The sequence below is a fragment of the Paramacrobiotus metropolitanus genome, unplaced genomic scaffold, assembly GCF_019649055.1.
Source record: "Paramacrobiotus metropolitanus isolate TYO unplaced genomic scaffold, Prichtersi_v1.0 Parri_scaffold0000116, whole genome shotgun sequence".
Taxonomy (NCBI): Eukaryota; Metazoa; Tardigrada; class Eutardigrada; order Parachela; family Macrobiotidae; genus Paramacrobiotus; species Paramacrobiotus metropolitanus.
In genome coordinates this window covers 328,313-400,401 of record NW_026570336.1, presented here as the reverse complement: position 1 = coordinate 400,401, position 72,089 = coordinate 328,313, and the positions used below count along the sequence as shown (strand labels likewise).

Here is a 72,089-nt window from a genome sequence, read left to right as displayed (position 1 = left end):
ACAATTTTTTTCAGCAATCGCTTATATTAGCGCAATCCGGTTTTTGGCTATCTCCTTGTGACCAACTCGAAAGTTTGTTGCAATATTGTGTTGCTTTCGGTGGCTGCGAATAGGTCACACTATCGGCGACGTCGCAGCACAAACTGATAGCGGCGCAAGACAAATTTTTTTGTGCAGCCACATGTATGGATGCAATTAAAAATTTCGGCTATCTCCTCATGGCTGAAACGAATGTCTCGTACATTTTTGTGTTGCTCTAGGCGGATGCAATCAGGACATAATGTTGTCGATCTCACGATACACACCGCTAACGGCATAGAACAATTTCTTAAGCAATCACTTATATTATTGCAATCCAGTTTTCGGCTATGACCTTGTGACCAACACGAAAGTTTGTTGCAATTTTGTGTTTCTCTAGGTGGCTTCGAATAGGTCACACTATCGCCGACGTCGCAACACAAGCCGATAGCGGTCCAAGACAAACTTTTTAGTGCATCCACATGTATGGATTCAATTAAAAATTTTGGCTATCTCCTCATGCCTGAAACGAATGTCTCGTACATTTTTGTGTTGCTCTAGGCGGATGCAATCAGGACATAATGTTGTCGATCTCACGATACACACCGCTAACGGCATAGAACAATTTTTTTAGCAATCACTTATATTAGCGCAATCCGGTTTTTGGCTATCTCCTTGTGACCAACACGAGAGTTTGTTGCAATTTTGTGTTGCTTTCGGTGGCTGCGAATAGGTCACACTATCGGCGACGTCGCACCAAACCGATAGCAGCACAAGAGAAATTTTTTGTGGAACCACATGTATGGATGCCGTTAAAATTTCGGCCATCTCCTCATGTTCGATGCGAATGTCTGGTGCATTTTTGTGTTGCTCTAGGTGGATGCAATCAGGACATAATATTGGCGATCTCAAGGTATACACCGCTAACGGCATAGAACAATTTCTTAAGCAATCACTTATATTATCGCAATCCAGTTTTCGGCTATCTCCTTGTGACCAACACGAAAGTTTGTTGCAATTTTGTGTTTCGCTAGGTGGCTTCGAATAGGTCACACTATCGCCGACGTCGCAACACAAACCGATAGCGGCCCAAGACAAATTTTATTGCATCCACATGTATGGATTCAATTAAAATTTCGGCTATCTCCTCATGGCTGAAACGAATGTCTCGTACATTTTTGTGTTGCTCTAGGCGGATGCAATCAGGACATAATGTTGTCGATCTCACGATACACACCGCTAACGGCATAGAACAATTTCTTAAGCAATCACTTATATTATTGCAATCCAGTTTTCGGCTATGACCTTGTGACCAACACGAAAGTTTGTTGCAATTTTGTGTTTCTCTAGGTGGCTTCGAATAGGTCACACTATCGCCGACGTCGCAACACAAGCCGATAGCGGTCCAAGACAAACTTTTTAGTGCATCCACATGTATGGATTCAATTAAAAATTTTGGCTATCTCCTCATGCCTGAAACGAATGTCTCGGTGCGTTTTTGTGTTGCTCTAGGCGGATGCAATCAGGACATAATGTTGTCGATCTCACGATACACACCGCTAACGGCATAGAACAATTTTTTTAGCAATCACTTATATTAGCGCAATCCGGTTTTTGGCTATCTCCTTGTGACCAACACGAAAGTTTGTTCCAATTTAGTGTTGCTTTCGGTGGCTGCGAATAGGTCACACTATCGGCGACGTCGCACCAAAAACCGATAGCAGCACAAGAGAAATTTTTTTGTGGAACCACATGTATGGATGCCGTTAAAAATTTCGGCCATCTCCTCATGTTCGATGCGAATGTCTGGTGCATTTTTGTGTTGCTCTAGGTGGATGCAATCAGGACATAGTATTTTCCCGATCTCAAGGTATACACCGCTAACGGCATAGAACAATTTCTTAAGCAATCACTTATATTATCGCAATCCAGTTTTCGGCTATGACCTTGTGACCAACACGAAAGTTTGTTGCAATTTTGTGTTTCGCTAGGTGGCTTCGAATAGGTCACACTATCGCCGACGTCGCAACACAAGCCGATAGCTGTCCAAGACAAATTTTTTATTGCATCCACATGTATGGATTCAATTAAAAATTTCGGCTATCTCCTCGTGGCTGAAACGAATGTCTCGTACATTTTTGTGTTGCTCTAGGCGGATGCAATCAGGACATAATGTTGTCGATCTCACGATACACACCGCTAACGGCATAGAACAATTTCTTAAGCAATCACTTATATTATTGCAATCCAGTTTTCGGCTATGACCTTGTGACCAACACGAAAGTTTGTTGCAATTTTGTGTTTCTCTACGTGGCTTCGAATAGGTCACACTATCGCCGACGTCGCAACACAAGCCGATAGCGGTCCAAGACAAATTTTTTTGTGCATCCACATGTATGGATGCAATTAAAAATTTCGACTATCTCCTCATGTTCGATACGAATGTCTAATGCATTTTTGTGTTGCTCTAGGTGGATGCAATCAGGACATAATATTGGCGATCTCAAGGTATACACCGCTAACGGCATAGAACAATTTCTTAAGCAATCACTTATATTATCGCAATCCAGTTTTTGGCTATCTCCTTGTGACCAACACGAAAGTTTGTTGCAATTTTGTGTTTCTCTAGGTGGCTTCGAATAGGTCACACTATCGGCGATGTTGCAACACAAGCCGATAGCGGCCCAAGACAAATTTTTTTGTGCATCCACATGTATGGATGCAATTAAAAATTTAGGCTATCTCCTCATATTCGATACGAATGTCTAATGCATTTTTGTGTTGCTCTAGGTGGATGCAATCAGGACATAATATTGGCGATCTCAAGGTATACACCGCTAACGGCATAGAACAATTTCTTAAGCAATCACTTATATTATCGCAATCCAGTTTTTGGCTATCTCCTTGTGACCAACACGAAAGTTTGTTGCAATTTTGTGTTTCTCTAGGTGGCTTCGAATAGGTCACACTATCGGCGATGTTGCAACACAAGCCGTTAGCGGCACAACACAATTTTTTTGTGCAGCCACATGTACAGATGCAATTAAAAATTTAGGCTATCTCCTCATATTCGATACGAATGTCTAATGCATTTTTGTGTTGCTCTAGGTGGACGCAATCAGGACATAATATTGGCAATCTCAAGGTATACACCGCTAACGGCATAGAACAATTTCTTAAGCAATCACTTATATTATCGCAATCCAGTTTTTGGCTATCTCCTTGTGACCAACACGAAAGTTTGTTGCAATTCTGCGTTGCTCTAGGTGGGTTCGAATAGGTCACACTATCGGCGATGTCGCAACACAAGCCGATAGCGGCCCAAGACAATTTTTTTTGTGCATCCACATGTATGGATGCAATTAAAAATTTAGGCTATCTCCTCATATTCGATACGAATGTCTAATGCATTTTGTGTTGCTCTAGGTGGACGCAATCAGGACATAATATTGGCAATCTCAAGGTATACACCGCTAACGGCATAGAACAATTTCTTAAGCAATCACTTATATTATCGCAATCCAGTTTTTGGCTATCTCCTTGTGACCAACACGAAAGTTTGTTGCAATTTTGTGTTTCTCTAGGTGGGTTCGAATAGGTCACACTATCGGCGATGTTGCAACACAAGCCGATAGCGGCCCAAGACAATTTTTTGTGCATCCACATGTATGGATGCAATTAAAAATTTAGGCTATCTCCTCATATTCGATACGAATGTCTAATGCATTTTTGTGTTGCTCTAGGTGGATGCAATCAGGACATAATATTGGCGATCTCAAGGTATACACCGCTAACGGCATAGAACAATTTCTTAAGCAATCACTTATATTATCGCAATCCAGTTTTTGGCTATCTCCTTGTGACTAACACGAAAGTTTGTTGCAATTTTGTGTTTCTCTAGGTGGCTTCGAATAGGTCACACTATCGGCGATGTTGCAGCACAAGCCGATAGCGGCCCAAGACAAATTTTTTTGTGCATCCACATGTATGGATGCAATTAAAAATTTAGGCTATCTCCTCATATTCGATACGAATGTCTAATGCATTTTTGTGTTGCTCTAGGTGGATGCAATCAGGACATAATATTGGCGATCTCAAGGTATACACCGCTAACGGCATAGAACAATTTCTTAAGCAATCACTTATATTATCGCAATCCAGTTTTTGGCTATCTCCTTGTGACCAACACGAAAGTTTGTTGCAATTTTGTGTTTCTCTAGGTGGTTTCGAATAGGTCACACTATCGGCGATGTTGCAACATAAACCGTTAGCGGCACAACACAATTTTTTTGTGCAGCCACATGTATGGATGCAATTAAAAATTTAGGCTATCTCCTCATATTCGATACGAATGTCTAATGCATTTTGTGTTGCTCTAGGTGGACGCAATCAGGACATAATATTGGCGATCTCAAGGTATACACCGCTAACGGCATAGAACAATTTCTTAAGCAATCACTTATATTATCGCAATCCAGTTTTTGGCTATCTCCTTGTGACCAACACGAAAGTTTGTTGCAATTTTGTGTTTCTCTAGGTGGCTTCGAATAGGTCACACTATCGGCGATGTTGCAACACAAGCCGATAGCGGCCCAAGACAAATTTTTTTGTGCATCCACATGTATGGATGCAATTAAAAATTTAGGCTATCTCCTCATATTCGATACGAATGTCTAATGCATTTTTGTGTTGCTCTAGGTGGATGCAATCAGGACATAATATTGGCGATCTCAAGGTATACACCGCTAACGGCATAGAACAATTTCTTAAGCAATCACTTATATTATCGCAATCCAGTTTTTGGCTATCTCCTTGTGACCAACACGAAAGTTTGTTGCAATTTTGTGTTTCTCTAGGTGGCTTCGAATAGGTCACACTATCGGCGATGTTGCAGCACAAGCCGATAGCGGCCCAAGACAATTTTTTTGTGCATCCACATGTATGGATGCAATTAAAAATTTAGGCTATCTCCTCATATTCGATACGAATGTCTAATGCATTTTTGTGTTGCTCTAGGTGGACGCAATCAGGACATAATATTGGCAATCTCAAGGTATACACCGCTAACGGCATAGAACAATTTCTTAAGCAATCACTTATATTATCGCAATCCAGTTTTTGGCTATCTCCTTGTGACCAACACGAAAGTTTGTTGCAATTTTGTGTTTCTCTAGGTGGGTTCGAATAGGTCACACTATCGGCGATGTCGCAACGTAAACCGTTAGCGGCACAACACAATTTTTTTGTGCAGCCACATGTATGGATGCAATTAAAAATTTAGGCTATCTCCTCATATTCGATACGAATGTCTAATGCATTTTTGTGTTGCTCTAGGTGGACGCAATCAGGACATAATATTGGCAATCTCAAGGTATACACCGCTAACGGCATAGAACAATTTCTTAAGCAATCACTTATATTATCGCAATCCAGTTTTTGGCTATCTCCTTGTGACCAACACGAAGGTTTGGTGCAATTCTGCGTTGCTCTAGGTGGGTTCGAATAGGTCACACTATCGGCGATGTCGCAACGTAAACCGTTAGCGGCACAACACAATTTTTTTGTGCAGCCACATGTACAGATGCAATCAAAATTTAGGCTATCTCCTCATATTCGATACGAATGTCTAATGCATTTTTGTGTTGCTCTAGGTGGACGCAATCAGGACATAATATTGGCGATCTCAAGGTATACACCGCTAACGGCATAGAACAATTTCTTAAGCAATCACTTATATTATCGCAATCCAGTTTTTGGCTATCTCCTTGTGACTAACACGAAAGTTTGTTGCAATTTTGTGTTTCTCTAGGTGGCTTCGAATAGGTCACACTATCGGCGATGTTGCAGCACAAGCCGATAGCGGCCCAAGACAAATTTTTTTGTGCATCCACATGTATGGATGCAATTAAAAATTTAGGCTATCTCCTCATATTCGATACGAATGTCTAATGCATTTTTGTGTTGCTCTAGGTGGATGCAATCAGGACATAATATTGGCGATCTCAAGGTATACACCGCTAACGGCATAGAACAATTTCTTAAGCAATCACTTATATTATCGCAATCCAGTTTTTGGCTATCTCCTTGTGACCAACACGAAAGTTTGTTGCAATTTTGTGTTTCTCTAGGTGGGTTCGAATAGGTCACACTATCGGCGATGTTGCAACACAAGCCGATAGCGGCACAACACAATTTTTTTGTGCAGCCACATGTATGGATGCAATTAAAAATTTAGGCTATCTCCTCATATTCGATACGAATGTCTAATGCATTTTTGTGTTGCTCTAGGTGGACGCAATCAGGACATAATATTGGCAATCTCAAGGTATACACCGCTAACGGCATAGAACAATTTCTTAAGCAATCACTTATATTATCGCAATCCAGTTTTTGGCTATCTCCTTGTGACCAACACGAAAGTTTGTTGCAATTTTGTGTTTCTCTAGGTGGCTTCGAATAGGTCACACTATCGGCGATGTTGCAACACAAGCCGATAGCGGCCCAAGACAATTTTTTTGTGCATCCACATGTATGGATGCAATTAAAAATTTAGGCTATCTCCTCATATTCGATACGAATGTCTAATGCATTTTTGTGTTGCTCTAGGTGGACGCAATCAGGACATAATATTGGCGATCTCAAGGTATACACCGCTAACGGCATAGAACAATTTCTTAAGCAATCACTTATATTATCGCAATCCAGTTTTTGGCTATCTCCTTGTGACCAACACGAAAGTTTGTTGCAATTTTGTGTTTCTCTAGGTGGTTTCGAATAGGTCACACTATCGGCGATGTTGCAGCACAAGCCGATAGCGGCCCAAGACAATTTTTTTGTGCATCCACATGTATGGATGCAATTAAAAATTTAGGCTATCTCCTCATATTCGATACGAATGTCTAATGCATTTTTGTGTTGCTCTAGGTGGATGCAATCAGGACATAATATTGGCGATCTCAAGGTATACACCGCTAACGGCATAGAACAATTTCTTAAGCAATCACTTATATTATCGCAATCCAGTTTTTGGCTATCTCCTTGTGACCAACACGAAGGTTTGGTGCAATTCTGCGTTGCTCTAGGTGGGTTCGAATAGGTCACACTATCGGCGATGTCGCAACGTAAACCGTTAGCGGCACAACACAATTTTTTTGTGCAGCCACATGTACAGATGCAATCAAAATTTAGGCTATCTCCTCATATTCGATACGAATGTCTAATGCATTTTTGTGTTGCTTTAGGTGGACGCAATCAGGACATAATATTGGCAATCTCAAGGTATACACCGCTAACGGCATAGAACAATTTCTTAAGCAATCACTTATATTATCGCAATCCAGTTTTGGCTATCTCCTTGTGACCAACACGAAGGTTTGGTGCAATTCTGCGTTGCTCTAGGTGGGTTCGAATAGGTCACACTATCGGCGATGTCGCAACACAAGCCGATAGCGGCCCAAGACAATTTTTTTGTGCAGCCACATGTATGGATGCAATTAAAAATTTAGGCTATCTCCTCATATTCGATACGAATGTCTAATGCATTTTGTGTTGCTCTAGGTGGACGCAATCAGGACATAATATTGGCAATCTCAAGGTATACACCGCTAACGGCATAGAACAATTTCTTAAGCAATCACTTATATTATCGCAATCCAGTTTTTGGCTATCTCCTTGTGACCAACACGAAAGTTTGTTGCAATTTTGTGTTTCTCTAGGTGGTTTCGAATAGGTCACACTATCGGCGATGTTGCAACACAAACCGTTAGCGGCACAACACAATTTTTTTGTGCATCCACATGTATGGATGCAATTAAAAATTTAGGCTATCTCCTCATATTCGATACGAATGTCTAATGCATTTTTGTGTTGCTCTAGGTGGACGCAATCAGGACATAATATTGGCGATCTCAAGGTATACACCGCTAACGGCATAGAACAATTTCTTAAGCAATCACTTATATTATCGCAATCCAGTTTTTGGCTATCTCCTTGTGACCAACACGAAAGTTTGTTGCAATTTTGTGTTTCTCTAGGTGGCTTCGAATAGGTCACACTATCGGCGATGTTGCAACACAAGCCGTTAGCGGCCCAAGACAATTTTTTTGTGCATCCACATGTATGGATGCAATTAAAAATTTAGGCTATCTCCTCATATTCGATACGAATGTCTAATGCATTTTTGTGTTGCTCTAGGTGGATGCAATCAGGACATAATATTGGCGATCTCAAGGTATACACCGCTAACGGCATAGAACAATTTCTTAAGCAATCACTTATATTATCGCAATCCAGTTTTTGGCTATCTCCTTGTGACCAACACGAAAGTTTGTTGCAATTTTGTGTTTCTCTAGGTGGCTTCGAATAGGTCACACTATCGGCGATGTTGCAACACAAGCCGATAGCGGCCCAAGACAAATTTTTTTGTGCATCCACATGTATGGATGCAATTAAAAATTTAGGCTATCTCCTCATATTCGATACGAATGTCTAATGCATTTTTGTGTTGCTCTAGGTGGATGCAATCAGGACATAATATTGGCGATCTCAAGGTATACACCGCTAACGGCATAGAACAATTTCTTAAGCAATCACTTATATTATCGCAATCCAGTTTTTGGCTATCTCCTTGTGACCAACACGAAAGTTTGTTGCAATTTTGTGTTTCTCTAGGTGGCTTCGAATAGGTCACACTATCGGCGATGTTGCAACACAAGCCGATAGCGGCCCAAGACAATTTTTTTGTGCATCCACATGTATGGATGCAATTAAAAATTTAGGCTATCTCCTCATATTCGATACGAATGTCTAATGCATTTTTGTGTTGCTCTAGGTGGATGCAATCAGGACATAATATTGGCGATCTCAAGGTATACACCGCTAACGGCATAGAACAATTTCTTAAGCAATCACTTATATTATCGCAATCCAGTTTTTGGCTATCTCCTTGTGACCAACACGAAAGTTTGTTGCAATTTTGTGTTTCTCTAGGTGGCTTCGAATAGGTCACACTATCGGCGATGTTGCAACACAAACCGTTAGCGGCACAACACAATTTTTTTGTGCAGCCACATGTATGGATGCAATTAAAAATTTAGGCTATCTCCTCATATTCGATACGAATGTCTAATGCATTTTTGTGTTGCTCTAGGTGGATGCAATCAGGACATAATATTGGCGATCTCAAGGTATACACCGCTAACGGCATAGAACAATTTCTTAAGCAATCACTTATATTATCGCAATCCAGTTTTTGGCTATCTCCTTGTGACCAACACGAAAGTTTGTTGCAATTTTGTGTTTCTCTAGGTGGCTTCGAATAGGTCACACTATCGGCGATGTTGCAACACAAGCCGATAGCGGCCCAAGACAAATTTTTTTGTGCATCCACATGTATGGATGCAATTAAAAATTTAGGCTATCTCCTCATATTCGATACGAATGTCTAATGCATTTTTGTGTTGCTCTAGGTGGATGCAATCAGGACATAATATTGGCGATCTCAAGGTATACACCGCTAACGGCATAGAACAATTTCTTAAGCAATCACTTATATTATCGCAATCCAGTTTTTGGCTATCTCCTTGTGACCAACACGAAAGTTTGTTGCAATTTTGTGTTTCTCTAGGTGGCTTCGAATAGGTCACACTATCGGCGATGTTGCAACACAAGCCGATAGCGGCCCAAGACAATTTTTTTGTGCAGCCACATGTATGGATGCAATTAAAAATTTAGGCTATCTCCTCATATTCGATACGAATGTCTAATGCATTTTTGTGTTGCTCTAGGTGGATGCAATCAGGACATAATATTGGCGATCTCAAGGTATACACCGCTAACGGCATAGAACAATTTCTTAAGCAATCACTTATATTATCGCAATCCAGTTTTTGGCTATCTCCTTGTGACCAACACGAAAGTTTGTTGCAATTTTGTGTTTCTCTAGGTGGCTTCGAATAGGTCACACTATCGGCGATGTTGCAACACAAGCCGATAGCGGCCCAAGACAAATTTTTTTGTGCATCCACATGTATGGATGCAATTAAAAATTTAGGCTATCTCCTCATATTCGATACGAATGTCTAATGCATTTTTGTGTTGCTCTAGGTGGATGCAATCAGGACATAATATTGGCGATCTCAAGGTATACACCGCTAACGGCATAGAACAATTTCTTAAGCAATCACTTATATTATCGCAATCCAGTTTTGGCTATCTCCTTGTGACCAACACGAAGGTTTGGTGCAATTCTGCGTTGCTCTAGGTGGGTTCGAATAGGTCACACTATCGGCGATGTCGCAACACAAGCCGATAGCGGCACAACACAATTTTTTTGTGCAGCCACATGTATGGATGCAATTAAAAATTTAGGCTATCTCCTCATATTCGATACGAATGTCTAATGCATTTTTGTGTTGCTCTAGGTGGATGCAATCAGGACATAATATTGGCGATCTCAAGGTATACACCGCTAACGGCATAGAACAATTTCTTAAGCAATCACTTATATTATCGCAATCCAGTTTTTGGCTATCTCCTTGTGACCAACACGAAAGTTTGTTGCAATTTTGTGTTTCTCTAGGTGGCTTCGAATAGGTCACACTATCGGCGATGTTGCAACACAAGCCGATAGCGGCCCAAGACAATTTTTTGTGCATCCACATGTATGGATGCAATTAAAAATTTAGGCTATCTCCTCATATTCGATACGAATGTCTAATGCATTTTGTGTTGCTCTAGGTGGACGCAATCAGGACATAATATTGGCAATCTCAAGGTATACACCGCTAACGGCATAGAACAATTTCTTAAGCAATCACTTATATTATCGCAATCCAGTTTTTGGCTATCTCCTTGTGACCAACACGAAGGTTTGGTGCAATTCTGTGTTGCTCTAGGTGGGTTCGAATAGGTCACACTATCGGCGATGTCGCAACGTAAACCGTTAGCGGCACAACACAATTTTTTTGTGCATCCACATGTATGGATGCAATTAAAAATTTAGGCTATCTCCTCATATTCGATACGAATGTCTAATGCATTTTTGTGTTGCTCTAGGTGGATGCAATCAGGACATAATATTGGCGATCTCAAGGTATACACCGCTAACGGCATAGAACAATTTCTTGAGCAATCACTTATATTATCGCAATCCAGTTTTTGGCTATCTCCTTGTGACCAACACGAAAGTTTGTTGCAATTTTGTGTTTCTCTAGGTGGCTTCGAATAGGTCACACTATCGGCGATGTTGCAACACAAGCCGATAGCGGCCCAAGACAAATTTTTTTGTGCATCCACATGTATGGATGCAATTAAAAATTTAGGCTATCTCCTCATATTCGATACGAATGTCTAATGCATTTTTGTGTTGCTCTAGGTGGATGCAATCAGGACATAATATTGGCGATCTCAAGGTATACACCGTTAACGGCATAGAACAATTTCTTAAGCAATCACTTATATTATCGCAATCCAGTTTTTGGCTATCTCCTTGTGACCAACACGAAAGTTTGTTGCAATTTTGTGTTTCTCTAGGTGGCTTCGAATAGGTCACACTATCGGCGATGTTGCAACACAAGCCGATAGCGGCCCAAGACAAACTTTTTTGTGCATCCACATGTATGGATGCAATTAAAAATTTAGGCTATCTCCTCATGTTCGATACGAATGTCTAATGCATTTTTGTGTTGCTCTAGGTGGATGCAATCAGGACATAATGTTGTCGATCTCACGATATACACCGCTAACGGCATAGAACAATTTCTTAAGCAATCACTTATATTATCGCAATCCAGTTTTTGGCTATCTCTTTGTGACCAAAACGAAATTTTGTTGCAATTTTGTGTTTCTCTAGGTGGCTTCGAATAGGTCACACTTTCGGCGACGTCGCAACACAAGCCGATAGCGGTCCAAGACAAATTTTTTTGTGCATCCACATGTATGGATGCAATTAAAAATTTCGACTATCTCCTCATGTTCGATACGAATGTCTAATGCATTTTTGTGTTGCTCTAGGTGGATGCAATCAGGACATAATATTGGCGATCTCAAGGTATACACCGTTAACGGCATAGAACAATTTCTTAAGCAATCACTTATATTATCCCAAATCCAGTTTTCGGCTATGACCTTGTGACCAACACGAAAGTTTGTTGCAATTTTGTGTTTCTCTAGGTGGCTTCGAATAGGTCACACTTTCGGCGACGTCGCAACACAAGCCGATAGCGGTCCAAGACAATTTTTTTGTGCATCCACATGTATGGATGCAATTAAAAATTTCGACTATCCCCTCATGTTCGATACGAATGTCTAATGCATTTTTGTGTTGCTCTAGGCGGATGCAATCAGGACATAATGTTGTCGATCTCACGATACACACCGCTAACGGCATAGAACAATTTCTTAAGCAATCACTTATATTATCGCAATCCAGTTTTTGGCTATCTCCTTGTGACCAACACGAAAGTTTGTTGCAAATTTGTGTTTCTCTAGGTGGCTTCGAATAGGTCACACTATCGGCGATGTTGCAACACAAGCCGATAGCGGCCCAAGACAAACTTTTTTGTGCATCCACATGTATGGATGCAATTAAAAATTTCGACTATCTCCTCATGTTCGATACGAATGTCTAATGCATTTTTGTGTTGCTCTAGGTGGATGCAATCAGGACATATTATTGGCGATCTCAAGGTATACACCGCTAACGGCATAGAACAATTTCTTAAGCAATCACTTATATTATCGCAATCCAGTTTTCGGCTATGACCTTGTGACCAACACGAAAGTTTGTTGCAATTTTGTGTTTCTCTAGGTGGCTTCGAATAGGTCACACTATCGCCGACGTCGCAACACAAGCCGATAGCGGTCCAAGACAAATTTTTTAGTGCATCCACATGTATGGATTCAATTAAAAATTTCGGCTATCTCCTCATGGCCGAAACGAATGTCTCGTACATTTTTGTGTTGCTCTAGGCGGATGCAATCAGGACATAATGTTGTCGATCTCACGATACACACCGCTAACGGCATAGAACAATTTCTTAAGCAATCACTTATATTATCGCAATCCAGTTTTTGGCTATCTCCTTGTGACCAACACGAAAGTTTGTTGCAAATTTGTGTTTCTCTAGGTGGCTTCGAATAGGTCACACTATCGGCGATGTTGCAACACAAGCCGATAGCGGCCCAAGACAAATTTTTTTGTGCATCCACATGTATGGATGCAATTAAAAATTTAGGCTATCTCCTCATGTTCGATACGAATGTCTAATGCATTTTTGTGTTGCTCTAGGTGGATGCAATCAGGACATAATATTGGCGATCCCAAGGTATACACCGTTAACGGCATAGAACAATTTCTTAAGCAATCACTTATATTATCGCAATCCAGTTTTCGGCTATGACCTTGTGACCAACACGAAAGTTTGTTGCAATTTTGTGTTTCTCTAGGTGGCTTCGAATAGGTCACACTTTCGGCGACGTCGCAACACAAGCCGATAGCGGTCCAAGACAAATTTTTTTGTGCATCCACATGTATGGATGCAATTAAAAATTTCGACTATCTCCTCATGTTCGATACGAATGTCTAATGCATTTTTGTGTTGCTCTAGGTGGATGCAATCAGGACATAATGTTGTCGATCTCACGATACACACCGCTAACGGCATAGAACAATTTCTTAAGCAATCACTTATATTATCGCAATCCAGTTTTTGGCTATCTCCTTGTGACCAACACGAAAGTTTGTTGCAAATTTGTGTTTCTCTAGGTGGCTTCGAATAGGTCACACTATCGGCGATGTTGCAACACAAGCCGATAGCGGCCCAAGACAATTTTTTTGTGCATCCACATGTATGGATGCAATTAAAAATTTAGGCTATCTCCTCATGTTCGATACGAATGTCTAATGCATTTTTGTGTTGCTCTAGGTGGACGCAATCAGGACATAATATTGGCGATCCCAAGGTATACACCGCTAACGGCATAGAACAATTTCTTAAGCAATCACTTATATTATCGCAATCCAGTTTTCGGCTATGACCTTGTGACCAACACGAAAGTTTGTTGCAATTTTGTGTTTCTCTAGGTGGCTTCGAATAGGTCACACTTTCGGCGACGTCGCAACACAAGCCGATAGCGGTCCAAGACAAATTTTTTGTGCATCCACATGTATGGATGCAATTAAAAATTTCGACTATCTCCTCATGTTCGATACGAATGTCTAATGCATTTTTGTGTTGCTCTAGGTGGATGCAATCAGGACATAATATTGGCGATCCCAAGGTATACACCGTTAACGGCATAGAACAATTTCTTAAGCAATCACTTATATTATCGCAATCCAGTTTTCGGCTATGACCTTGTGACCAACACGAAAGTTTGTTGCAATTTTGTGTTTCTCTAGGTGGCTTCGAATAGGTCACACTATCGCCGACGTCGCAACACAAGCCGATAGCGGTCCAAGACAAATTTTTTAGTGCATCCACATGTATGGATTCAATTAAAAATTTCGGCTATCTCCTCATGGCTGAAACGAATGTCTCGTACATTTTTGTGTTGCTCTAGGCGGATGCAATCAGGACATAATGTAGTAGATCTCACGATACACACCGCTAACGGCATAGAACAATTTTATTAGCAATCACTTATATTATCGCAATCCAGTTTTTGGCTATCTCTTTGTGACCAAAACGAAATTTTGTTGCAATTTTGTGTTTCTCTAGGTGGCTTCGAATAGGTCACACTTTCGGCGACGTCGCAACACAAGCCGATAGCGGTCCAAGACAAATTTTTTTGTGCATCCACATGTATGGATGCAATTAAAAATTTCGACTATCTCCTCATGTTCGATACGAATGTCTAATGCATTTTTGTGTTGCTCTAGGTGGATGCAATCAGGACATAATATTGGCGATCTCAAGGTATACACCGCTAACGGCATAGAACAATTTCTTAAGCAATCACTTATATTATCGCAATCCAGTTTTCGGCTATGACCTTGTGACCAACACGAAAGTTTGTTGCAATTTTGTGTTTCTCTAGGTGGCTTCGAATAGGTCACACTATCGCCGACGTCGCAACACAAGCCGATAGCGGTCCAAGACAAATTTTTTGTGCATCCACATGTATGGATGCAATTAAAAATTTCGGCTATCTCCTCATGGCTGAAACGAATGTCTAATGCATTTTGTGTTGCTCTAGGCGGATGCAATCAGGACATAATATTGGCGATCTCACGATACACACCGCTAACGGCATAGAACAATTTTATTAGCAATCACTTATATTATCGCAATCCAGTTTTTGGCTATCTCCTTGTGACCAAAACGAAAGTTTGTTGCAATTTTGTGTTTCTCTAGGTGGCTTCGAATAGGTCACACTTTCGGCGACGTCGCAACACAAGCCGATAGCGGTCCAAGACAAATTTTTTGTGCATCCACATGTATGGATGCAATTAAAAATTTCGACTATCTCCTCATGTTCGATACGAATGTCTAATGCATTTTGTGTTGCTCTAGGTGGACGCAATCAGGACATAATATTGGCGATCTCAAGGTATACACCGTTAACGGCATAGAACAATTTCTTAAGCAATCACTTATATTATCCCAAATGCAGTTTTCGGCTATGACCTTGTGACCAACACGAAAGTTTGTTGCAATTTTGTGTTTCTCTAGGTGGCTTCGAATAGGTCACACTTTCGGCGACGTCGCAACACAAGCCGATAGCGGTCCAAGACAAATTTTTTTGTGCATCCACATGTATGGATGCAATTAAAAATTTCGACTATCCCCTCATGTTCGATACGAATGTCTAATGCATTTTTGTGTTGCTCTAGGTGGATGCAATCAGGACATAATATTGGCGATCTCAAGGTATACACCGCTAACGGCATAGAACAATTTCTTAAGCAATCACTTATATTATCGCAATCCAGTTTTCGGCTATGACCTTGTGATCAACACGAAAGTTTGTTGCAATTTTGTGTTTCTCTAGGTGGCTTCGAATAGGTCACACTTTCGGCGACGTCGCAACACAAGCCGATAGCGGTCCAAGACAATTTTTTGTGCATCCACATGTATGGATGCAATTAAAAATTTTGACTATCTCCTCATGTTCGATACGAATGTCTAATGCATTTTTGTGTTGCTCTAGGTGGATGCAATCAGGACATAATATTGGCGATCTCAAGGTATACACCGCTAACGGCATAGAACAATTTCTTAAGCAATCACTTATATTATCGCAATCCAGTTTTCGGCTATGACCTTGTGACCAACACGAAAGTTTGTTGCAATTTTGTGTTTCTCTAGGTGGCTTCGAATAGGTCACACTATCGCCGACGTCGCAACACAAGCCGATAGCGGTCCAAGACAAATTTTTTAGTGCATCCACATGTATGGATTCAATTAAAAATTTCGGCTATCTCCTCATGGCTGAAACGAATGTCTCGTACATTTTTGTGTTGCTCTAGGCGGATGCAATCAGGACATAATGTTGTCGATCTCACGATACACACCGCTAACGGCATAGAACAATTTTATTAGCAATCACTTATATTATCGCAATCCAGTTTTTGGCTATCTCTTTGTGACCAAAACGAAATTTTGTTGCAATTTTGTGTTTCTCTAGGTGGCTTCGAATAGGTCACACTTTCGGCGACGTCGCAACACAAGCCGATAGCGGTCCAAGACAAATTTTTTTGTGCATCCACATGTATGGATGCAATTAAAAATTTCGACTATCTCCTCATGTTCGATACGAATGTCTAATGCATTTTTGTGTTGCTCTAGGTGGATGCAATCAGGACATAATATTGGCGATCTCAAGGTATACACCGTTAACGGCATAGAACAATTTCTTAAGCAATCACTTATATTATCCCGCAAATGCAGTTTTCGGCTATGACCTTGTGACCAACACGAAAGTTTGTTGCAATTTTGTGTTTCTCTAGGTGGCTTCGAATAGGTCACACTTTCGGCGACGTCGCAACACAAGCCGATAGCGGTCCAAGACAAATTTTTTTGTGCATCCACATGTATGGATGCAATTAAAAATTTCGACTATCCCCTCATGTTCGATACGAATGTCTAATGCATTTTTGTGTTGCTCTAGGCGGATGCAATCAGGACATAATGTTGGCGATCTCAAGGTATACACCGCTAACGGCATAGAACAATTTCTTAAGCAATCACTTATATTATCGCAATCCAGTTTTCGGCTATGACCTTGTGACCAACACGAAAGTTTGTTGCAATTTTGTGTTTCTCTAGGTGGCTTCGAATAGGTCACACTTTCGGCGACGTCGCAACACAAGCCGATAGCGGTCCAAGACAAATTTTTTGTGCATCCACATGTATGGATGCAATTAAAAATTTTGACTATCTCCTCATGTTCGATACGAATGTCTAATGCATTTTTGTGTTGCTCTAGGTGGATGCAATCAGGACATAATATTGGCGATCTCAAGGTATACACCGCTAACGGCATAGAACAATTTCTTAAGCAATCACTTATATTATCGCAATCCAGTTTTCGGCTATGACCTTGTGACCAACACGAAAGTTTGTTGCAATTTTGTGTTTCTCTAGGTGGCTTCGAATAGGTCACACTATCGCCGACGTCGCAACACAAGCCGATAGCGGTCCAAGACAAATTTTTTAGTGCATCCACATGTATGGATTCAATTAAAAATTTCGGCTATCTCCTCATGGCTGAAACGAATGTCTCGTACATTTTTGTGTTGCTCTAGGCGGATGCAATCAGGACATAATATTGGCGATCTCAAGGTATACACCGTTAACGGCATAGAACAATTTCTTAAGCAATCACTCATATTATCCCAAATGCAGTTTTCGGCTATGACCTTGTGACCAACACGAAAGTTTGTTGCAATTTTGTGTTTCTCTAGGTGGCTTCGAATAGGTCACACTTTCGGCGACGTCGCAACACAAGCCGATAGCGGTCCAAGACAAATTTTTTTGTGCATCCACATGTATGGATGCAATTAAAAATTTCGACTATCCCTCATGTTCGATACGAATGTCTAATGCATTTTGTGTTGCTCTAGGCGGATGCAATCAGGACATAATGTTGGCGATCTCAAGGTATACACCGCTAACGGCATAGAACAATTTCTTAAGCAATCACTTATATTATCGCAATCCAGTTTTCGGCTATGACCTTGTGACCAACACGAAAGTTTGTTGCAATTTTGTGTTTCTCTAGGTGGCTTCGAATAGGTCACACTTTCGGCGACGTCGCAACACAAGCCGATAGCGGTCCAAGACAAATTTTTTGTGCATCCACATGTATGGATGCAATTAAAAATTTGACTATCTCCTCATGTTCGATACGAATGTCTAATGCATTTTTGTGTTGCTCTAGGTGGATGCAATCAGGACATAATATTGGCGATCTCAAGGTATACACCGCTAACGGCATAGAACAATTTCTTAAGCAATCACTTATATTATCGCAATCCAGTTTTCGGCTATGACCTTGTGACCAACACGAAAGTTTGTTGCAATTTTGTGTTTCTCTAGGTGGCTTCGAATAGGTCACACTATCGCCGACGTCGCAACACAAGCCGATAGCGGTCCAAGACAAATTTTTTAGTGCATCCACATGTATGGATTCAATTAAAAATTTCGGCTATCTCCTCATGGCTGAAACGAATGTCTCGTACATTTTTGTGTTGCTCTAGGCGGATGCAATCAGGACATAATATTGGCGATCTCAAGGTATACACCGTTAACGGCATAGAACAATTTCTTAAGCAATCACTCATATTATCCCAAATGCAGTTTTCGGCTATGACCTTGTGACCAACACGAAAGTTTGTTGCAATTTTGTGTTTCTCTAGGTGGCTTCGAATAGGTCACACTTTCGGCGACGTCGCAACACAAGCCGATAGCGGTCCAAGACAAATTTTTTTGTGCATCCACATGTATGGATGCAATTAAAAATTTCGACTATCCCCTCATGTTCGATACGAATGTCTAATGCATTTTTGTGTTGCTCTAGGCGGATGCAATCAGGACATAATGTTGGCGATCTCAAGGTATACACCGCTAACGGCATAGAACAATTTCTTAAGCAATCACTTATATTATCGCAATCCAGTTTTCGGCTATGACCTTGTGACCAACACGAAAGTTTGTTGCAATTTTGTGTTTCTCTAGGTGGCTTCGAATAGGTCACACTTTCGGCGACGTCGCAACACAAGCCGATAGCGGTCCAAGACAAATTTTTTTGTGCATCCACATGTATGGATGCAATTAAAAATTTTGACTATCTCCTCATGTTCGATACGAATGTCTAATGCATTTTTGTGTTGCTCTAGGTGGATGCAATCAGGACATAATATTGGCGATCTCAAGGTATACACCGCTAACGGCATAGAACAATTTCTTAAGCAATCACTTATATTATCGCAATCCAGTTTTCGGCTATGACCTTGTGACCAACACGAAAGTTTGTTGCAATTTTGTGTTTCTCTAGGTGGCTTCGAATAGGTCACACTATCGCCGACGTCGCAACACAAGCCGATAGCGGTCCAAGACAAATTTTTTAGTGCATCCACATGTATGGATTCAATTAAAAATTTCGGCTATCTCCTCATGGCTGAAACGAATGTCTCGTACATTTTTGTGTTGCTCTAGGCGGATGCAATCAGGACATAATGTTGTCGATCTCACGATACACACCGCTAACGGCATAGAACAATTTTATTAGCAATCACTTATATTATCGCAATCCAGTTTTTGGCTATCTCTTGTGACCAAACGAAATTTTGTTGCAATTTTGTGTTTCTCTAGGTGGCTTCGAATAGGTCACACTTTCGGCGACGTCGCAACACAAGCCGATAGCGGTCCAAGACAAATTTTTTTGTGCATCCACATGTATGGATGCAATTAAAAATTTCGACTATCCCTCATGTTCGATACGAATGTCTAATGCATTTTTGTGTTGCTCTAGGTGGATGCAATCAGGACATAATATTGGCGATCTCAAGGTATACACCGCTAACGGCATAGAACAATTTCTTAAGCAATCACTTATATTATCGCAATCCAGTTTTCGGCTATGACCTTGTGACCAACACGAAAGTTTGTTGCAATTTTGTGTTTCTCTAGGTGGCTTCGAATAGGTCACACTATCGCCGACGTCGCAACACAAGCCGATAGCGGTCCAAGACAAACTTTTTAGTGCATCCACATGTATGGATTCAATTAAAAATTTTGGCTATCTCCTCATGCCTGAAACGAATGTCTCGTACATTTTTGTGTTGCTCTAGGCGGATGCAATCAGGACATAATGTTGTCGATCTCACGATACACACCGCTAACGGCATAGAACAATTTTTTTAGCAATCACTTATATTATCGCAATCCAGTTTTTGGCTATCTCCTTGTGACCAACACGAAAGTTTGTTGCAATTTTGTGTTTCTCTAGGTGGCTTCGAATAGGTCACACTTTCGGCGACGTCGCAACACAAGCCGATAGCGGCCCAAGACAATTTTTTTGTGCATCCACATGGATGGATGCAATTAAAAATTTCGACTATCTCCTCATGTTCGATACGAATGTCTAATGCATTTTGTGTTGCTCTAGGTGGATGCAATCAGGACATAATATTGGCGATCTCAAGGTATACACCGTTAACGGCATAGAACAATTTCTTAAGCAATCACTTATATTATCTTAAATGCAGTTTTCGGCTATGACCTTGTGACCAACACGAAAGTTTGTTGCAATTTTGTGTTTCTCTAGGTGGCTTCGAATAGGTCACACTTTCGGCGACGTCGCAACACAAGCCGATAGCGGTCCAAGACAAATTTTTTTGTGCATCCACATGTATGGATGCAATTAAAAATTTCGACTATCCCCTCATGTTCGATACGAATGTCTAATGCATTTTTGTGTTGCTCTAGGCGGATGCAATCAGGACATAATGTTGGCGATCTCAAGGTATACACCGCTAACGGCATAGAACAATTTCTTAAGCAATCACTTATATTATCGCAATCCAGTTTTCGGCTATGACCTTGTGACCAACACGAAAGTTTGTTGCAATTTTGTGTTTCTCTAGGTGGCTTCGAATAGGTCACACTTTCGGCGACGTCGCAACACAAGCCGATAGCGGTCCAAGACAAATTTTTTTGTGCATCCACATGTATGGATGCAATTAAAAATTTCGACTATCTCCTCATGTTCGATACGAATGTCTAATGCATTTTTGTGTTGCTCTAGGTGGATGCAATCAGGACATAATATTGGCGATCTCAAGGTATACACCGTTAACGGCATAGAACAATTTCTTAAGCAATCACTTATATTATCTTAAATGCAGTTTTCGGCTATGACCTTGTGACCAACACGAAAGTTTGTTGCAATTTTGTGTTTCTCTAGGTGGCTTCGAATAGGTCACACTTTCGGCGACGTCGCAACACAAGCCGATAGCGGTCCAAGACAATTTTTTGTGCATCCACATGTATGGATGCAATTAAAAATTTCGACTATCCCCTCATGTTCGATACGAATGTCTAATGCATTTTGTGTTGCTCTAGGTGGATGCAATCAGGACATAATATTGGCGATCTCAAGGTATACACCGCTAACGGCATAGAACAATTTCTTAAGCAATCACTTATATTATCGCAATCCAGTTTTCGGCTATGACCTTGTGACCAACACGAAAGTTTTTTGCAATTTTGTGTTTCTCTAGGTGGCTTCGAATAGGTCACACTTTCGGCGACGTCGCAACACAAGCCGATAGCGGTCCAAGACAAATTTTTTGTGCATCCACATGTATGGATGCAATTAAAAATTTGACTATCTCCTCATGTTCGATACGAATGTCTAATGCATTTTGTGTTGCTCTAGGTGGACGCAATCAGGACATAATATTGGCAATCTCAAGGTATACACCGCTAACGGCATAGAACAATTTCTTAAGCAATCACTTATATTATCGCAATCCAGTTTTCGGCTATGACCTTGTGACCAACACGAAAGTTTGTTGCAATTTTGTGTTTCTCTAGGTGGCTTCGAATAGGTCACACTATCGCCGACGTCGCAACACAAGCCGATAGCGGTCCAAGACAAATTTTTAGTGCATCCACATGTATGGATTCAATTAAAATTTCGGCTATCTCCTCATGGCTGAAACGAATGTCTCGTACATTTTGTGTTGCTCTAGGCGGATGCAATCAGGACATAATGTTGTCGATCTCACGATACACACCGCTAACGGCATAGAACAATTTCTTAAGCAATCACTTATATTATCGCAATCCAGTTTTTGGCTATCTCCTTGTGACCAACACGAAAGTTTCTTGCAAATTTGTGTTTCTCTAGGTGGCTTCGAATAGGTCACACTATCGGCGATGTTGCAACACAAGCCGATAGCGGCCCAAGACAAATTTTTTTGTGCATCCACATGTATGGATGCAATTAAAAATTTAGGCTATCTCCTCATGTTCGATACGAATGTCTAATGCATTTTTGTGTTGCTCTAGGTGGATGCAATCAGGACATAATATTGGCGATCCCAAGGTATACACCGTTAACGGCATAGAACAATTTTATTAGCAATCACTTATATTATCGCAATCCAGTTTTTGGCTATCTCTTTGTGACCAAAACGAAATTTTGTTGCAATTTTGTGTTTCTCTAGGTGGCTTCGAATAGGTCACACTTTCGGCGACGTCGCAACACAAGCCGATAGCGGTCCAAGACAAATTTTTTTGTGCATCCACATGTATGGATGCAATTAAAAATTTCGACTATCTCCTCATGTTCGATACGAATGTCTAATGCATTTTTGTGTTGCTCTAGGTGGATGCAATCAGGACATAATATTGGCGATCTCAAGGTATACACCGTTAACGGCATAGAACAATTTCTTAAGCAATCACTTATATTATCCCAAATGCAGTTTTCGGCTATGACCTTGTGACCAACACGAAAGTTTGTTGCAATTTTGTGTTTCTCTAGGTGGCTTCGAATAGGTCACACTTTCGGCGACGTCGCAACACAAGCCGATAGCGGTCCAAGACAAATTTTTTTGTGCATCCACATGTATGGATGCAATTAAAAATTTCGACTATCCCCTCATGTTCGATACGAATGTCTAATGCATTTTTGTGTTGCTCTAGGTGGATGCAATCAGGACATAATATTGGCGATCTCAAGGTATACACCGCTAACGGCATAGAACAATTTCTTAAGCAATCACTTATATTATCGCAATCCAGTTTTCGGCTATGACCTTGTGACCAACACGAAAGTTTGTTGCAATTTTGTGTTTCTCTAGGTGGCTTCGAATAGGTCACACTTTCGGCGACGTCGCAACACAAGCCGATAGCGGTCCAAGACAAATTTTTTTGTGCATCCACATGTATGGATGCAATTAAAAATTTCGACTATCTCCTCATGTTCGATACGAATGTCTAATGCATTTTTGTGTTGCTCTAGGTGGATGCAATCAGGACATAATATTGGCGATCTCAAGGTATACACCGTTAACGGCATAGAACAATTTCTTAAGCAATCACTTATATTATCCCAAATGCAGTTTTCGGCTATGACCTTGTGACCAACACGAAAGTTTGTTGCAATTTTGTGTTTCTCTAGGTGGCTTCGAATAGGTCACACTTTCGGCGACGTCGGAACACAAGCCGATAGCGGTCCAAGACAAATTTTTTTGTGCATCCACATGTATGGATGCAATTAAAAATTTCGACTATCCCTCATGTTCGATACGAATGTCTAATGCATTTTGTGTTGCTCTAGGTGGATGCAATCAGGACATAATATTGGCGATCTCAAGGTATACACCGCTAACGGCATAGAACAATTTCTTAAGCAATCACTTATATTATCGCAATCCAGTTTTCGGCTATGACCTTGTGACCAACACGAAAGTTTGTTGCAATTTTGTGTTTCTCTAGGTGGCTTCGAATAGGTCACACTATCGCCGACGTCGCAACACAAGCCGATAGCGGTCCAAGACAAATTTTTTAGTGCATCCACATGTATGGATTCAATTAAAAATTTCGGCTATCTCCTCATGGCTGAAACGAATGTCTCGTACATTTTTGTGTTGCTCTAGGCGGATGCAATCAGGACATAATGTTGTCGATCTCACGATACACACCGCTAACGGCATAGAACAATTTCTTAAGCAATCACTTATATTATCGCAATCCAGTTTTTGGCTATCTCCTTGTGACCAACACGAAAGTTTGTTGCAATTTTGTGTTTCTCTAGGTGGCTTCGAATAGGTCACACTATCGGCGATGTTGCAACACAAGCCGATAGCGGCCCAAGACAAATTTTTGTGCATCCACATGTATGGATGCAATTAAAAATTTAGGCTATCTCCTCATGTTCGATACGAATGTCTAATGCATTTTTGTGTTGCTCTAGGTGGATGCAATCAGGACATAATATTGGCGATCCCAAGGTATACACCGTTAACGGCATAGAACAATTTCTTAAGCAATCACTTATATTATCGCAATCCAGTTTTCGGCTATGACCTTGTGACCAACACGAAAGTTTGTTGCAATTTTGTGTTTCTCTAGGTGGCTTCGAATAGGTCACACTATCGGCGATGTTGCAACACAAGCCGATAGCGGCCCAAGACAAATTTTTTTGTGCATCCACATGTATGGATGCAATTAAAAATTTAGGCTATCTCCTCATGTTCGATACGAATGTCTAATGCATTTTTGTGTTGCTCTAGGTGGATGCAATCAGGACATAATATTGGCGATCCCAAGGTATACACCGTTAACGGCATAGAACAATTTCTTAAGCAATCACTTATATTATCGCAATCCAGTTTTCGGCTATGACCTTGTGACCAACACGAAAGTTTGTTGCAATTTTGTGTTTCTCTAGGTGGCTTCGAATAGGTCACACTTTCGGCGACGTCGCAACACAAGCCGATAGCGGTCCAAGACAAATTTTTTTGTGCATCCACATGTATGGATGCAATTAAAAATTTCGACTATCTCCTCGTGTTCGATACGAATGTCTAATGCATTTTTGTGTTGCTCTAGGTGGATGCAATCAGGACATAATATTGGCGATCTCAAGGTATACACCGCTAACGGCATAGAACAATTTCTTAAGCAATCACTTATATTATCGCAATCCAGTTTTCGGCTATGACCTTGTGACCAACACGAAAGTTTGTTGCAATTTTGTGTTTCTCTAGGTGGCTTCGAATAGGTCACACTATCGCCGACGTCGCAACACAAGCCGGTAGCGGTCCAAGACAAATTTTTTAGTGCATCCACATGTATGGATTCAATTAAAAATTTCGGCTATCTCCTCATGGCTGAAACGAATGTCTCGTACATTTTTGTGTTGCTCTAGGCGGATGCAATCAGGACATAATGTTGTCGATCTCACGAGACACACCGCTAACGGCATAGAACAATTTTATTAGCAATCACTTATATTATCGCAATCCAGTTTTTGGCTATCTCTTTGTGACCAACACGAAATTTTGTTGCAATTTTGTGTTTCTCTAGGTGGCTTCGAATAGGTCACACTTTCAACGACGTCGCAACACAAGCCGATAGCGGTCCAAGACAAATTTTTTTGTGCATCCACATGTATGGATGCAATTAACGACAAAAATTTATTATCGCAAACAGGCAATATGTGATTTTGCTACTAATTACAACAACCTAATAGATATTTGAAAGCCGTGCGCGATGGTCAGATGGTATTCCCTCATTTCGGCGAAATCTGGAAAACGACCAAAACTTATTAGCGCAAACGGACAGTATGGGATTTAGCTCCTTCATGGCACTTAAGCAAGTATGCTTCAGTGTCAGTTACACGACATTTTAATATGTGTTCTAACGCAGCTCGCGGTGGCAGACGATATTTAACTTTCGTTGCATAACCTGGACAACTATCAAAAATTATAGCGTAGGAGGACATTACGAATTTTCTATGTTTTCGAGATGGTTATTCAAGCCAATTACAGTGTCGGTTTTATAACAACCTAATAGATGTTTGAAAGCCGTGCGCGATGGTCACATGGTAATCCGTCATGTCAGCGAAATCTGGAGAAGGACAAAAATTTATTAGCGCAAACGGACAATATGGGTTTTTGCTCCATTTAAACATTAGAGCAGGTTGGCTTAACTGTAAGCAACACAGCTTTTAAACAGGCGTTTTAATACAGTCCGCGGTGGACAGACGATATTTAATTTTTGTTGCAAAACCTTGACAACTATCAAGAATTATAGGATGGGAGGACATTACGAATTTTCTATGTTTTCGAGATAGTTATTCAAGCCAATTACAGTGTCAGTTTCACAACAATTTAACAGATGTTTGAAATCCGTGCGCCATGGTCAGATGGTAATCCCTCATGTCGGCGAAATCTGGAAAATGGCAAAAATTTATTAGCGCAAACGGACAATATGGGTTTTTGCTCCATTGAAACATTAGAGCAGGTTGGCTTCAGTGTAAGCAACACAGCATTTAAACAGGCGTTTTAATACAGTCCGCGGTGGACAGACGATATTTAATTTTTGTTGCAAAACCTTGACAACTATCAAGAATTATAGGATGGGAGGACATTACGAATTTTCTATGTTTTCGAGATAGTTATTCAAGCCAATTACAGTGTCGGTTTTATAACAACCTAATAGATGTTTGAAAGCCGTGCGCGATGGTCAGATGGTAATCCGTCATGTCAGCGAAATCTGGCGAAGGACAAAAATTTATTAGCGCAAACGGACAATATGGGTTTTTGCTCCTTCATGGCACTTAAGCAAGTATGCTTCAGTGTCCGTTACACTACATTTAAATATGTGTTCTAACGCAGCTCGCGGTGGCAGACGATATTTAAATTTCGTTGCATAACCTGGACAATTACCAAAAATTATAGGATAGGAGGCCATTACGGATTTTCTATGTTTGAGGGATAGTTATGCGAGCCAATTACAGTATCAGTTTAACAACAATTTAACAGACGTTTGAAAGCCGTGCGTGATGGTCAGACGATATTCCCTAATGTCGGCGAAATCTGGAAAACGATAAAAATTTATTGGCGCAAACGAACAAGATGGGTTTTTGTTCCATTGAAACATTAGAGCAGGTTGGCTTTAGTGTAAGCAACACAGCTTTTAAACAGGCGTTTTAACGCAGTCCGCGGTGGACAGACGATATTTAATTTTTGTTGCAAAACCTTGACAAGTATCAAGAATTATAGGATGGGAGGACATTACGAATTTTCTATGTTTTCGAGATAGTTATTCAAGCCAATTACAGTGTCGCAGGTTGGCTTTAGTGTAAGCAACACAGCTTTTAAACAGGCGTTTTAATACAGTCCGCGGTGGACAGACGATATTTAATTTTGGAATCTGGACAACCACAAAAATTTATTAGCACAAACGGACATTATGGATTTTTCCGAACTTGAAGGACATAAGCAAGTTAGCTTCAGTGTCAGTTACTCAACGTAAAGATATGTGTGCTCAAGCAGTTCGCGGTGGCCAGACGGTATTTACTTACGGGTGTAAATTCTAGACAACTATAAAAAATTATAGCGTAGGAGGTAATTAACGGATTTTCTATGTTTTCGAAATAGTTATTCATGCCAATTACAGTGTCAGTTTTACAACAATTTAGTAGATGTTTGAACACGACAAAAATTTATTAACATAAACAGACAATATGGATCTTCGCCATTTTAAGGCACTTAGGCAGGTTAGCGTCTGTTTAAGTTATGCAATACTAAGATAGGTAGTCTAAAGCAGTGCGCGGTGGCATGACGATATTAACTTTCGGGTAATGTCTAGACAACTACAAAAAATTATAGTATAGTAGGACATTACGGATTTTTTATGAGAGAATATCATCTGAACACTGCGCACGGCTTTCAAACATTTATTTAAATGCTGTACAACTGGCACTATAATTGGCTTGATTAACTATCTCGAAAACATAGAAAATCCGTAATGACCTCCTATCCCATAACTCTATTTGTTTGTCCAGGTTTTGAAACCAAAAGCAAATATCGTCTGGCCACCGCGAACCGCTTTAGAACACCCATTAAAATGTTGTGTGACTGACACTAGAGCTAACCTGATTAAGTGCTTCAAAGTTGTAAAAGTCCATATTGTCCGTTTATGCTATTAATTTTTTGCCGTTGTCCAGATTTCGCCGCTTCGAGGTTTTTTCATCTTACCATTGCGCACGGCTGTCGAACATCTATTTAATTTGCTGTACGACTGACACTACAATTAACTTGATTAACTATCTCGAAAACATTGAATCCGTTATTTCCATCTTGTGCTATAATTCTCGATAGCTGTCCAGGTTTTGCAACAAGAAGTAAATATCGCCTGGCCACCACGAACTGTTTTAGAACACCAAAACAAATGTTGTGTAACTGACATTGAAGCTAGCCTGCATAAGTGCTTTAAAGAAGTAAGAACTTATATTGTCCGGTTATGCTAAGAATTTTTTGCATTTGTCCAAATTTCGCTGCCATATTTTCGAGGTGACTAATCGCACTGATCACAGTGTCAGTCATGCAGCAATTAGATAGATGTTCGAAAGCCGTGCGCGATGGTCAGATGATAATACCTCAAGTCGGCGAAATCTAGACAACCACAAAAATTCATTAGCACAAACGGACAATATGGATTTTTGCTCCTTCAAGACACTTAATCAGGTTAGCGTCTGTGTTAGTTGCACAACATTTAAATAGGTGTTCTAGAGCAGTTCTGAAGCAGTTTTAAAGCAGCTAACTTTTCGTTGCCTGGACAACTATCAAAAATTATAGTATAGTAAGGACATTACGGAATTTAAAACCTGTACAACTATCAAGAATTATAGTATAGTAAGGACATTACGGAATTTTTATGAGAGAATATCATTTTTATGAGAGAACATTGCGCACGGCTTTCAAACATCTATTTAAATGCTGTACAACTGACACTATAATTGGATATTTAACTTTCGTTGCATAACCTGGACAACTATCAAAAATTATAGCGTAGGAGGACATTACGAATTTTCTATGTTTTCGAGATGGTTATTCAAGCCAATTACAGTGTCGGTTTTATAACAACCTAATAGATGTTTGAAAGCCGTGCGCGATGGTCACATGGTAATCCGTCATGTCAGCGAAATCTGGAGAAGGACAAAAATTTATTAGCGCAAACGGACAATATGGGTTTTTGCTCCATTTAAACATTAGAGCAGGTTGGCTTAACTGTAAGCAACACAGCTTTTAAACAGGCGTTTTAATACAGTCCGCGGTGGACAGACGATATTTAATTTTTGTTGCAAAACCTTGACAACTATCAAGAATTATAGGATGGGAGGACATTACGAATTTTCTATGTTTTCGAGATAGTTATTCAAGCCAATTACAGTGTCAGTTTCACAACAATTTAACAGATGTTTGAAATCCGTGCGCCATGGTCAGATGGTAATCCCTCATGTCGGCGAAATCTGGAAAATGGCAAAAATTTATTAGCGCAAACGGACAATATGGGTTTTTGCTCCATTAAAACATTAGAGCAGGTTGGCTTCAGTGTAAGCAACACAGCTTTTAAACAGGCGTTTTAATACAGTCCGCGGTGGACAGACGATATTTAATTTTTGTTGCAAAACCTTGACAACTATCAAGAATTATAGGATGGGAGGACATTACGAATTTTCTATGTTTTCGAGATAGTTATTCAAGCCAATTACAGTGTCGGTTTTATAACAACCTAATAGATGTTTGAAAGCCGTGCGCGATGGTCAGATGGTAATCCGTCATGTCAGCGAAATCTGGAGAAGGACAAAAATTTATTAGCGCAAACGGACAATATGGGTTTTTGCTCCTTCATGGCACTTAAGCAAGTATGCTTCAGTGTCCGTTACACTACATTTAAATATGTGTTCTAACGCAGCTCGCGGTGGCAGACGATATTTAAATTTCGTTGCATAACCTGGACAATTACCAAAATTATAGGATAGGAGGCCATTACGGATTTTCTATGTTTGAGGGATAGTTATGCGAGCCAATTACAGTATCAGTTTAACAACAATTTAACAGACGTTTGAAAGCCGTGCGTGATGGTCAGACGATATTCCCTAATGTCGGCGAAATCTGGAAAACGATAAAAATTTATTGGCGCAAACGAACAAGATGGGTTTTTGTTCCATTGAAACATTAGAGCAGGTTGGCTTTAGTGTAAGCAACACAGCTTTTAAACAGGCGTTTTAATACAGTCCGCGGTGGACAGACGATATTTAATTTTTGTTGCAAAACCTTGACAACTATCAAGAATTATAGGATGGGAGGACATTACGAATTTTCTATGTTTTCGAGATAGTTATTCAAGCCAATTACAGTGTCGGTATTATAACAACCTAATAGATGTTTGAAAGCCGTGCGCGATGATCAGATGGTAATCCCTCATGTCAGCGAAATCTGGAGAAGGACAAAAATTTATTAGCGCAAACGGACAATATGGGTTTTTGCTCCTTCATGGCACTTAAGCAAGTATGCTTCAGTGTCCGTTACACTACATTTAAATATGTGTTCTAACGCAGCTCGCGGTGGCAGACGATATTTAAATTTCGTTGCATAACCTGGACAATTACCAAAAATTATAGGATAGGAGGCCATTACGGATTTTCTATGTTTGAGGGATAGTTATGCGAGCCAATTACAGTATCAGTTTAACAACAATTTAACAGACGTTTGAAAGCCGTGCGTGATGGTCAGACGATATTCCCTAATGTCGGCGAAATCTGGAAAACGATAAAAATTTATTGGCGCAAACGAACAAGATGGGTTTTTGTTCCATTGAAACATTAGAGCAGGTTGGCTTTAGTGTAAGCAACACAGCTTTTAAACAGGCGTTTTAATACAGTCCGCGGTGGACAGACGATATTTAATTTTTGTTGCAAAACCTTGACAACTATCAAGAATTATAGGATGGGAGGACATTACGAATTTTCTATGTTTTCGAGATAGTTATTCAAGCCAATTACAGTGTCAGTTTCACAACAATTTAACAGATGTTTGAAATCCGTGCGCCATGGTCAGATGGTAATCCCTCATGTCGGCGAAATCTGGAAAACGACAAAAAAAATTATTAGCGCAAACGGACAATATGGGATTTAGCTCCTTCATGGCACTTAAGCAAGTATGCTTCAGTGTCAGTTACACGACATTTTAATATGTGTTCTAACGCAGCTCGCGGTGGCAGACGATATTTAAATTTCGTTGCATAACCTGGACAATTACCAAAAATTATAGGATAGGAGGCCATTACGGATTTTCTATGTTTGGGGGATAGTTATGCGAGCCAATTACAGTATCAGTTTCACAACAATTTAACAGATGTTTAAAATCCGTGCGCCATGGTCAGATGGTAATCCCTCATGTCGGCGAAATCTGGAAAACGACAAAAATTTATTAGCGCAAACGGACAATATGGGTTTTTGCTCCATTTAAACATTAGAGCAGGTTGGCTTAACTGTAAGCAACACAGCTTTTAAACAGGCGTTTTAATACAGTCCGCGGTGGACAGACGATATTTAATTTTGGAATCTGGACAACCACAAAAATTTATTAGCACAAACGGACATTATGGATTTTTCCGAACTTGAAGGACATAAGCAAGTTAGCTTCAGTGTCAGTTACTCAACGTAAAGATATGTGTGCTCAAGCAGTTCGCGGTGGCCAGACGGTATTTACTTACGGGTGTAAATTCTAGACAACTATAAAAAATTATAGCGTAGGAGGTAATTAACGGATTTTCTATGTTTTCGAAATAGTTATTCATGCCAATTACAGTGTCAGTTTTACAACAATTTAGTAGATGTTTGAACACGACAAAATTTATTAACATAAACAGACAATATGGATCTTCGCCATTTTAAGGCACTTAGGCAGGTTAGCGTCTGTTTAAGTTATGCAATACTAAGATAGGTAGTCTAAAGCAGTGCGCGGTGGCATGACGATATTAACTTTCGGGTAATGTCTAGACAACTACAAAAAATTATAGTATAGTAGGACATTACGGATTTTTTATGAGAGAATATCATCTGAACACTGCGCACGGCTTTCAAACATTTATTTAAATGCTGTACAACTGGCACTATAATTGGCTTGATTAACTATCTCGAAAACATAGAAAATCCGTAATGACCTCCTATCCCATAACTCTATTTGTTTGTCCAGGTTTTGAAACCAAAAGCAAATATCGTCTGGCCACCGCGAACCGCTTTAGAACACCCATTAAAATGTTGTGTGACTGACACTAGAGCTAACCTGATTAAGTGCTTCAAAGTTGTAAAAGTCCATATTGTCCGTTTATGCTATTAATTTTTTGCCGTTGTCCAGATTTCGCCGCTTCGAGGTTTTTTCATCTTACCATTGCGCACGGCTGTCGAACATCTATTTAATTTGCTGTACGACTGACACTACAATTAACTTGATTAACTATCTCGAAAACATTGAAATGCGTTATGTCCATCTTGTGCTATAATTCTCGATAGCTCTCCAGGTTTTGCAACAAAAAGTAAATATCGCCTGGCCACCACGAACTGTTTTAGAACACCAAAACAAATGTTGTGTAACTGACATTGAAGCTAGCCTGCATAAGTGCTTTAAAGAAGTAAGAACTTATATTGTCCGGTTATGCTAAGAATTTTTTGCATTTGTCCAAATTTCGCTGCCATATTTTCGAGGTGACTAATCGCACTGATCACAGTGTCAGTCATGCAGCAATTAGATAGATGTTCGAAAGCCGTGCGCGATGGTCAGATGATAATACCTCAAGTCGGCGAAATCTAGACAACCACAAAAATTCATTAGCACAAACGGACAATATGGATTTTTGCTCCTTCAAGACACTTAATCAGGTTAGCGTCTGTGTCAGTTGCACAACATTTAAATAGGTGTTCTAGAGCAGTTCTGAAGCAGTTTTAAAGCAGCTAACTTTTCGTTGCCTGGACAACTATCAAAAATTATAGTATAGTAAGGACATTACGGAATTTAAAACCTGTACAACTATCAAGAATTATAGTATAGTAAGGACATTACGGAATTTTTATGAGAGAATATCATTTTTATGAGAGAACATTGCGCACGGCTTTCAAACATCTATTTAAATGCTGTACAACTGACACTATAATTGGCTTGATTAACTATCTCGAAAACATAGAAAATCCGTAATGTCCATCCTATCCTATAATTCTTGATAGTTGTCCAGGTTTTGCAACGAAAAGTAAGCCGCTTTAGAACTGCTTTAGAACTGCTTTAGAACACCTATGTAAATGTTGTGTAACTGACACTGAAGCTAACCTGCTTGAGTGCCTTAAAGGAGCAAAAATCCATATTGTCCGTTTGTGCTAATGAATTTTCGTCGTTGTCCAGATTTCGTCGGCATGAGGTATTATCATCTGACCATCGCGCACGGCTTTCGAACATCTATCTATTTGCTGCATGACTGACACTGTGATCAGTGCGATTAGCTACTTCGAAAATGTGGCAGCGAAATTTGGACAACGGCAAAAAAATTCTTAGCATAACCTGACAATATAAGTTCTTACTTCTTTAAAGCACTTATGCAGGCTAGCTTCAATGTCAGTTACACAACATTTGTTTTGGTGTTCTAAAACAGTTCGTGGTGGCCAGGCGATATTTACTTTTTGTTGCAAAACCTGGAGAGCTATCGAGAATTATAGCACAAGATGGACATAACGCATTTCAATGTTTTCGAGATAGTTAATCAAGTTAATTATAATGTCAGTCGTACAGCAAATTAAATAGATGTTCGAAAGCCGTGCGCAATAGTAACATGAAAAAACCTCATGGCGGCGAAATCTGGACAACCGCAAAAAATTAATAGCATAAACGGACAATATGAATTTTAACTCCTTTGAAGCACGTAAGCAGTCCAACTTCAGTGTCAGTTACGCAACGTGTGAATAGGTGTTCTAAAACAGTTCGTGGTGGCCAGACGATATTTACTTTTCTTTGCAAAACCTGGACAACTATCAAGAATTAAAGGATAGAATGGGCATTACGGGTTTTCTATGCTTTCAAGTTACGTCTTCTATGCTTTCAAGACGATCTTCTGAAGCAAATTCACACCAACGCTGCAACTAGACAATAATTCTTAGACTGCGTTACTCGCAGCATTTATATAGGCACAGCCACACGCATGGAAAACGACAAGGTAATTAACACGTCCGAGGGAGAATCTTGCAGCTGGGCGCTGGCCAATAAATCAGACGCGGTGCATTAAGCTGGTGCCGGTGAAGATGATGAAAGGAGGAGGCCGCTCGCTTCTAATTAACCGCTTTATCTTCGATAACGCTCATTAATTCGTGACGCTCGCCGAAACTGCACTGTAAGACACGTCAGGATTTTATTGATTTGCGGGTTAAAACTGGGGAACACAGAAACTGAAACATATGCCGACAGACTGAAAACAACCAGAACAAACGCCCCAAACAACCCCCAAAACAGCCATCAATAAAAGGATAGTGGTGGTATAATGATATTGCTGCGAACGTAGCGATCCAGCGCCGATGATTTCCAACGGCCAGCGGCTTGGACTTCGTGATACGGCACGTTGTTGGCCAGAGCTGAGGACGCGGCTCCGATGCGAAAACTATGAGTATGCACAGAAGGATAATCTGGCAACAACTTCCGGAGCGATTGCTCCAGATATAAGCGCGACAAAACGGTACCGTCAGAAAAAATAAAAAAATGCCGATAGTGGGGTACTGAAAACACGAACTGAAATAAATTCTGAATACGCCCGAACGGGGCATACGGATCGTCCGGTAGATTTCAAAGAGATAGTGTAACCACACCCAAACTGATCAGTCTTCGAACTGGGGATATTAAGCATAACTTGAACACCATCATAAAACACATGGCGCAACTGGATAAAATGGCTGTAATAAACAGACGAAACAGCAAATTCGGAGACACGTAAAAACCCGAAATACGCAAAACAAAAGGGGCACGACAATAATATTTGATCATAATGCGATAACGTGGATGATCGTAGCCGGCATTTGAGAATGCGCATAATGTCCAGAGATACCGGCCGTCTACTGTCGACTGCCACTGGAAGTAGCCGCTGATAACCTTTTAAAGCATGGGATATGCGAACTGATGAAGATGGATCAATACTGCCGTGCTCAACAGCGAAATTCGAAATAGCGGCTAAATAGGTTTTAACAGAGGCAAACTTCAGACCGCGACGAAAAAGATGTGCAATGAAATTCAACACGACAACTTCAGAAATGACAATTTGATCCAATGGTGAGCCAACAAAACGCGCGAACTGCTTCACAGCCGACTCATAGGTGCGGCGCGTAGACGCTGAGATATGATGGTGCATTAACTGCCAGGCGGTTGCATCTGTAAAAGGTCATGCCAACAATTAGGAATGCAAACCGGAGTAAGAGAAGCAGACGGTGCCAGTTTACGAAATCGTTCAAACTGCATGCGAGAAAACTTTCAACCGCACCGTCTGTACCAATTTATTTTTCAAAATCGCACCGCAATTTTTTCAAATTGCACCGGTGCACTGGTAAAAAACCGCACCGTTAACAACCCTAATCGGCCCTCACATTACTTAATTTTAATCAATTTTGAGTAGCTTTTGAGTAGTCAGCGAACGGCCACACCGCGCCGGGTGTTATTGTCGATTTCCATACAGCAGTCGGGGCTGGTGAAATATGGGAATATCTGGCCTACCCAAGCTCCTAATGCGTGGAGTCAACCAAAAGAAATCGCTGTGTGCTGCTGATGCGCGGCACGGGTCTACGAGAGGAGATTTGGAGATCTGTGCTGTCAGTTTGTCATCTACTTGAAGCCGATCGCATTTCGATGGAGGTGTACGGCGATGTAAACGTGAAGGACCAACTGCTTGACTATGTTACACAAGTGAGCACTGCGCGGTTACGAATGCTCCCCTAGAGTAACATCAGTGCGTAACTGTAGCAACTCCCATCCGATTCTGTCTTTGCTGCTTTTCTTGTTCTCACGTTATTAGCCATCAACACGGAATAATTCAGCGTGGCATTCTTTCTTGCTGGTCTTAGAATTTTAGTTGGACAGATAACGAGGAGTCTACAGGAAGATGGTGAACGATTAGTGTACGCGTGGAATGTGGATGTGGCGATTAACGGCCTCCTCCAACATGGCTGCGTCATCGGCCTGCAAGAGTCCTCGATGAGCAACGGTTCTCCGCCGCGTTTGATTGTCGACTTCGGAAGCCCACCGAGATTTCCATTGACATAGTATTGCTGGTTCCGTACTGGAAAATCTGGGATTGCTTTACCGCGCGATCAGGCAGCGCGCACGAAGGAGACCCGAGATCGTGTAGAGGGCTACTTGAGCCGACTTCACGACGGCCGCAATCGTCCGTGGAATTAGTATCCAGGGAGAATGCTGATTCCCTTTGCTGCCGCCGCCGGAGATTGCCGCCGCTCAAGCATGTGGCGTCGGTCCAGGTGACGATGGGCGGAAGGTGGCGTCGCGACTTGTTTTGCCACATTCTGATTCTGGATGCCTCTGAAGACCTGTCAAGACGAAACCTGTTGCAGCAGCCCAGCGGACTATTTCCTGGTTCTCTGCAAACCCCCACGATCTGCATCCCCCGTACAAACACGCAGTGCACTGCGCGCTGGACAACGACTGCTGCCGATGAAGTGTTGGACTCTACGAAGAGCGTCATGGATGGCGCTGGCATCCGCATCGACCGTTTGATCGTGTACCGGGGATCCGCGCGACTGCTTGATGTTGGCGTATTGCGATCGTGTGGTTTGGGAGGAATACACCATTACGCTGTTAAACCAGATGGGCGCGCCCACGGATCTTCCCATTCCCGCTGCCGTCTTCAAGCGGGGACACTTCCAGGAATCGCATTGTGTTGACTTGTTGGAAAAGCAAGAGGTGCCGTTGAATGCGCAGCACGGTGTTCGTGCAGGGGCAATCTAGAGTGGGAGGAAGCGATTCAGGTATTGACAGTAAACGGGAATGGAACCAGCGCGGACATTGCTGCATTTCATAATTCATACCGATCTTTTCCGAATTTCGCATACAATAATACCCTGCTATCGGAAATTGTTCCTACACCATACCAGATTTCTGTCCTTTTCTGAGGCTGCAAAGAAGTGTTTTTTTTTTAATTTTAACATATTGTTTTTATTTATAACATATGGAAAAGTCAATGTTAAGTTGTTTATTTTATTTGAGCAATAGAGAATTTACGAGAAGTAAAAGATGAGTTCGGACAATACCCGTTTGCCGAGATATGAAGGGCGGGTGGTCGGAAGTTATTCGCATACGGTACTTATTTGAAATTATTTATGCTCGTATTCGTTCCTATACGAACATAACTGACGGCAAGCAAACAGAACACAATTAAAAATATTGATGAATCGGGGTTGTTGCAGGCCAGTTTTACGAGATTTTAAATGTCGTCTTCCTCGTCCACAAATTTGCCATCCCATTCGGCGTGTTTGCTCTTCACCGACACAGCACGGTGCAGGCCCGCGCTCAAGCTCAGACTTGGACTCGGACTTGGACCAAACTTTGAATTCATAACTTGGACTTCGACTTCCTAACTTCCACTTGGAAACCTGGACTTCTAACTTGGACTTCTCCTTTCAAAAACTTAGTTTGCCTGAGAAACCTAAGAAACCTATGAAACCTAAGAAACCTAAGAAGCCTAAGAAACCTAATAACCCTGAGATACTTATGAAATCCAAGAAAAGTCCAATTTGAAGAGTCCAAGTCCAAGTTTAGAAGTCCCAGTTAATAAGTCCAAGTGTGGTCCGAGTCCAAGTTTTAGTAGTCCAAGTCCGAACTTGAGCACGGGCCCCCAGCAACTGGTTATAAGTGTTCTGAATTGTTTAAAATTTTCCGAAGTGACACCGTTTTGCATTATAACGGTAGGTTATTACGGTGTTATTTATTAACTATTAAGATTTAATTACTTAATAGATGTACTTAATTAACTTACTAATCGGGCAGGAATTTGTGAACTAAATATAACAGTTAATTTTGGTGTTATGCTGTTATTTGTTAGGAAATTACTATAGGCACCCCCTTACACCCTCGTTTATTATAGGCACCCCTTCTCGCACCCCGTAATTTATCGACACCCTTTCTTTTTATCAAATAGAAACACCCTGTCAGTGTATTTTATTGGCACCCTTTAATAGCACATTTCGGATACAGAATTCGAAAATGATTTCATGCACATGCGTCAGTCTCACACAGATACTCGCATACAGACCGGGCGGTGAGGCTGATCTGCTAACTTGGATCTAATGAGGATGGCGTCGTCGGCGGTAATTTTGATGTTTCGTTTCGCAATCGTAATTTCGGATGCCGGTTTTCTGCCGGGTCTTTTTGGACACCAGGTGGCCTTCTCTTTGTCCAGCGACGCAAAATGATGTGACCCGTACAGGGCTTGCACGCAATCCATCCCCGCAGCCATGTCAGAGCGTATTCGTATCACTTCCGCTGCGTCCGGGTTAGAGATTGCTATATCTCCAGGATCAACAAGTCCTGTGAACTTTTTCCCGCATTTACGTTGACAGATATAAGTACTAATCTGCCTCTCCATACTTTTGCGATCGTAGTTACCGTATCTAGGCTCTAACACTACAATTACTTACTGTATAATATGCTATATTTCATAAGGGTGTCTATAAAAAACAGGGTGCACGAAAAAATCAATTAATAAGATAAGGTGCCTTTAATTAACGGGGTGCGGAAAAGGGGTGCCTATAGTAAACGGGGGTTTTTGGGGTGCCTATAGTGTCACCCTATTTATTATTCAGCGTAAATAATTAGATCTAATTAATTTGCTAATTTGAGCAGATATTCGTTAACTAATCAAAGCAGTTAATTGCGGCGCTAATTATCATGAAGCGTAATTTAACAGATTTAATTAATTATTATTGACTTACTAATTGAGCGGAAATTCGTGATGAGCTAATTATAGCAGTTAATTACGGTGTTAATTATTAGTAAGCATAAATTGGTAGATTTAACTAATGAGCTTACTAAATCAAGCGAAAATTTGTTAACTAATTATAACAGTAACCAGTCACGCTTAATCAACACATCAAAATTATTGCACACAAAAAAAACAAATAAACATTAGTCGTTATATTAGATGATTTTCGCAGTTAGTCATGAAGTTGTTTTGTTACGTTGTCCATGGCAGACACAATACGAATGCAACATTCACGATGCTCTCAGAATCTGAGACTCAGACCTGGCGATCACTTCCAATGACGCATGTGATATCACTGGTGGGAACCTTTTTCATTTTTTTCTCTTAATCGTAGCAGAGATTAGTCACAGATACCGGCAGATACGTGCGCAAAAGTCGTGTCGCAGATACCAGTGGCCTGTTTAAATTTGACGCTTTTTAATAATTACACAAGGTGAACCAAACAAAATGCCAATCCCGGATCCAGGGACAATTCACGGCAGCGTTCACCGTTGTTTATTTAGTTGCTTTACTTTGCTGAGAGCTGAACTCAGCCTGCTAAAGTTCGCTCTACTGGTCCTTGATATACAGTTTGTATTAGCCATTCCTAATGCTTTCGTTGCCGGCAGTGGAAGAAAAACTTCCATTCCGCTGACGCTGTGTAACTTTGTAAGATACTAAGATAAGCGTGCATTCAGGGTCATTTAGATAATACTGTTTTGTTTTTTATATGATCAGTAATTCAGTGAATACTGTATTGTTTTGTGACGCTGTCCACTATACTCAAGGTTAATAAAAACTTTACTTTAGATAATATTATCAAGTCCGCACCATCGACATGCCGCCCACAATACGGTACTATCGGGAGTCGCGCTCGGAGTCCCGCCAAATGAACTACGGCAACACGGTGCTGGTGCATCGCGGCAACGGGCAATGGTGGCTGGAATACGTTCAGGATATTGACGGCGATCACGTCTTCGTTGACTTCGATGCCAGTGCCATCAACGCGGAATGGATTCATTCTCAGCATCTGTGGCCGCATCATTGGATGTCGCATCACGGGATCTTTCTCCATCATCAATTATGACGTCCTGACTGTTCGGTGTATGCGGCGCTGCAAGACGTGGTTGGCGGGCCGTTCGTGTTCCGGTCGGCCACTTTGGTTGAGAAACTGAACTGCATGTTCTGCACTGTCAAGCTGGATCAGCCAAATCAAACCGCTTCCACGAAACGCCGCATCGTGCCTGAGCGCCAGTTAACCTCACAGCTGCCGGAATCGGCTGTAGAAGAAAGTTTTTTTGATAAACCCAGGGGACTGGTGTACCGTAAGCATGTCGTCGCTTTCGACAAGGCGCATTTGTTGCGTCATGTGAATTTTATGGCCGAATTTTTAGTCGGCGCTTGTCATGTTGTTCCTGGTCCTGGCGACCCGTGCAATAGTAGCTGTGGGCTGATGAGATTTGAGGAAACAGACTATCTGTTTGTTCGCTGTACGAATCATTGCACCGGAGCTTTCTATCAGTTCGAGGGCGGTTGTCGTGTGTTTGTGCGTGCCGGAATCGACGCGGTCACGTTCGTTTGCGCCGAAGTGCACAGCGACGCAGCAGGACGTAGCATGTTCTGGAACGAAGATTCCTTAAGGGAAGTGTGCGAAGTCTACCTTGCCGAGCAATTTTCAAGGGAATCTGCGCAAGCTGATAAGATTGCGGCCCTGACCTTAGCGGCGGGCCCTTCGCAGTGCGGTAAGTGCAACCGCCCGTCCGACCGTCTGCTTCTAAAATAATCTTGAGTGTAATACTAAGGTAGATCTCCCAACTAGGAACTGCAGCTGTGCTCCATATGCCACCTTTGCTACAACTGCCGCTAACGAGATATGCACCCGTATTTTGCAGACATGGAAGATATGTTGATCTTCGGACTTCCGGCTGCAGTTCTTGCCGATATTTCCCACATTATGGATGTCATTTCTCAGATACGGATGAGCCAGTACGTTAGCTGTATTTATTTCAATAATACTAAAAGTTTTTAATTATACCTATCGCGCTGCTAAAGGAGTGTGGGAAGCATAACCTATTGTAGTGATAATTAAACTCTTAATTATGCTGGGAATTAAGCATTATGATAAATGCAACTAAACTTAAGGCATTTTGATTATGCTGAGCATAATTAAAACTGCGCATTTTTAATTAAGCTTGAGCATAATTAAAATTCGTCCTTTTTAATTATACTTAAGCTTAATTATGAGTCAAATTATGGATAATATAAATAGCTTGATCAAAAGATACTGAATTTTAATTTTGATAAGCAAAATTATAATTGGACATTTTTAACTACTGTATGCTTCAGTTAAATTAAAATTGTTGAATTTTGATTATGCTGATCATAATAATTATTAAAATTGATCAGTTTTCAATTACGACAAGCTTAATCAAAATTATAAGCAAAATAATTATGATGAGTTTAATATTCACTGTCCTATTGACGCCAAGCGTAGGGCTTTCCTGCCATCTCTTTTTTGAATATTTTGCTGTGCGACTGCAACGACTACCATGGAAGGGAACTGGCGTGTGTGTTAAATTCACTGAATGCTCCTTTCGTCCCCAAGACTAGCTTTTGTTTGCAGGGTGTGTGCGTTGTGGAGGCTGCTTTCGGGTGACCACATCCGCCATCGCCACGTTATCTTTAGCATCCCTTCCCTGTTCCCCAGGGAAGACTGGCACGGCTGGATTAATTCTTCTCTGGATACAGTTGCCAGCTACAAACTCAAAGCGGTACTGGAACGAACCATTACCGAAAAAACTCGAGCTGTTGCCTTGGTGGACGAAAGAACGCCGGATGAGAGAAAGTTGAACAAAGGTCAAGTACGCTTCATAGCGAAAATGTGGGTGATTTACAATGTCCTAAAAGACAAGCGTGTCCGTGTGCCGCTGTGGGTTGTTAAGAATGGTACCGAGGTCGGCTCCTTCGATTACGGTTCCTTCTTGTACCTGCGAGTGAACGAGCGAAGCGGGGAGGCGGAATGCCGCACACTGTCACACTGGATGAACACGTGTGAGGCGCTCGTTCTCACCAACTACACCGCCTCGGATGAAACCCGGGACCGTTCTCTATTGACAGGATCATTATACAGTGCCAGATTGACATGGCCGGAAAGTGACCATGGGTTTCTGCGGGCGGAAAAGGAAGGCCGTCTGGATGTAGTTATTCCGTTTCTGCGCTTCCGCTGCACGGAGACAGCCACCGCGCAGTGTCAGCGCTTTATCTCGGCTGCCAGCGACAACTGCCCGACCGTTACGCAGCGGGTATTGAAGAAGATCACCGCGGTACATGCGCGATGGGTGCAGACGCTGGCCTATCCCGAACAATGGGCGGGGCTTCGCAGCTTTCTCCAGATGTTAGTAGCAGCTTTATGGGAAGTGGGCCGGTACATGGTACCAAATTCGTGTACAAGCACGAAAACTTTCACTTTCGCGCACTTCCAAGCGCATTTTTCTATTGTTTTATGTAGCCTGATGATTTGAATACACTGGCGTGAAAACCGTTTGTGCGCGCAACATTCGGTTCGGGAGTTATAGCTGTGTGAAAATTGCAAAAAGTTTAAATGCATTTAGGTGTACCAAAGGTCTCATAATGGACAGGGCTTCTTTAAATTTTGCACGTAAATACACATGACCATGAGGAACGTTTTTGCACCGATCCATTTTAAAATGGATTTCAAAAATTTTGAAATTCATTTTAAAATCTAAAAAAAATCATGGAAGGCTGGATCGGTGTGAAAACGATCTTCATGGTCATGTGTATTTACGAGCAAAATTTAAAGACCTGTCTATAATGAGACTTTTTTTGGTACACCTAAATGCGTTTAAAATTTTTGGAATTTTCATACAACTGTAACTCCCGGATTGGATGTTGCGCGCACAAACGGTTTTCACGCCAGTGTATACAAGTCATCCGGCTACAGAATGTCAGAAAAAACAACAGAAAACTGTGTTTGGGAGTGTGTGAAAGTGAAAGTTTTGACGCATGTAGACGAATTTGGTACCATGTACCGGGTCGAATCCCTTAAGCAAAGGGATATGCATTTCACAGATCCATTCCAATTTGCGGTTGATTTAGGTTTAACGGGTTTCTTGCCGATGGTAGTCCGCAGCGATGGGAACAGTTCGACTTGCGGCAGCTGGATGTGTCCAAACTGAGCAAGTTGACCTTCGCTGCGCTCGATGTACGATATATTACAAAGAATAATCCTTCCCATTCAAAAGCTTGAGGACAGAGAACGGAGAACGGCAATCAGTGTTTCGTATTTATTGTCAGGTCCTGAGCGTGTTTGGGGGCTTTTGGCTTGTTATTTTAACGTGTATTACAATAATCATCTTTTGGGCTGACTGTGCATGTGTAAAAACTGTACAATTCTTTACTGCTTAAAGTTTAGACGGCTAACGCAGCGGTAAGATGGAGCTTGACAGATATAAACTAAATTTAAATAATTGTGCGGGCGATGGGCAATCCAGTATGCCATGTATAATGGCTCAATGTATATTATAACTTATTGACTTTTGGATCGTAAACTTGCTTCAACGCTGAATATAGCGCTTGGAGTCGCGGTTTTACAGTCATCAGTCACTTATTACTTACCGGAGCCTGAGTACTTCTGGATAATTATTAATTAAGCCGTGTTTGATTACTTTTGCTCGGCTTTAGCGAAGTAAGACAGAGCATTTACGCACTGTTCGATTTAAGGTCCGTTGGAATACTATCCAGATTGCTTAACGTCAGCGGTTCCCAAAACTGATTTTGTCACGAAGTAAGAAATAAATAGTAATATTTATTTGGTACGCGCGCGCTGCTCTACTGACTAAATCTATCATCAACATCTCGCAGCATAACAGTCGTTGCTAGGTAAAAGGTCATGTATTACCGCACGGCATCACACCTCCCCCAGTGGGGAAACCCACTCAGAACAACAGATAAGTATCTACCAAAATTCGGATCTTCTATCAATCGTGGCGTTACTCTTTGGCCTGCGTTACTTCTGACAGTTTTACGCAGTTCCGGTTGCTCTTGTTTCGGAGGTGGTATTGCGCGCTTCTTCGGTGGTTTACTCGGCGGTAACGTCACCTCAGTGACGGTCGGTTCGACTGTCAGCTCCGTTTTCGGTGTCACCGCCGGTTGTTTGCTTGTGGCTGTTGCAGATTGCTCCGTCTGTTGCGTCGCGTCGGGAACCACGCTGCTGTCGCGGGGTGTGTTGTTTCCGGTATTCACTGGCGGTACAACCGTCGCGGGCACTGAGGAATTCGCCACCTGTCGCTCATCCGGCTGCAGCCAGTATCTCGGTCGGATCTGGTTCAGGTGCCTGCGCCAGATGGCGCCTTCAACGGACACTTCCCATATCCGGGTGCCTTCACGTCTGACCAGCCGGCCGCTGGTCCAGTCGACGGTTCGGTTGAGGCGGTAATCTCGAACCATTACCAAGTCACCAGGCAAAAAACTCTTCCGCTTGGTGCGTTTGTCGAAATTGTGCTGGTACCGTTGACGGTTTCTCTCCGTATGTGTGAACATGACAGGAGACAACAGGTCGAGTTGAGTACGGAACTTCCGCCCCAGGAACAACTCCGCCGGGGACTTTCCGGTTGTTGCATACGGCGCGCCACGGTATCTCCAGAGGAACTGCCGCAGTGCGTCGGACAGGTTCTTCCGGTCAGCCATGAGCTTTGCAACTCCGTCCTTGATGGTCTGGACATACCGCTCCGCCTGTCCATTCGATTGTGGGTGTCCCGGTGGTGTCCTGAGATGCTTTATCCCGTGTTCCGCACGAAAGTTTGCGAACTCCTGTGACGTAAATTGGGTACCGTTGTCCGTAACGATTTCGGTACAAGCGCCGTACCGACTGAACAGGTTGCGCAAGGTTTCCAACACGCCATCGGAGGTAGCGTGTTTCATTTGCGCCACTTCCGGCCATTTGGACATGGCATCGACCACCAGTAGCAGCATTGTGCCGTGATATGGACCGGCAAAATCCATGTGAAGCCTCATCCATGGGTTTTCGGGCACTTCCCACTGCAAAAGCGGTGCTTTGGCCGTTTCCTTAGCGCGTTCCGAGCAGATCCGGCACTCGCGAGACATCTGCTGGATGTCTTTATCCATCTGCGGCCACCAGCAATAGGCGCGTGCCTCGCCTTTCATCTTAACGGCTCCCATGTGCGCTTCATGCAGGTAGTCTAGTATCTGCCGACGCTGCTGGACCGGAATTACCGTACGCGATCCCCAACAGATGCAGTTGTTGATCAGCACCAATTCATTCTCCAGCCGTTTGTAGGGACGCAACCGCTCATTAACCGTGGTCGGCCATCCATGCAGGATGTAACCGTGGACCGTGGACAGATCCTGGTCATCGGCGGTTGCTTTGGCGATTTCTTCTGCTTTGACAGGCAAGCGTGATACGTTGTCTCCGTGCACATCATTCACCACTCTGTCCATCCCCAGCCCGCTCAGTCCATCCAGCTCGGTCGAATTGAGTGGCAGGCGGCTTAGACCATCGGCCTGTCCAAAATCCTCGGTGCGCCGGTACTCGATTTAGAACGAGTAGCCCATGAGCAGCAATGCCCATCGCTGGAGTCTGTTGGCAGTCACGACCGGAACTCCTTTGTTGCTTCCGAAGACACTCAGCAGCGGTTTGTGGTCCGTGCACAACGTGAATTCGCGACCAGCTATATACTGGTGGAATTTGCGGCAGCCGAAACCAGGGCGAGAGCCTCCTTCTCTATTTGCCCGTAGTTCTTCTCGGCTCCGGTGAGTGCCCTTGATGCGTGCGCAATCGGTCTTTCCGTGCCGTCCGGGAACCGATGGCACAGCACGGCGCCCACACCGTACTGCGAGGCGTCCGCTGCCAGAACGAGAGGCATTTCGGGATCGTAGTGCACCAAAAACGTTGCCCTTACTATCTCTTCTTTGATGGCCAGGAACTGTGACTCGCGCTCTTTCGACCATGACCACTGCACTCCCGTTTTCAGCAGCTGGTGAAACGGGCTACATTTGGTCGAAAGGTCACGCACGTACTGCCGTAGGGGTTAACCTGGCCGAGAAATGCACGTAACTGACTCACGTTGGCCGGGCGGTCCATGTCCAAGAGCGCTTTCACTCGGTCGCGTGAGATGTGCCGGCCTCGGCTGTCAACCACGAACCCGAGGTATTCTACTGAGTCCTGGAGGAACTGACACTTGGAGCGCTTCAGCCTGAGTTCGTGTTCCTCAAGGCGTTGTAGGACCCGCTCCAGGTTCCGGAGGTGCTCTTCATCAGTCGCTCCTGTGACGATGATGTCGTCCAGATAGATGGCGACGCCTTCGCACCCCTGGAGGATCCTTTCCATGATTTGTTGGAAGATGCTCGGGCCGCTGGCAACACCAAACGGAAGGCGGTCGTAGGCACGCGCGCCACATCGACAGTAGTTTGATCCTTTCTGGTGCCACGGCGGAGCTCGTACTTCTCCGCAATATCCAGCGCTTCCTCCAACGTAGAGTACGTTTTCGACTGGAGATGCTCCCGTACAGCGTCGCTGGCGAGACCATTAAGAAAGGTCGCCGACATGTTCTTTTCAAGAACATCGGCTGGAAAACCACACGGAAAGGCTTTGCGGCGAAGCTTATTGGAATAATCCAACAGGGATTCACCCAGTTCTTGTTTGAGCTTAAAATAATTGGCCCACTCGGTGGCAGCGTTGATCTTCTTCACGAAGGCGTGTTCGAGTTTGTCTACAATTTGCGCTGTGGTGAAATCGTCTGGGTTCGCCGGCAAACACATAGAGAAGAGCATTTCTCCAGCCTCGACGCCCAGGGAATCGAAGAGTGGACATTTCTGGTCTTCGCCGTCCGTGATTTTGTGTAGCTTGACGTAATTCCTATACTGGAATTGCCACCAGCGCCAGGTCATTTTGGAAGGCTCAAATTTAATCAAGCCGGAGGCGTCCTTTTCTTTCGCTGTACTCGCGGTGGTGGTGGCGGTTGAGGCGGGTATTGATGGCGTCTTTTATAAAGGAGATTGGAGTATGACCGTGCGTGAGTTCGAAATACTTCACGCCAGTTTGTCACGAAGTAAGAAATAAATAGTAATATTTATTTGGTACGCGCGCGCTGCTCTACTGACTAAATCTATCATCAACATCTCGCAGCATAACAGTCGTTGCTAGGTAAAAGGTCATGTATTACCGCACGGCATCACAGATTTGTAGAGGGATTTGATCGCAATTTTCTGAGGAATTCAGTCTCAGTAGGAAGAAGTCAGCTGCAAGTGTAACCGATCAAGATGCGGCTATCTAGATGTCAACCAAGTGAACAGTTCCTCCAGATTATACGAGAACACCAACTTGGTGAATGTTCAGTAACTAACTGGATTTCTGTCACGTGGGTTTACACGGACACAAGAGCAGTAGTTATTATAATACTTATCACAGTTTTTAATAATACCAAATGACGCATAATCGTTATATACAAGCCCATCCAACAATTCTTTGACCGCTGTAAGCGGGAATTTAAAGAAACGTGGGCTTGAGCCATTTAATGTGCTTCGACACGTCACGCCACATGGGTCTGCGTATTCAGCGTAAATAAGCAACAAATCTGCATGTGTTGCAGTTACTGTATCTGTGATATACAACGTAATATGTTTAGCATTATTTATTGCCATCATAATTTATATTAATTTTATGCTTTTGTATCAGTATTATCTTTGCTTTGCAATACAATATCGCGGTGGTACTTAATATCCATATTACTTTCAAATTACTGATTGCAACATGCCCGGGCTAAAGATGATTGATTCCACGTTGGTCTAATAATGGTCGATTAATTGTGATCTAATATATTATTAGTGGTTGAATATTTATAAATATATCTGCCACTACACTACGATGCGTATTTGCATTACTGTGCGCGATTTATATGCGCTGCGCTTACAGCGGTCAAAGAATTGTTGGATGGGCTTGTACCTGCCGGCCCTTATGGCCACCGCAATACCAGAAGAATTGTGTAGCTGATCGAACGCCTGTAGTACTATTCTTACCGAAGAACACGAAATTGATATCTAGTGTGATGAAATGATGAATCATAGCCGGGTAGTCTTTTTGATCATACAAATACTACCGCTGTAGTAATTATGCATGGTGTCTAGTGTCTACAGAGGTGTCCGTACAAGTTTTACACGGCGTCTACCGTGACATACAGTCACGGTCGTTAATCGCTAGCTCCTGCTGGGTGCTCTGCCCGTATACACCGGAAGTCATCTGTAGGCGCCTACAGTCACCATGGCTTTCATTTCCTTAGGCCTTTCAGAATCACAGTTCTGAACTTTGCACAGTCATATTTTATGAGGTTAGACGGTGACATCCCTGTCTTATTATCTTTCGCTCAGGCCAGCGTGTCATGTCGCCGGTCATTATGTACCAATTACAAGATTTATGAAAGATCATGAAAAAGATTTATGGAAGCCTTTCGACATCGAGTTTGCTGCTGACTTTATTGCTAAGATAACTTGTTGAGCTATACGTATTTATGATGACCACCGGTTTCTGTCATTAGTAAAGCTCGCGAGATTTATAATTACAGTCCGTATCAAAAGAAAGCTCCCTGTATTAATACACTTACGCTTTTTATTTACGGTATGCGACTATTAGTACAATTTACTGCAGAAATTATGCCAATACCAGTAATTTTTTTGTTCTTCAAGGACTGGCTCAATGAATTCCGGGTATGAGTACTCGAACTACTGCATATTTAATTAATGTATCTGAATAATATTGCATTTATGCAATGTTTAAACCCGCCCGCTCCTCATGCTTGTCAACAGAAAATAGAAGTTTGGAATAAAATAGAAGAAGAAGAAAATAGAAGCAAATAGAAGAAAATAGAGTCTACAGAAAATAGAAGCTGTTTGGTGCAAGTTCATGTTTCCATACAAGCAGCCCGTCAACGGGATCGTCGGGATGTACCCTTATTGTTCCATGTAAGAACGCAATATCTCCTGTTCACTCACGCATATACTTAAACTCTAATTTTACAGATGCTTCCCCGTCCGAATTTTACACGTCCGAATTTTAACACAGAAAAAAACGTACAGGCATCAGAATTTCGCTGGGTCAAAAAATTATTGTCAAGCACCACGATAGTCTCGGAAATCGTGCTATCGATTTCTTGCCTTTCGTTTGCTTCGACCGCACTGTTTGCTTTGCAGGCGATTGTGAGCCAATTCGGAAATCAAAACTATCACTAGACACAATTGCAGTCTGAAAACAGCGTAGAACACGTTTTTCAGTCTGTGCCAGGTTATGGTTTGAGCGAATCCCTTCTTTTGTAATTGTTGCTTTTATTTGCCGATAGTCATATTATTGTTTCCAGAACCGAACGACATCATTTTGTGGATGTTGACAAGGCGATTTAGAATTCCCGTTTCGGAGAGCCGCTGCACCCTACAATCAGCGGCCAAGTGAATAACGTCGATTGACACAGCGGCACGTTTGTGGCAATTAATTCGCAGTCAATAACTCACTAAGAGATAACGATTTATTTATTAAGTAAGAAAAGGTTTGAGTTAAATGCCGGGAAACCTTCCGTTAATATCCACTGAAGTTTTTCTTGCGCACTCTGCAAAAGCGTTTTTATCCCATAATAAATCGGACCCTACCTTTGAAGGATAGGCGCTGTAAGTGCACTCTTTGGCTTCGTCTGCAGTATGCTGACCCATCGGTAAACTCCAAAGTCAAACACCGGGATGATGCCTCGTTTACTGCACGCGTTGCTGTCGGCGTAGAAACGCACGACAGCCGCCTTCAACGCTCCAGATCGGCTAGCCGCCATATCGTTCACGACATCATCCGCGTTGTTGGTTTCCAGCGTAATGGCATTTTGCAACATTCTCGCGAAATCAGCTCGGTCAGCTGAAAGTTCGGCAGAGTTAGCGCGCTTGATAAGACGAAACCCGGCAGCAGTCAATGTGTCCGGTGAGTTAAAGGGGAGCGTGGAGACGCTGACACTCAACGTGGCGGATAACGATGACGTAACGGTTGTGATTATTATGGGAGTCCATACAAGCCATATGGCCATGAGTACACTGCACGCTGCTCCAAACACATTTTTGTTTCGTTTTAGGCCATTCTGTAACCAGATGATTTGTATGCACTGGCGTGAAAACCCTTTGTGCGCGCAACATCCGGTTCGGAAGTTATGGCCATAACTTCCGAACCGGATGTTGCGCCGATCCACTGTCCTAACATGTTTTTCGAATTTTCAAATGAATTTCAAAAATTTTAAAATTCATTTTAAAGTTTGAAAAACATCATGGAAGTCTGGATCGGTGTAAAAACGATCTTCATGACCGTGTGCATTTATGTGCAAAATCTGGAGGAGATCGGTCCATAATGAGACTTTTGGTACACCGAAATGCATTTAAACTTTTTGGAATTATCCAACAGTCGTACCTTCCGAACCGGATGCTGCGCGCGCAAACGGTTTTCACGCCAGTGTATACAAATCATCTGGCTACAGAATGTCATAAAATAAAACAAAAATTTGTTTGGGAGTGCGCGAAAGTAAAAGATTTCGTGCATGTACACGAATTTGGTACCATGTACCGGCCCACTTCCCTTAACAATCAGCAGCTAGCAAGCCAGCATAACTTGTAAATCAAAGCATACTGAAGTGATTCTGCCATGGGCCGTTGGGAGAGTAACGAGCCGAGCCTTAGAACAAAATATATGTGTGACATAGTGCTTTATTAACCCGGTCGACACCATGCATGCCAATTGGCACGGTGAAGGACCAAATTTCTGTTAGTTGTTCTAGCGCTCATACAGTGTGTTTATTGGTTTCGTTTCAAAGAAGAAGAGCGGAAGTATGGTTTAAAAAATGAAATTGCACAGTACAGCAATACCACAGAGTTGTGGGAATGACCAAAGGTGGACAAAAGTTACCAAACTAGGTTCGCGGAGGTCTCGGCCACCTGCCCAGAAACTCGAGCATGAGATAATTACGCAAAAAATCATTCTTTAAGTATGCATAGGGCTTTATTCAAAAATGAGCAGGTCGTACTTGCACAGGTGGACACCGTCCGACCACGATCATTCTAAAAAGCTGTGCCAGTTTTGGCACGCATGGGTTTGGTACTATTTAATGCCAGAAGTTTGAAATTCTGTATAAAAACATCGAATCAAGATAAAAAATTGCACGTACATTTAAAAAATCTCACTAATTTAACCCTTTTTAGTGGGCGTAATTCAGTGGCCATCAAAGTAACCAGTGGTCACTCAAGGTGAAAAAATCTCAAAAATCGCCTTATTGGAAATAAGCCCGAAAATTAAGAAAACTAGGCACAGACATACGCACTAACAATTGTTTTCGGCATTCCCATAAGTGCGTAACACTACCTGTATTAGGGCGTGTACTTTTACTAAAAAATGTGCAACTAAAAAATAAAAAAGTTCGCATTTGGGTGTCGCTGAGCCTGACGATGTTATATCAGTGCATGAACAAGCGTAACTGCCGATTAACAACCACCTCGTAGCCTCGCCGTATCACAGCTTTTGTAATGACGGGAATTGTGTAATGGCACCTCAGTTCTTTTAATTTATATACTCTTAAGCACTTTACGAGTGCACACATTAAAATGCATTTTCTGTTAACTAATCCAAAAGCAGTTTATATAATTAGAAAAACAGTAAGCATTACAATAGGTTTAACACTATCGCCATAATAAAGGTACTTACATTAACGTAAATTCTGTCTCCATCAAGATTGCACAGCGAAATGGTCCTCTACACTACTGCCCAGCGTCTGGCGTTGTCTCTGACAACGCCAGTCCATGACAGCCACAGTCCAGCACAGCGAACTGAGACAGCTGTATGCACTTATGTTTCAAGCACGATCAAACTGAGCGCTGGTCAAAGTAAAGTGCTGTTTGATACACTTCGCGCGTTTCCTCATAGACAACGTTTTTGTGCTTGCATAGTGCTAACCGATGTTTCCTTGATCATAAGCGTTTCTATCTGTTTTTCGTTATATACTGACCACTTTATATCATGTTTGTGGTTTGCCAGCTATGATCGGCAGTTTTAAACATCTTTCATTCTGCTGACCACTGGTCATCCTGCTGACCATTTGAATCACCTAACTGAATAGCGCTCTTCGAGGTGTTCCACTTAAGCTAAACTATGCTCGTGTATGATTTTTTTGTGAATTGTTATTTGAATAAAACTATACAGTGCCAATTGGCTCAGTTCCCATGCGTGCCATTTTGGCATCATAGCGTCCTGCTTGACCTATGGTCACAAAAATTCAACAAAAAATAATTTTTCTTAATTGAATTATTTGGTCGAGGATTACCAATTTTCAAGCCGGCATTCCTATCCCTTCTGGTACCCGGCGTTGGTAGGTTAATGCGTACTGTTTAGTATTCTAACAGGGGATGAACGGCTAGTTCACCCCTGTGCGCGAACAGAAACGGAAACTGAACGCCAACACACTGCACACTTTATCGCTCTCGCATACAACACATCAAAGGCCACCGCAGCACCTTGCTGCGGGGCAAAAAGGAAAAAGCATCCAGCTCAGACGACGAAATCTAGCAACTGAAGAATCTACCAGATTCTAAATCTGGTAGATGGAGAAAAACACGGCAAAAACAGCAAAACAACCTAGCAGCCGCCTGTGCGCGGGTGAACGGAGAGGCCACTCCTCCTCACAGTATAATGTGTTACTTTATTTTGTCTTTGGTCACGCCTCTTGACCATTGCAGATGGAAAACTTTGCTCCAGCATACAACGATCGGATAATCATTTTTTGTACAAAAGTCACAAAAAAGCGTTAATTTCTGCACATGAAACCGGCTTATGTACCCCGGTCAGAGCGAGGCTGAAAAATACACTAATGATTTTGAAAGTGGTCAGAAATTTGTCTCTACTAACCTCACTTGCAGGGCATTTGCAACTTCTCGCAAAACGGAAACCAATATCCCACAGAAGCATACTGATCCATCTGAGAGTGCAGCCACCTGATAGCTGTAAGGAGCGTTTTCATTGACGCTGACAATGAAATTGTCGACCTTTGGCGATCCGTTGCTCCGTTGTCCGTCGGAACAAACTCGATGGAAATTGTCACACATGACGCTGATGCTGCAGACTGTGACTGCTCCAGATGGATGCACACAACCTGTTTACGCGCTGCAGACCAGAAAAAAATTTGGTATTTAAGGCGATACCCGTCAAACGTTAACTATACAGATATACTGCGAAACCGCCATTGATTAGGTTTCGTGTAACAATAATTAGCACTGGTTATAATGCAGCGTTTAAAAAATCCGGAAAATTCTCCACACGACCCTGACAAGAAGGAGCGAAGTGACGCGAACACGGATATACTGACGCAAGTCACACAGACTAACTACATAGAGACAGTGTCCCGCACTAAAAAAGTCAATACCGAAACGCAGCATTTACAATCTCCAGGGAAAGACTTCGAGAGTTTTGCTAAAGATCGCATAATTCCCAACAGAGCGCTTTTGGAACGAGCTCAAACAACACTTTTTACCGAATTGAAGTCTGTGGATATAAGATCAGCTGACTTAAGTTATTTCATAGTTTCGGCATTTTTAAACTACATCAGTTCACAAAATAAACAAATTTTCCCAACACAACGAAGTTCTCAATGATCTATTTTTTTTCCAAACAGTTTTTCACCGAGGACTGCAGCAAGGAGCAGCTTTTGGCATCAGTGACACCACCATTCAACTGTCTTGATTGCTGATAATCGAACAATAATCGAATTGAACATTATTGCTTGGGGAACCGGAAGAAAATGCTTCATGTCGTAATATTATCATTCGAAAGCGTGTTCGACATGGCCAACTTTATTCAGGAATGTGCAAGCATGTGTCCTACTTCGGTAGCATCGCAGCCGTTGTTCAGTTGCCTGTATTGGGAAGAGACTGTAACGGTTCAACAAAGCTGTCCTGATTCGATTGTTCTGAAACGGTGAAAAACATTGGCAGGGTGAAAATTACGCTAGTGTATCCGACCGAACGGTTTTGCCGGTTACATGAATCGTTGTTCTTCGATGCAATATTTTTGCCAATTATTCTGCCGTTGCTCGGAAGAAAGTGAAGTGGTTATGTTCCTCTGGAGAGTTATTGTACCAGTAAGCTACAGTAAATTTCATTGTACCTATGTCGGTAGTTTGCTTACGCTTCAGTCATGCATTGCCAACAAAAAAGTGACTGTCCTTTCCTAGCCATGTGGGAAGGGTTAATTATTATTATGTCATGCTAATCAGTTCCCAGATCTGGCATCGGAATCGGCCGGTAAAGAAGACCGGTGAGCTGATAATACAAACAGGCTACCTAATCTTATTGTTACGAAATTTTTGCTTAGTGCCTCGTTCCACCACCATGTTTCCTAAAATTTCGTAAGTTCTTTATCGGAACCTATGCCGGCAGTGTCATGTACTCGTATTTCGTGTTTTTTACCGTGTTGCTGCGTTTGCGTACGCACAAGAGAGCTTGGGGAATTATAATTCTCCATAACGCCTTATTGGACTTTACGATGTGTGCCATTCATGTACCGAAAAAATATAAATATTATGGTACAATGTAGTTTATTTTAACGGTGATCATGCATTTCCGAAGGGCAAACACAGCATTTATCCTCACAGTTTAATGTTTATAACAGGTACCGTTAACAGTTTAACAAATGCCTGTTTAGCTCTGAATCGGTTTTTGCGGGAAGTCTGGGACTGCTTTCCCAATCAGTTACAGGACTGGTCAACAAAAAGAGCGTTGTAAACAAAACGCAAATATTCAACTGGAAGTCGCTTTATTGAATGCGTTTGCAAAAATAAATGTGCCTCACTTGTGAGTACGACTGTATTGTACGAGTACAAATTTCTTTATAAAACGCTTACTACTGTACGTAGACAAAATGGCGTAATTTCAGCTATTCAGTACGTCGCATTTAAATTTTACGCAGTTTTGTTCCAACCGAATTGCAGCTGATATTTTTGTAATTGTGCGGCTACTGTACTTAAATGAACGGTTAGAATTATTCGCCCAAGTTTCAGAAGTTAAGAATGTCAAAAGGGTCAGGAACGGACGCTGGCGTGGAGAACTCCAGAGCAACTGCAATCCGCTACCAGAAAGCAAGGCGTTGCCGTTTGTTAAACTTACTAAAGAAAGTCATTTTAAATAAACAAGATACACGTGTAAGGAGGAGTGGCCTATCCTTTCACCCGCGCACAGGCGGCTGCTAGGTTGTCTTGCTGTTTTTGCCGTGTTTTTCTCCATCTACCAGATCTTCAATCTGGTAGATTCTTTAGCTGCTAGATTTCGTCGTCTGAGCTGGATGCTCTTTCCTTTTTGCCCCGCAGCAAGGTGCTACGGTGGCCTTTGAGGTGTTGATGTGAGAGGGATATAAAAGTATGCAGTGTATTGGCGTTTAGTTTCCGTTTCTGTTCGCGCACATGGGCGAACTAGCCGTTCATCCCCTGTTAGACGCGTCACGCAGCTATTCCAAGAACTACAAATGTCGCGTAAGAATAGAGGTGGGAATTAGTTTTTGATTTGCCAGCACCTTTCGTTCTAATTTTCAGGTAGATCGGGTGTAGAAGAAAACATCAGAGAACCACTGAACGAAGACTGATGCTCGATATAAGTTCCCTGGTTGGCTGTTTGCACAGCCAATCAGGGAATGGCAAAACACAGTTCGGTATTTGTGAGGGTCGTTGATCAATGGGAAAACTGTATATTTAATGCCCACAAATTGTGTGCTGCAGCAGCTCTTCATCGTGCTCGGATAATGCAACGATCGACCAGGGTTCGTTGCGGGAGGTATCGTAAAATTCAATAGAACATTCATTCTCGCCTTCAGCATTGTTGCCGCCACAGACATATATGCGTTCGTTAGCGGCACAAGTTGAAAGATGGCTGCGCGGGTGTTGCAGAGGGTAAATATCCTCCCAGGTAGCTGTTCTCATGCTAAAACGCATACAATGGGATGTTGTAATCCCCAGTCTTTTCCCAGGAATAACGAAACATCCACCAAGAATGTAAATATACTCGCCCACGACAGCCATATCAAACCAATCCCGTCTGTGTGGAAGTTTTGCTAGCAGTTTCCATTCATCCGCAATCGGATCATAAAGAATCAACCCAGAATGTTCATTCTCATTGCCAGTAGTCCATTCACTGTATGCATACAGTATTTTCCCTCCAAGTTCACCCACCGCGTACACACCCCCGGCCCAGCCCCTGCAATCAAAACATCACTCTGCAGCTTGACTCTGCACAATCCAACAATCTAAATTTCCGTGCATCGTGTTCTATACTGTAATGCCTATACAAAAAAATTATGTTCAAAGTACATTGGCTTTGTACAGAGTAGTGACGGCTTTCCTTAGGACAGCACAGCCAATAACTACAAGTCCGTCCACAAAACGGCCGACCCCCGTAGACGCTTAAGGTCATTCGCGCCGACTTTAGCTTGATGGACCTTACGCGTTTATAGAAGTTGGTTGTTTTGTGGTCCGGCTTGAACTTTGTTGCTCACTTTCGAAGTGGAGATGGTCTCACATGTTGCATGGTAGTTTCATATGACTGTGTAGTGTTGTTCCATACTATCTTTTCCGCCAGAAACGTTTCACCAAAACGGTTGAAATAATAAAGCATGTTTTGAAGCACGACCGGATTCCGGCAATCTGCGGGCTCAGTCCCCGATTTAAGACGGAATGATCGCCACGTACCATCCCAAGGTTTCCACAGATGTAATCTTTCATCGACGCCTCGAAATATTAGCTCTCCAGTAAGTAGCGTTAACTGTGGAAAGCATAATTCCATTTTCCAGCGCACAGACACCCCAAAAATTTGGATCCGGTTTGTCGCAGAGTCTAATGTCATCACCTTAATGACGCTCGATATGGAACTCCAGTCCATTATAACAACGCCAAGACTGACATTTCCAGTGACAACGCCAAGGGCAGCATTTTTGCTAACAAAACCAGTGGCGCCAAAAACTGAGATTTTGTGCAACAGCGCTGCGGCCGATAATCTTCCATTGGGATTTGGCTGGAGGCACAGTTTGATGCAGGCTGCTAACTTTCGTGGAATTTTATCATCCACAACCGGAACATAGCCATCCATTATAAACGCGGCAAACTGACTTTTCGAGACATTGCTTCCTAAACTGATCTGTTTTTCTGTGTTTGTCAGCCTTTTTTCAACAATCTTTTTGCCGAAAAAGCTCTCCGCGATTTCTAGCAATATGCAGCCCAAACTCCAAATATCAGTTCTGCGGCCTGGACTTTCGGTTTCACACTGGCTGAATTTTCTCAACATTTCTGGTGACATGTAGTGCAAAGTTCCACGCAGTTGAGATATGTCTCCAGAACAAGTCATGTTTTCCTGCAGGCGTACCAAATCGTCCAGATCACCAATGACCAGCATTTTTTTTCCTTCTAGCAAGTCTTTCACCAGGACGTTGCCCGGTTTCAAGTCGCCGTGTATGATTGCCTGACGATGCAAGAAATCTACTCCCGTTGTTATATCTTTGCAATATTGTCCAACGACTTTGTATTGGTTTACATCACGTTCTCCTGATTCCTGAACTTCTTTTAACAGTGATGCCAAGTCACCTGAAAGAGGATCACTGCATTTACTTTGGTGACGAGCAGACCAGTACGGTAGATCAATATGGGAAGCACCCATACTCCAGGAAGACAACCGCTATTATGAAAAAAATGTTCATAGGGCATCATTATTACCTGTTGTACTGCTTTGGTAACACAGTATGGTTTCAAAATTACTAATTACTGGCACTTTAATTCGATAGCTCGATAACAACATATAAAGGTCTAGTTACGATTAAACAAAACAACAATTCAACAGTACCAATTACAGAAGCGCCGTTAAAACGCTGAGTTACTAAGGAAATATTCTGTTTCAAATGCTCAAGACTACGATTCTCGTTGGTTTGTAGCGATATCCTCCTAATGGCTTTGCCCGTGGTCAGTAATACCAGAGCCCGGCCGGCCATTCGTCGCAAAGGCTCACTATGCTGTTTCATAGCGTAAACAAAACTGTAGCAAGCCCGTGCATCTTTGCTTATTACAGACCTCCCGAAACGTAATTTGTGTGAAATGCGACATTTCATACGGAAAGGTAACAGAACTAAGAAAATAAAGTACAACGTGAATATTTGCACTAGCTAACTATCGACAAATACCGTAGCCGTTTCAGTTTGTATGCTTTATTATAATATGTTTGGTGTTTTCTAATGATATGGCTACTATTACATTAATTTTCCTAGAGGTTTGTTAAAATACATACTAAATCTATAGAAGTATAGTTAGTACGTATATAATCCAGTTAATATCTTCACTTTTATTGATTAACATTTGCTCAGGCTACATTCCTCGATATGTATAAAATAAATAGTAGCTGCTTCTAATTCCCGTCTTGCAAAGTTACTGAAAAATGCATAATGATTAACAAAAACTAAAAACTGCAGTAATAATGATGGTAATGATGTAATAAAAAATCGCACAGTTCTGCTGCTATCATTAATTCGAATCTGCCTGTTTTGTAATACTTTTTGTTTAGTAATAGTAATGCAGAGTAATTTTGTAATGTTCTTTCGCTAATTGCAATTTTACCGCAAACACTGCGGCAAAACAGCCACCATGCGAAAAAAGGTAGTTCTCACTGCAAGCCGTACGTTACGGTGCATAACAGGCAGTACGTTGCAGGTTATACAGGTTCTGTGTGCAGACCAGAAGGAAATTTGAGAACGCTTACATTGAAAGGCACAGTAAAAGTATTGTACAGTAAAAATTAGCCGTTTGCCCTAGCGTAACTATTGCAAATAAAACATGTTTCCACCATTTAGAATTTAGCATCCAAATCTTTGAAGAAAAATAACCGCAAAAGTCTCAACTGTGCTTTCAGGTTTTTGCGGGATAGCTCGACGGCTTTCGTTCCTTGTGGTTAGCCGTGTCCGCGCGCTTTAGCGGCTTTCGAGCTATGTTGAGACTGGCTCGAAGTCGAGTACGTCGAGGTACCTGATAACTCTTTGTACAGATGACCTAAATAGTGCCGTTTAGCGCGCGACCGACAAAACGTCATTTTTTCTTGAACATAATTATAAAACCTTCGCTTCGCACCGGCCGATCACTGCACGTCCAGGGTAAGAGCAAAGTACTACAGTGGCAAATTTAAGGAATTCATTTACTCTTTCACCAGTTAACTATGCTCAAAAAAGTGGTTTACAAGAAATTTGAAATAATTTACTGTTTTTTATTGAATTTGTAGCAGTTATAGCATTAACAACGTGCGTCGGCTTCGAGAAAAAGTCCACCAATTCTGGAAACTTGATACATGATGCATTTTGAACCTTAATTACGCTGTAAAAAACTGCGAATTACAGTGTTTTTACTAATTTTATTGAATTTCTAACATTTTGAAAGGAATTCGCTGGTTAGCTATGCGCTTCGCGCAAAGATTGACAACTGGTGTGCTTTTTAAACCAGCGTCTTGTTCAACGCGACCTTATCACGCAAATTGAACCAGTTTATCTACTTCTAAAAAAATTCAAGCAGCTTCTACAGCAGAATATTTCACCGTCTTTTGGGTTCCCACTTCCCGGGTATTACGTGCTTTTTTCCCTCAGCGAGTTAAACTCGCCTTAGCAGTACTATAATATTCCGTCATTGTAGAGAGCAATAATGTCAGCTTACCGCTACAGCGCTCCATCATCATCTCCATTCTGATTCCGCGTGCGGCTTTTGTAAGGCAGATTTGATGATAACGTACAAGATGTGGGTGCACTAACTGAGGCAGCTCTCTTAACTTGGCCAGCGTTTTCGTCCAATATGCTTTGTTCCTGACAATTTCTGAGCTGGAATCCAGATGAACGGCTTTAACAGCCACATTATTACTGTCTCCTGTATAATCGCCGCGTTCGGTAATTACACCCTCATACACAACTCCAAATCCTCCTTGTCCTATGATGTCGGTGTACAGGCGCTGGTACCGGCAATTACTACCAATCGTTTCAATTACGCGTTGATCGGATTTAAGAGATCCGTCGGCTTCCATTTTATAAATTTTATTCAAATAATTTTGGGGAGACCTGGACAATCTACGCTAGTTTGTAATCAGCGAGACTAGGAACACAATCAAATCGAAATTGATCGAACCCATATTATTATATCCATTTCAGCAGGGTAAGGATTTCATGAGTGTACAACTGTGAAGTACGTAAAATAAATAAGTAAGTACTAAGTACACTGTACACAGCGGCGCTACGCGATTAGATAAGAAGTACTGTACAGTAATCAGGATGTGAAACGCTTAGCATTGTACCGGGACACCGCGAGCCAGTTGAAACGTTTACGCACCGACATTCTACGGAGTCGCAGTACGAAGATACCTATGCGCTAGTACGAAGATATCATAAACAAACAGACTGTCCGCTCAAACAAAATAATTATTGCATAAATGTTGGACCTCGTAAAGGCAGTGTTGTGGCTTTCTCATTTTAATGGATCAAGGTGTGCCGGACCGCCGGTATATAGCACAACCGGCTTCGTGCTGGCCAGGGGACAACTTATCTTTTGACCTGTGCATACATGTAAAAAATGATGTAATGATATTTTGCAATTAACTGAAATTAGACCAAAATGCCGCATGATTGGATTATAATCGCGAACTGTGTATTATAACCCGCTTCCGCTGTTTTCGCTGAGCTCCCATCAGCAAACAGTGCCGAGCGGCGGAAGAGATCCCTATTCTACTTGTGTGGCGCTTGTGTAGGGCTAATGATCAATCGCTGTTGAATGGACGTTTAAACGGATCAGATCTGTATTTCCAGCAGCACATACATGACAATGGACTAGGACATACAATAATATTATATTCCCGGTTGCAGCCGGGACTCTGCGACTGTTTGCCCATCCACAACGCAGCGCATACATCCATACGCAGCCGTTGCGGGCCGAGCACACAACACGAAGCGAATGAGGAAAGATGAGAAGAAGCAAACACAGAACATCGACAGCGTATATATTGCTCTAAGCTAAACACAAACCGAACGACACTACACCGAGAAGAAGAGAGAGAAAGAGGAGAAACCTGCCATGCAATATGCATCAATCACCATTCAGAACCAGCCTTATCGCCGAGAGTATACACAGTACAAAACCCCATTGAGGAAATCCAACACGTTCTTTCATCACTTTCCGGAGACGGGTTTAAGCCAGACGCGCCAGCAGCGCCGCCAGGACGGTGACGCCCAAGGAGGCCAGTAAGCCGGGAGCGGATCCGCTCGGGGTCGAGGCGGCGACGATCTGCACCTTGGCGGTGGAGGGCGCGGCGGTCGGGGCGGGGGTCTTCACTTCCACGACGGCGGCCGGGGCGGGGGTGCCGGCCGCGACGACCACGGCGGGGGCGGGGGTTCCGGCCGCATCATTTCCGGTTCCGGTTCCGCTGGCGACCACGCTGGTGGCCACCACGCCGTTGGAGGAGGTGTTCTTGGAGTCGACGCAGGTCTGCTGGCCGTTGACGGTGGTGCAGGCCGAGGACACCGAGACGGAGCTGCCGGGCGGGGCGTTGGCCAGGGCGGTGTTGATGTTGCTCACCGTGTTCTGGATGCGGTCCTTCGCCTGCTGGTTCACCTGCAATATTCCCCAATTTATAACTGACACGCCAATAAAATTATTAACACATAAATTAAATTGTGGCGGCAGCCGAAAAATCGAAATAATTATTTTCTATCTGATTGTATATTACAGATATTTTCACTAACTATTCACAAGGAAAATTGAATTTTAATAAGCTGCCGGTAAAATTATTTAATTATTCTCTAATTTTTTATAGACGCGGGCGTTTTTTATTTTGACTTTTTTTATATGCAGATTTTATTTTTACAAATAGTTTTTTTTATTTTAATACACGTGTCATGCAGAAATAAATTTAATAACAAATCAAAAGGAATTTTTAATCCGCGGAGGCGGCCAATGAATTAAAATTGTTACTCTCCAATTTTCATAAATGCAGTCAATTTTTACATTTTTTATTTTTTATATACACTTTTTATATGTTTTTTCATTTTAATACACGCGTCATGCAACTGTGTTTATTAACGAAATACAAGCAGGTTTTTAACGAGCGGCGGCGGCCGGTAATAATAATAAAATACTCTCAGATTTGTCATCTGTGATACGAATATGCTCAATAATTAATCACACGGGAAATTAATTTTTCAGTCAGCTGACAACGGCCGGTAGATTTCAATAAAGTTGTAGCGCGCATTAACGCCCCGAATCCGTATTAAATTAATGACAGCACATCCTGATTGGTGCGGGCAGCCCGGTCGGGTGATGAAGTCATTAGAGGGCTGCGTGTGCAGCCCGGCGCATCCGGTCTCCCGAGAACGGGACGCCTCATTATTGCCACTTCATTAGCTGCCGGCCGCGCTAATGCCGCGTATATACACGCACACCCCCGCGCAATTAAGCGAAATAATAAAGCAGCGCGCATCTCGCGCCGGCTTTTTCTCAGCCGTTGCAAAAACAAACTGGAGCGGCAAAAACGAACGCCGGTGTTTTTGCCGGCGCAATATAATTGTTATGGAATTATAATGGATCGGTGCATGCGCCGATGATGTAAGAAGCGACAGCACACAGGTAGGGAAAAGTGCCGCTGTCATGCGTGATAATTATCGTAATCAAATGTCCCGCGGCGATTTGATACTCGGCGAATATCCGCGGCTGTCAGAATGCTACTACTCAGAAAGTTCCCAACGCGCGCTACAGCTTTTTATCCGCGGTGTTGCCTTGGCGGTAGTGCACAGGCAACGACAATTCAAAATAGCCGCAATCCACAATCGCATCACATGCGCTGAACAATTCACGGTATCGTTAGGAACGCTACAACACTTTATGATTTCATCCACCTGAGCACACACGCTAATGAGATTTCGATTTTTTCGCTTGCATAATCCCCAGAATTCCATTAAATTTATATCAGCGCTTTGACGTATAAGTAAAATTAATTTTTTCTATACATAAAAATTATACATAAAAATAGGAGCTTAATAAACTAATGGTAATATTTAAAAAATTGGATTTTTTTACTAGTAAACTAAATTGTAGCTACGTTAAGATACAAAATTGTACAGACAAAATCAAACTTTAATTTAATAAAAACATGAAGTAGAGCGGTACACTACCTTCAAGTAACACTATTGCTGTTATTTATATTTAGGAACAGCGTATGTACGTGCGAAAACAGATGAATTATACTGCACAGTCTTTTTTATATTAAAAGAATAAGAATTTAAGAAAGTACGCATTCGAAGTAAACAAAATAATCATATAATGATTATTAATAACGAAATAAATTTGTTTACAGTATATAAATTAAAAAGGCACATATAATTGCATTAATGTGGAAATTAATTTTGGCGTCGGCACTGTAACGGAAAATTCTGTTGCTTATATTAAAAACAGAGCAGAGACTTTTGCCTTGATCGAACAATTATAACTGACGGAAAACGGTAACACGAGCGTTAGTGACAATGGCCAACACGCTGACTCGTGCTGGCACAACAACACAGCGCACCGTTGGGAAGTGGGCCAAAGCCAAGTACGGCACTATTGCCGTTCACCTATTCTAACTATACAGTGCCAGCGTGCATTGTGTGCGGCATACCGGCATCGACCCAACAAAATGCATAAACTATGAATAAACTGAACAACTGCGTGCCGAAACAGAGCGCACTACAAAAAAATCTTGCTGGCATCAACAATGATGAGAAGCGCGGTGAAATAGTGTCCGTGTGCACGGAATGAGCACGTTCGCGTTAAAAATATTTTGTCGCGGAAAAGTGCTCCGCTTAATAAATCGTAATATACGCTATTGTTAGCCGCGCGGATATTTTTGAAAATATGCGCAGTCGGCCTTCAAGTGCACCCGCCACTTCCCTAAACGCGGACAAATATGTTGACGCGGCGCATTTATTTTCGCAGGAAACAATTTCCTGTAATTATGAGTGCCTAACTGGCGCTGCGTGCCGAACTCTCTGCTTATATTATTTCTCCATGCAAATCAGCCATTCTTGACCTACACTCATCGCACCGACACCGGCAACAAGCAGCCGCTTGTTATGTACAATATTCGCAAAAAGCCGGTGTTTGTTCGGGAAGATGCCGAAGAAACGGATCTTTGCCGAGACAGCCAACGGCAATTATGCATGCTGATGCCGGCTGGAGAACGCTGCGTTTTGCGGGATGCGGGAGAGAATTAAGTGGGCAAGACAAGCCGCTCACAGCCAGACACAACAACATCAGCATAATCTTATCGCTGCACAAGACGCTGGTCGTGATGGCGCTTCCGGCCGGCGTCCCGGCCTTTCTTCCCTCCCGCCGCCACCATCACTCAATCAATAGCTGTAGCCAGCACAACCGGAAGCGCTTTCCAACGGCTGCCTTTTCAGCGGAGGAAAAAGCAGCCCAGGAAAAATAAATAAATAACCCAGGCAGAGTAAGACATCTGCTGCGCGTGCAATTGCCCGGCGGCACGCGAGCACATCCCCGTGGTTTTGTACGGGACGAGTGAAGCGCGCCCGGCCCTTGTCATTAATCGGGGGAAAGATGGGTGCTTATATAATCTGCGTATTTACCACCACAAATAATATTTCTAGGAAATATTGTGCTGTATATAATCGAACACTATACACTTACATCGCCGGGCTGGTCCGCCGCGACGAGGAGGACGCAGCTGGCCGCCACCAATAAACAGCAGATTTCCCGGTACATCGTTACTTAATTAACAGGGAATCTGCAAATAAACATATACACGATCAAGAAATTACGGCTTCTTTGCAATCAGCAATACGATTACAGAAATTACGGCTTCTGTCGACGGTCTACTCGGTACACATACCGGTGTGTTTAGCAAGGTTGCCGGTTAATCGGTACAGATACACAGGGTGCAATGAAACCAAATCGGAGCGCGATCCTCTGACAAGAGACGATTAAGCGGCTCGCTCTCAAGGTGAGTGCTGAACGCGGGGATCTAACTCGACTACCAACGTGAACTTGAACGTCAATGGCACTTGTTAGTACGGGAGTTAAGCACAGCTTCCACGCTAGAAATCCAACGGACGGAGTATACACAGCTGTAACGCTCGATCGATTGCCAGCGGTACGCAGCACGAGCGCGGCTTTATACGCGGGAAAAACGGATACTCTGTACACTCTGTACACAGTCAGCAGCTGCCGGCAACAATTACACTGCATTTTTGCTACACTCTCGACAACACGCGTCAAGATTGGCTGCCGTTAAACGCTGTACGATGTACGTGGGCGGGGCTTGGCGGTGATGAGCTAAGCCGGCTAATTATCCGACAATGCCCGGTAAAACAAGTGACGAGCGTTGATGTACGTGTATTTAGCGCGCTGTCACTCAGTGTGCATGATCTCATCCGTGAGAACCGGTTCAGTGTACGATTAAAATCATATACGATGGGTTGCGGAAGGCCCAGCATCCCGCGTGTGCGCGAGGATCGATCACCTGTCATCATCAGTGAGTAAGGTAAAAATAATCGATGGTCTTCCTCATCTGCCTCGCGCGCTGTAAAGCGTACACTGATCCCTGGTGTGTTTGGATTACGCGTAATACACTCACCCTGCACAGTGCTTTTTTAACCCACATCCTCCCGGAAATTCGATACCTGGGCTTAGTGCACTGCTGTAGCCGGAAAAGCCTAATGCCGATGAGAAAGCCAGCTTCCGCAAAAACATTTCTCCGCGTCGTTCCTTGTGACCACTTCCTGGATGTGTCATACCGCAGTAAAAACGTCACGAGGTGGAAATATACGCTGATGCAAAATGCACTGTCATATCTTCCTAATATATTATTAATTAAATGGGAAATGTTCGTGCGCAGACAGACGAATGTAATAATTCGCACCGGTGCTTTCTCACTAAGCGTGAATGGGTTGTAGTGAAAGGTATCGAGCCGAGCGTAAAATCCCTATTGTATAGTTACAGTAGCAATGTTTGTTTACGTTGAACCGGCAACGTTATTACGGTAGTTTATTTCACCGGCTGGATTTCTCGATGGCGTGTTTATTTACGCCGCCGCAGACGGCGAAGGTAAGTCGTACAAGAGACGAACGGTAAACGCCGTGATAGTGTTGTGGTGCCGGCAAACAACCGGTATGAACCGATGTTCGTTGCGGGCGGCGGTTAACGGCGGAAATAAGTTGATAAATAAACAGTCAGACTGACGCGATCAGGCGGTGATCACGCAGCCGCGTGACGCACCGGAATATACGGCAAGTATTCCCTCGACAACAATTCTGTGCGGTAATAGAGTTAATATTATCTGTTGAAAATACATGGTTGATTTTATTTAGGTAGCGATGATGTCACGCGTTAAAGCAAGATGGTGCATTGACACTGCAGAATATTATAATAGCGCAAGAAAATAACCCGGTACATGATTATGGTACCAAAATTCGTATACATGCAGGAAAAATTTATATCATGACATTCGGTAGTCAAGGTTTGTTTACATGGGCGTGAAAACTGTTTGTGCGAGCAACATCCGGTTCGAGAGTTATGGCTGTAAGAAAATTCCAAAAAGTTTTCAAATGCAATACCGGAAGTACGTACAACCGAAACAAATTCCAATATTTTTGTCCGGTGTATTGTACAGATACGCTTGGATACTAATTCAAAACTGCTTTATCGTTAAACCGCTCATTTCTGTTTAATCACCCAGCGGAAGTTACCGGGAAACCACATCTTCAACTCTGCGAGCCCTTGGTAAAGGATATTTGAGCACCATTAATATAATATGACAAAAATAGGTGGCAATCGGGCTCCAAATCTGTCGGTATACAGAAATTAATTCAAGAAACAGTGTGCTACAGGATACTTCAATAGAGCCAGTGCTCATCAAGTCGACAATCCTGGATGCAAACACAAAAGGGTACTTCGTATGTGGTTTCTTGATACACCAAGGCATCATGTTTTTTGTTGTGCATTGTACGTATGTCACATGACCCGATGTGTCAGATAGATTTACGTAGCATTAACCTTTCTGCCGAATTCCGGGAGAATTAATCACAGGGCTTCTTTCATCGCAATCTGTTCAGCCGCCGACCGTTTTCCCGGCAAGGTGTACTACGTCAAAGCTTAGCTGCCCCTTGTGGGATCGTTCAAGAATGCAGAGATATGTACTGCAACGGCTCGAATAATCTGGAACGGCCTTTCCGTAGGCCAACATACATCCTCTAATTACAATCTCTGTTGTCGCAGAGCATTCCGTATCATACAGGGTAAAATACAGTTACATACATTACTGTTACATATATTTTTGTTACATTACAGTAACAGTTACATACAATACAGTTACATATATTTTAGTTGCATTACAGTTACAGTCACATACATTACAGTTACATATATTTTAGTTGCATTACAGTTACAGTTACATACATTTTAGTTCCATTACAGTTACAGTTACATACATTACAGTTACACATATTTTAGTTACATTACAGTTACAGTTACATACAATATTACAGTTACCACATGCATACAGTGAGTTACGTACAGTTATCAAGTTGCATACAGGCTGTGTGTAAGTTTAGACAGTGCGTTACAGAACGCACTGGAGACTGTACAAGAGAGCATTACAATAACGGCACGATAACGCGGTCCCGGAAGATAAGCCGGCAACACTGTCTGCTTCTCTGCAATGCCGATTTCATGCACTTCTACCATGAGTCGCGAGGTTTCCGCGCCAATCAAAATTTGAAAGATCATATGTACGGATAGTTTCTGCTGCGAAGTGCTACTTCCGTGTTGACTTACTGAACACGACAAATTTTAGTCAACGCGTTACTTTATGTTTCGTGCGGAATTTCTAATCGATTGCTCAGTCCGAACTCACTTAAGCACAAAGCGGCAGAAATGCCTTTTATGCAATGGAATAATGCGGACGTGGAAGTGGATGGACGGCTGCACGTGGGGTACGTCATCGGTCTGGAGGAAATCGAAGCCAGAACTCCGCGTTTTATCATACTGTTAAAAAATACTAAAAAACTTTAAAAAAAATTTAAAAAATACTGTTCTCGCTGGAGCCGATTATGCGGATGTGCAAGTGCTACAACGCGCCCATCACGTACAACCAAAGCAGTGGTATCCGGCGAAGCTGCTCCTGTTCCGACAACATGCTTTTCGGTTCGATGCGCTGATTTGGAGTTTCCTGAACTGCTTGTTGTTTTTTCATAGGTTTATTAGATTTTTCAGGTCTGCAAAACATCGTCAGCAAGTTTTCGGTGTTCACAGAAAGTCGTTAAGTTTGATGTCGTTCAGATTTCGATGTCGTTTCAACAAACTTTCGGGTCATGACTTCGTCGGTCAGCAAAAAGTCGTCAGCAAGTTGTCGGTGTGCCCTCTACACCCTGCGGGTCCGCCCACACCAGGTGTTCCTCAAAGAAACTAAACAGATCCACTGCACCGGAGCTCTGTAACGGGAATGCAACCAAGGGAAACAGGAATTTCATACCAGCAGCATTTATTGGGTCGTTGAATAAAATGGAGAAATTCTTCCAGATTCGCTGATCACAATAAGGCGCCAGCTTGGAGTACACCGTGCAATTGCTGTCGATGTAACCCCAGAAAAAGCAAATCGTATTGCGGTGTGGAAATGCACCGGTCGTACATAATCAAGCGGTCCAGCCGGATGTTGGAGACCTTCAAAACTTTTTTGATATACTTGATTCACTCGCCTGTGACATTTGTGCTTTCCTGTTCCAAACCGGATTTGCAAGCATCATGAGAGTCCCGAATGACGATAGTCCGTGTGGCCAGCGTGATGCGCTTGAAAGCGCAAGCATACGCAGCATAATCGTAATGGCTAAAGTTTTCAACATGATCATAGTGTTCAACTTCCCGTACGCTTTCCTGGGAAATGAGAATCTCATTCCACAGATGACAGACGCGTCGGGAACGCAGCCGCTCGACAGTGTCCAGTGTCTTGCAAATCCCTCTAGAATCTCGGGCAGCACGGCCAAACCAGGTGCATCGGCGCCTGTCACCGGCAGAAAGGTTCAAGGATTAAAGGTTTACGATCAAAAACGCCGCGTAAACCTTTCCGCCGAAATCCGACAGAAAGGTTTTCGATACGTGAACCATCCTGCCGGACTGCGTAAACCTTTCTGCCGGCGGCTTCTTTAAAGCTTAAACCATTCTAAACCTTTCTGCCGGCGGGATTCATTTATCACCCAACGCCACCACAACGGCCTTCAGTCTCCCTGTGCTGCATGCTGTGTAGATAGTTCTTGTACTTACTTGTTAGCGCTAAGTGCTGCCCCTGGCACTGTACGTAGCTGAGTCTAACATAGATATCTCGATGTGGATCTTGAGACTTATATTTACGAAACAGAATTCAAGTGACTGCTAGATGACTTCCAGTGGACTAAACCAGAATAGACCCTCTAGCAGTTGTACGCTGTGCGCTTATATAGCCACATTCGGATAGACATCCAAGAAACTTCTGGAAACTTTCAAAGCCGTAGATCACTCAATAAGAACATCAAAACGGCATAAAACAGATACAGAACAGACCCGAAATCTGTCTATTCAGATCTTATTACATTTTTTTCTATTCTCATTCAACTTAATTTCTCTTTTGTCCGACGTTCTTCGTATTTTAGACTTTTTCACAGTATGGAGTCGCGAACCGAACACCAGGGCACGGTTTTCTCCGCGTTACTGCACATGGCAAAAACTTTCAAAGAATTGGTTAGGTAACAATTAAAGGTTTTGTTTACTTTTGCCTGTACAGTTGATTTGTTTGATCTGAGAAAATGCAAATACAGTCCACGTTATCGCGGCGGTTGGTTTTTTGCTAACGCTTTGCACTCGCCGCCGAAAGATTACTGTACAGTGTACATAAACGATAAATGCGTCGTCAGACGCATTTGTATCTGGCCGAAACGCACCGCTTTAAGGACAGTAACCGCGATTGTTAAACTGAAGATCTCAACCGATAATGCGCTCAGGAAATCATCTACAAAGCGAAAGACACAATTATCGTTCAATCACGTCGATCAAATTACTTTTTCGTACCGTCCGATCAACGTACAGAACGCCGTACAGAATAACCAATGCCGCAGTTACTGTATTTAATAACGCTGCTCGTTTCACCTGTGTAGATGCTTTTGCTGTGCCAGCAGACGGCTGTCCTTTCTGCCTCCATAAAATACGGCGATATTTCATTTTCCCATCATCCCATGTGAATTTTATAGAACTTGTGCATTGGCTGCACTTAATACTGTGGTTAGCGCAACTGCGTTGGGGTGCAGCTTTTAGTTTTTTACGGACTGAGGTGTTTTTCGCAAGGCTTACAAGGCTTTGCTGCTGCCCTACACATCAGGGGTGCCCCACTGTGCACACCACTGGGTCACCTGTCATGTGTTGGCTAAGCACTGGCTGTTCATCCTTCATAACAACCGAATTCAGAGTGAGCATTTGTATCGTCTATAAAGCAGCGGAAACACGTACCGCAGTCGTGTCAGATAAATGCTATAACGAGGGTCAATAACTGGGCAGCGTGCTTTATGGAGGTTACTTGAATCGGCAGGCACCGTCCATGCTTAACAACAGGGGGTGTTGTTTACTTCCTTTCTTCTTATGTTGGCTCACTTTCAGTCAAGGCGAGAGGGGCTTAATTTTCGGGACAAAATGGTCGAGTTATCGTGTGGAAGGTCCTCTTACGCCCTCTCACAGCACTAATGTGGTACTAATATTGCGGAATTTACCGGATAAACGGTAGCGCTGTGTGTGCAAACATTATGCATTTTTGACATGTATTTACGGACAACCGAAACAGATACGCCCTAGTCCTCTTCCAAAACCGAACGTCGTCACCTTCCACTTCATCGGAGGGGCAATAGGGGCGGATTTTCGTTCGGATTGTGTTACCAGCGTTTTGCCGACAAGAACGTTCAACCGGTAAATCGTGAGCCTGGCAAACTTCCTGCCAACTAAATGCGCGCTTTTGCCATTCACTGAAACCAGTGCGATATTACTGCTACTACGGTACATATAAACGCGCCTGCAGTCAGCAGTACTGGCATTGCAAAATTTAATTGTTTCTTATCAGCACTTCCCACTGTTTGTTGTGCTTATCAGTAGATACACTGTTTCCATAAAAATGTGCGATGGCAGAATTCATTATACGTACAATGCACTACTCGTAGCCGAAATACACCAACCAACACTTATCAATCACGCCGTGCTGGGCGTGATTGATAAGTGTATACAGATCCGAGAATCAGTACATCTTACAGCATTTCCACGCAAGGATCGTATGCCAACTGTCCAATACAACTTTAGTACAGAATAAGTTTTTTTATTAAATCTTATTTGTACGCATAAAAGCGTGCTTCGGATTACTAGCGGTATAAGCTGTAGTAACACTGGTTTATTGGAAACCAGGTTCCCTGCGAACATGTCCCAGATCTGAATGACGTTAATGGGATTCATTATTCACACTGAACACCGCCAACGGAAAGCGGAATGCCACGGTTGGAGCTGGTTTATTGTTATGGTGAAAGCTGATGACAAAGTCTCCCCAAACGATGCGCTGGCAGCAAAACACCAATCTGTCGTATAACTCGGAAATGTCGCGGAAGTACTCATGCAGAGTCCCGGTTAATATTGCGGCCCACCAACGCCGCCACAAGATGTCATTTGCTGGATGTGTGCACCGGCATTCGTCAGGATTACTTCAATGTACTTCAGAGCCAAACCGGCACCTGTAAGGCTTTCCGGTGGTTCGGTGCGTCCATCGCCTTCAGCGTAGTCGAAGTAGACGTCCCGCACACAGATGGTGTTAATGGCGGTGCGGATGTGCTTGAAAATGCAACTGCACACCCCGTGGTCGAAATTCGAGTCCTGCTTCGTGCGCTGCGTAACACCGGGCTCCGCCAAGCCGGTGTTG

At 42.5% G+C, this 72,089-nt stretch overlaps 3 protein-coding genes across 3 annotated transcripts; all 3 read right to left on the bottom strand.

The window, feature by feature from the left end:
* Positions 1-43,958: 43,958 nt before the first annotated feature.
* Positions 43,959-46,970, bottom strand: LOC129598159 (uncharacterized protein K02A2.6-like). The gene is made up of 4 exons (XM_055495926.1): positions 46,525-46,970; positions 46,147-46,435; positions 45,785-46,057; positions 43,959-45,584 (listed from the first exon to the last, which is right to left on the bottom strand). Exons 1-4 carry the CDS (start codon positions 46,968-46,970, stop codon positions 43,959-43,961), a joined length of 2,634 nt encoding a protein of 877 aa, XP_055351901.1.
* Positions 46,971-55,622: 8,652 nt separating this feature from the next.
* LOC129598149 (uncharacterized) lies at positions 55,623-60,238 on the bottom strand. Its single transcript, XM_055495917.1, has 3 exons — positions 59,801-60,238; positions 56,620-57,700; positions 55,623-56,321 (listed from the first exon to the last, which is right to left on the bottom strand). The coding sequence occupies exons 1-3, from the start codon at positions 60,159-60,161 to the stop codon at positions 55,820-55,822; spliced, it is 1,944 nt and encodes a 647-aa protein (XP_055351892.1). The 5' UTR covers positions 60,162-60,238; the 3' UTR covers positions 55,623-55,819.
* Positions 60,239-60,962: 724 nt separating this feature from the next.
* LOC129598145 (uncharacterized) lies at positions 60,963-65,281 on the bottom strand. The gene is made up of 3 exons (XM_055495911.1): positions 65,010-65,281; positions 64,808-64,904; positions 60,963-61,738 (listed from the first exon to the last, which is right to left on the bottom strand). The coding sequence occupies exons 2-3, from the start codon at positions 64,880-64,882 to the stop codon at positions 61,316-61,318; spliced, it is 498 nt and encodes a 165-aa protein (XP_055351886.1). The 5' UTR covers positions 64,883-64,904; positions 65,010-65,281; the 3' UTR covers positions 60,963-61,315.
* Between the last annotated feature and the right edge of the window lie 6,808 nt (positions 65,282-72,089).

Bases quoted from the DNA above. Each gene is read 5' to 3' on its own strand.
- LOC129598159 (XM_055495926.1), bottom strand. From the start codon at position 46,970: ATGACCTGGCGCTGGTGGCAATTCCAGTATAGGAATTACGTCAAGCTA. The intron at 46,436-46,524 runs GTACGAGCTCCG...TGGTGTTGCCAG, and splicing joins GCGCTGGATATTGCGGAGAA to CGGCCCGAGCATCTTCCAAC. The intron at 46,058-46,146 runs GTGAGTCAGTTA...CCGTTTCACCAG, and splicing joins ACATGGACCGCCCGGCCAAC to CTGCTGAAAACGGGAGTGCA.
- LOC129598149 (XM_055495917.1), bottom strand. From the start codon at position 60,161: ATGGAAGCCGACGGATCTCTTAAATCCGATCAACGCGTAATTGAAACG. The intron at 57,701-59,800 runs GTAAGCTGACAT...ATCCTCTTTCAG, and splicing joins GATGATGGAGCGCTGTAGCG to GTGACTTGGCATCACTGTTA. The intron at 56,322-56,619 runs GTGAGCAACAAA...TTTTGATTGCAG, and splicing joins AGACCATCTCCACTTCGAAA to GGGCTGGGCCGGGGGTGTGT.
- LOC129598145 (XM_055495911.1), bottom strand. From the start codon at position 64,882: ATGTACCGGGAAATCTGCTGTTTATTGGTGGCGGCCAGCTGCGTCCTC. The intron at 61,739-64,807 runs GTAAGTGTATAG...GGAATATTGCAG, and splicing joins CGGCGGACCAGCCCGGCGAT to GTGAACCAGCAGGCGAAGGA.